Genomic DNA, 68,132 nt, shown 5'->3' with positions numbered 1-68,132 from the left:
GAGCAACTAGCGGATATCTTTACCAAACCTCTAGATGAGAGTCGTTTTTGCAAATTACGAAATGAGCTTAACGTCATCGACTTCTCAAATGTTGCTTGAAACATTGGGCACATGAAGCTTAGGATCTAGCATGTTGAAGTATCTTGTTTACAATATCTCTCATGCTCTTTCTATCCTCAATTACTTCCTCTTTTTGACTTAACCTTGTTATTTAAAATTCAAGTTTATATTATTAATGAACCTGCTTATACCTTTTGACAAATGATTTTATCACACATATCATATATAAAGTTCATATACTGTATCGAATGTTGTTTTCCACTCAAATTTTCTTTTTCAGCAAAGATAAAGTGACAGCGGTCTGACCGCCAGCAAAACCTCGATCTGACCGCCAGAGGCAAAACCTCTCTGAGTTGTGACGGTCCGACCGCGAATGGTGCCGGTCTAACCGCCAGAGGAAAAACCTCTCTGAGTTGTGACGGTCCGACCGCGAGTGGTGCCAGTCTGACCGCCAGAGTAGAAAGCTCTCTGAGTTGCCACGATCTAACAGCGGAGGGCGTCGGTCTGACCGCCACGAAAGGATAAGTCTGATTGAGCCCTATCCTCTTCTATCCCCATCTCCATATTCAACATCCTCTCTCTCTCTTCACACAAAAGCCCTCACGGTGAGAAACTCAAGCACTCAAAATCCTTTGTCCCCGGTCTAACTGCAAGTTTCTCCGGTTCAACCTCGGGCTTCTCCTCCATGGCATCTCGGTATTCTTCCAAATCCCTCTCATTTTATCATGGATTTTAAGGGATTTTGGTGCCTAGGGTTGAGGATGGGGATTCATCTTTTAAGGCATGGATTTGACGAGAGCTTTGAGGAATTATATTGGTAGTATCTATTCTATGGTATTTTCATGATTTGGTTGGTTGAAATCATGTATTGCTTCAAATCTCATCGATTTCTTCCAATAAGAAGGGGGTTGTTCTTGTGCTCATGGTCAGACCGTGAGATGTGCCTCGGTCTGACCGCCAACAGAACACAAGGCCAATTATTCTGTGTTTTAGCTGTTACACTTTAATCTCCTTCATCTAATGCATTGCGACATGTTATATGTTCAGAGGAGGTGGAAGTGGCTTGGTGAAAAGGTGGAAGAAAGTGTTGTCCACTAAATAAAAAAGAAGACATGTAAGCTCGGATTTTGATAATGATGATCAGGGCTCAGACTGGATGCCTTCACAAGGCACATTCGGTGAGGAAGCATCATCCTTTGCTGGTAATTTCGGTGATGATGACTTGATTGATAATGCTAGTGATGAAGATCATGAATTCAATTTTCAAGCATACACTGGTCATAAGAAATCATAGACTGCATCATCATACACTAGGGCCAGGAATGTGTATCAGTATGATTTAGATAATGATGGAACACTACCTCAATTTCATACTATGACAAAACAAGATGCGTTCTTCGGGCACATTGTGAATAAGCCTATATTCAAATACAAATGGATTGATTGGGCATATATCCGAAATCAACCTAGCATGACTGAGTTAGCTAATATCTTTCAAGTGCTGGGTATTTATGAATTTATGAATCTCAAATGTGATTGGGATGAAGGAGTCATTAGATAATTTTATGCAACTGTTGAAATATCTCATGAACATAGAAAAATTGAATGGATGACTAGGACAAGGAAGTATGAGGCTTCTTTTATAGATTTTACCAATGCTCTTAGAATTCCTTTTAATGATGTCTTTGGATCTATAAATGTGCATGATGAAGAAACATTTGGGTGAGAATGTGTGGAGCTCTTTCTATGAACTTGTAGGGATTGTTCCTAGAGTTACTTTTGGAACTGTGACAGGTCTGAAAGTATTGCCTGCTGCTATTAACAAGATTGTACGAGCCACTTTTGCTCCTAAGAGTGGCAACAATGACGTTGTTCGGGATGTCTATTGGAACATCATTCATCATGTTATGAATAGACGTCGAATTGATATTGTCAAGTATATTTTAAAAAAAATTGATTATGTCACAGTGAGCATTATGCCAAATCTCTATTTTGCTCCATACATTATGTCTCTTGTGCTTATGAAGACAAATTTTCGATGATCATCTTGTACTTGCAAGCATTTGGGATATCAACCTTTCAAAGTGAATCCAAGTATCCTGCGCAGAGGTCTGGAAGTTCAGGGTGCAGCTCAGGGACAACACAATGATGAGCCTCAACATTATGTCCCTCCTCTAGCACAGGCACCTCCAGAGGCAGTACCTCCACAGTGGACATCACCTGTAGGATGGTTTGACCCATATATGGCTACTATTTAGTAGCAATTTGCAGGACTTCATCAGCAGTTTACAGATTTTCAGGCAAATCCTCCTTCATCCTTCTTTCACCCGGTCATTCAATCAAATCAGAGTGCTATTGCCCTTGCTAGGGAAGACATTGCCGCTCAGAACCAAGAATTGACTGAGATGTTTACCAGTATATCTCTTGAGCAACGAAATCTACAGCGATAGTTTGACAGTTTCTCTAGCCATTTTGACGCCTTCTCCCAGGATTTCTATGATATCTATCCAAAGCCTACTCCACAGGATAACTAACTCTTTTTGGTATTTGATGCCAAAGGGGGAGAAGAAAAAGATGCGGAAGTGTCATCTATGTTTGGGGACTATGTGTTGCTGTTGCACTATGTTTTGCATTACATCTTTATTTATCTATGTTGCATGAATACTTCGTTTAAACTATGTTTAATATCATGTGTGATGAACTTTTAAACTATGTCTATGGTCATATGTTCTACGTTATTGGTCTTTGGTTATTTTGTGGAAGATTAATTTTTTGAAATGACCTTCATTGGACATATCTTGGTTATATTGGTTATATTCTATTCCTCGGATTCAAAATAGCAAGGTAAACTCCTCCAAAATTTCTTTTCAATCTATGACATGTGCTATTTATTCTTTTATCCTTATATGCACATATGTAGGGGGAGCTTACCTCACATGAGTTTTATTAGCATGCAATTTTCCTCCCTTGAAATTCTTGCTATAAAAACTCACCCTCGAATCTTCTTGATAGCGTATGCTAAAAGTAGACTCAACAATCTATACACAACACTTCTTTGAATTATTGTCATCAATTACCAAAAAGGGGGAGATTGAAAGCATCTAGGCCCCTAAATTGTGTTTTGGTAATTAATAACAATATATCTTTGTGTACTAACTTTGTTGTTTGAGTTGTAAAAGATTAGGCACGAAGATGTTGCGGAGCTAGAGAATGCATGAATGGAAGGCATAAAAAGGGTAGCTCAAGGCAAACGTATTTTCATAGGGCATTTTATTTTTGTCGGTCAAAGGTGTCTAGAGAAGAAAATTACCAGATTGATAGGATAAATACCATACTATAAATAGGGGTTGGTGTATGTTTACTTGAGGTCTCTATAGTGTCAATTTGCTCAAACTTGCATTCATATAGAGATTGAAATTCTTAGCTTCTAAAGAGCCCCAAGATATGGCTGCTTCTGAGTCTTCTGTTCTTGGCGGTCTGACCGGCCTGAAGGCGGTCTGACCGCTGTATCTCAGTATGCCAACTTTGTCTGTATCCATGACCTCACCAGTGTCGTAGAAAGATGCTGTGAGGGCATGGATAGAGACAAAGTTGGCGGAGGAGATGAAGAGCTCTGAGCGTAGAAAGTCCTGGGGGCAATGGAAGACGGTGAAAAGATTCATAGGGAGCTATGGGTGTGCCAGTTTAAAGGTCCGTCGCGGTGTCTCAACCGTCTCGAGGTTAGGTTTGAGCAAAATTCGAAAGGATGCGTGTGAGGAACCAAAATTCTCTCGAGCATGTTGGTAATTAATGTTTCTCTCTCCCACATCTCTTCTATCTCTCTCTCTCCCACATTTTCTCTCTCTCCCCCATAATTTTCTCCCTCTCTGGATGTTTAACCTCCCTCGGGATACGATTTCCTGAGTTGATCATTAATGTGGGATGCATCGATGAACACTCCCCAGACAATTTTATGGTCACCTGGGGCCCATGTGGTGGGACTGAACCAGTCCATGACCACGTGGCGTGTAGTGACCATAGACCCCTGCAGCGAATCACTCAGTCCACCATTTCCACGAGGGATCTTGGGGGCTACTATCGATGAAATAGGTAAGTGGGTGCCCCACATGGTGTGTCACATGCTGCCAAGTGTCAATATACAGCAGGTATTGTCAAGACCATGGCCACACTACTTGGCCCAGGCGAAGCTCGCACGACCAACCCCCTGGTTGCGCAGCGAGGTCATGCAACCAGCCCTCGCTGGTCGCAGAGCAAGTACTCACCTACCCGGTCAAGTCTCATTCAATACTGCCTACTTGAGTGTTTTCTCCTTCCCTAGGCACTTTCTTTTGGCGTGGAATGGTCATGGGGCGGTACAGAGTTGCAGTGACACATCCCGTAGCATTTAATGCTGTGAAATGGTCTTATAGGTGAGCGTGACAGCGTTTGTTGATGGTACAGGACACGCAGGATGGCCAGAGCAGGGCAGGCATGCCTATTCGATGTCATGATGGGTTAGGGTAGTTGGCTCTGTCATGAGTAGGTCTTCCATAGGCTTTGGCACAATCCATTTTCTTGCGCATCTTTGCTCCTGGTATATAAATGGGTCAAGACCTTGTTTGTAGAGGCAGAGAGGACATTCTGTAACAAGTTCACCCAATTTATAAGACAATACATAGAACGTAGGGCTTTTATCCCACATGAGGCCTAAACATAGATAAACCTTGGTATTTTTGAGTCTAGGTTGATACACGCATATAGGAAATGCAGATCAATACGCCCATTGTCTGGTATACCCAGGATTATTGTCAGAGATCATCCCCCGACAACAGGCCCTGTCGGAATCACGATGCCTTCTCCATCTTGTAGCATTTAATGCTATGGGATGGCCTAGCCGGTGAGCGTGACAGCATTCAGTGACAGAACTGGATGTGCAGGATGACCAGAGAAGGGTAGGCAGACCTATTCGACGTCATAATAGGCTACGGGTAGTTGGCTTCGTTAAGGGTAGGACTGCCATGGAGTTTGGCATGCTCTGTTTGTTTGTACACCCTTTCCCCTGGTATATAAAGGGGGAGGACATTCTGGAAGAAGGGGATCTAATTTCATAAGATAAAACATAGGACGTATGACTATTATCCCACAGGAGGCCTGAACCTAGATAAATCCTTATGGTCTTGAGTCCAACTCGATATACACCCATAAAAACATAGATTGATATGTCAGTCATTCGGTATATCCTGTATTCATTGTTGAGGATCATCTCCTAACAACATCGGCTCAGGTTAAGGAGATCTTGTGGTAGGTGGATGCCATCTCGATCTGGCTTGACGCGCTCCATGCAAAAATTGCTCGCGCAGTCACCGAGGGAGAAGAACAAGCTCTGTGAGCTTCACCAACTCTGCCACTCGTGGCTATGATGGTCTTAGCCCTGTTGGTGATGTAGGGTCTGCTTGGTTCACATTTACGTTTGCTACGCCTAAGCATGGGTTGATCCAATAGGGGGGCTGGGGGATTTTGAGCCCCTTACCCCCTTAGAACACTTGAGAGCTCCCAAGCCCCCCCCCCCCCTATAATTTTTAGGTATGGAAGAGGAAGAAGAGGAGAATAAGAGGAGGAGGAGAAGAAGGAAGAAGAAGAGAAAAAAGAGAAGAGGAAGGAGAAAGATGAAGAGGGAGAGCTCCCCCCTACTTATCAGATTTGGATCCACCACTGCACTTAAGGTTAGTTACGCCATAGATTTTTAAAGAACTATTTGATTGATTATCATAACTGCGGCAAGCCATATATTTGTTAGCCTGCTTGCCCGCACGTCATACACTTAGTTTTTTTAACTAACTTTGCTACACTTGTGGCTAAGAATTTGCTATCCATACTTATGTGGCAAGCCACACTTAACTAACCTTAGACGTTACAAACTTAGACGCATACCAAACAAGCCCATTATATTTGAAAGTAAATTCTAATAAATTTCGAAGCTCTGACATGTAAATAAAGAGTGTAGTTTTCTAATGCTATGTTGCTAGTGGAGATGAAGGGAGACCAATATAACATGGGTTGCATCATCAAGTGATATATGTCATAGGGGCACCGACGACCACGCTGGTGGTTCTTCCTTCACTGGTGCGTTGGTCGGCGGACGACTGCAACATGGCCGCACAAATCATGGCGTAGGCTGATGCATCGTTGGACGTGAAGCTAGCCAACTAGGCCTTGCCTACTAGGCCGACCCGAGGTCCACCATTGTAGGCATGGCCCAACCCGAGCATAGCCGGGTCATTCCTAGGTCTAGCGCGTGGCTTACAGCCTGGCTTGGTACAATAATAGCCCACTTAGGTAGGCCGAGGCATGGCCAGCTCAGCACGCCAGTGGCTTGGCGCCTAGCCATTGGCGTGTGGGGCTAGCCTGGCTGGGCATGGGCGGCACGGGTGGGCACGCGGGGGCATGATCAAGTTAACGGGTTGAATGGACGGCGTCTGGCCCATTTAACCCGTTATTTTTTAATTTTCTAGCCGTTTTGTGACCGTTTGTACTCCAAAAAATTCAAAAAAAATTGCAAAAATCACAATTATTCATCTATAAATATAGCACTACCCTGCCCTTCTATTCCACACCAGTAACAAGATTTTCTCCCTTGTTTTCTCCTCTTATTCTTGTCTCAAAGTTCTTGAGAGTTTGCGATACTTTAGCAAAATTAGTTTGAATTGTTGCAGAAAGAATCCGAGAAATTTCAACACCGTCATCCTGTTGTCTTGAAGAGAATCTTAGTGATTTTTTGCATCGTTGTTCTTTTTTGTTTGTTCCATTCTTTATTTTCTTATTTGATTATTTCTAACTCTGAATATTTGAACTTTTTTAGTGTCATTCGACATTGATCATGGACGCTAGTGATCATGATCATGACGATATGTCCATTGATCATGATTTTTTTTTCTTCAATGACTCTCAGGGACTACAACCCCTTTGATAGCAGTGTTACAGGTGAAGAAGAACCCGACGATGAACCTCCAACTAGTTCACATGCAGCAGCACCTCTATTGTTAGGCTCTATAAGTGCACACACGTCTATAAGCACATGCTCTAAAAGATCAAGGATCTGCAGAGAGGAAGACGGGGTAAGTATCAGGTATACTAGGTGTTATATCTCCAAACATGAATTATCTATAAAGACCTTAGGTGGAACGAGACACTTGAATATACATGCCACAATTTGCAAACGAAAGAGTGGAGCACCCATGAAGTAGACAGTATTGTAGTACAACCCCGATGGCTCTATTCGTCATTGGGAGTACAACTCCACCAATACTCGAAAAGAGCTATGCCGCTTTATTGCAAGAGTGGATCTATCACTTAACATCGGTGAATCTGCTGTATTTGAATATTACATTAAGCAACCTCATACTCCTAGGTTCACGTATGTTTCTAGAAAGATAACTACTAGGCATATGATAAAATACTATAATGCTTGTCGTAGCAAGCTTAAAGAAATATTGAAAATATGTATATTTTCAGTTGTTTTGACCTCAGACATATGGGCAGGTAGGGCTAGAGAGGATTATCTTAGTGTGGTTGTTTATTTTGTTAATAATGATTAGGAAATAGAAAAGAGAATAATAATTTTTTGGTTGATTAACAATACGCATACTTGTGAAAATATTGCTGAAAAAACATCTCAAATATTTGAAGACTTTAGGCTCATAAATAAAATATTTTATATCACTTTAGATAATGACGGAGTAAACTCTAGAGCAATAGATATTCTTACTCCGTTGTTTAGTACATATGCTAAATCTTTCTTATTACATCAACGTTGTGCTTGTCATGTTATTACTCTTATAGTAAAATCCGGTTTAAAGAGGTTGGCGCAATACCTTGATGGTTTTTGGACTGCACTAAATTTTGTGAACACCTCTAATCAACTAATTGCAGCATATAAGTAGTACTATGTTGCAATGGGTGTGCGTCTACATAAGTTTGCTGTGGATATGTCGGTAAGATAAAACTCTACTTTCTTGATGCTAAAGAATATTCTATCATATAAAAGCATATTTGGTGTGTTTATTTATACATACTATCATCAACATGTGGTCTAGCTTTACTCACAGAAGCACTTTGGTATGTTGCCGAAATGATACTAGAGTTTTTGAAAAAAATTTATAATTCAACTATGAGTTTATTATTCAACATCTTGTTTAGTAGTGTATAATATTATTGAAATTGCTACTCATTTAAACATGTATGAAAATAACAATCTTCTAAGAGATTGTATAGTTCCAATGAAATCTAAATTTTTAAATATCAAAAATAAATTCCTAGATTGTATATATTTGCCTTTATTTTAGATCATAGAGCTAAAATTGCAGGTTTCTATAGAGATATCACAATTCTAAGTGATACTCTTGGCTATGATTATTCTACTTACTATACTAATATTCGTTATAAGTCATTCAATGTTTATAGTAAATATGAAACAAAGTATGCCGGAGTTCACCTGCAACGATCTCTACTAGCACCCACAATAAGTAAAAGTACGACAACATGAGGAAAATATTTGGTGAAGGTTCTTCATCAAGAAGTCCATACTCTACGTCACGATCATCTACGAGCACCGAAATTTCAGCATCCGGAGGGGAGCTAACAACCTTCATCGACAGTGGCGTTATCAGTCATGAACAAGAAAATTTCAATATACTGCAATGGTGGCATGAACACAATATAAATTATCCAGTGCTTTCACTATTAGTACGAGATTTATTAACGGTCACCATATCTATAGTTTCTTTGGAGACTGTCTTCAGTCTTACTGGAAGGATAATCGAAGAGAGAAGAACAAGTCTCACAAGTGAGATGGTGAAAATATCCACTATAGTAAAAGACTGGGAACAAGCTGAAGCATGAATACAATACACTGCAGAGAACACTAAGCTTGAAGATCCATTTAAAAATTGTATCTAGATGTTGATGAGAACGTGTGATTTCCAATTTTCTAAGTTATGTTATACTCTTTTTTTCCTTTACTAAAAAGGTTTTTAATGATACAACATATCAATAAAGCTTATTTTTAAATTAATTATATGTCCATATTATTTCTATATTATTTATTTATGTTTTATTTAATTTTTTTTAAAGTGACCCACCACCTATATCTCATCTTAGCCTATAAATAGCCACCATTCCAAACTCCCATTGATCCTATTGTCAATCTATCTATCTTTTTCTACTTGCTAGCCAGTAGTCACTTGCTCACTTCAACAAATCAATTCTATATTTTTATTCATGGATTAAGACGACAAGAACTCGCGTATGGTCATCAGTATGTCAATATTTTGAAAAGATTTTTAGAGAAATAAACAAGGAACATATAAGATTTACCAAGTGTAATATATGTAGTCATAAATTTTATGTCAGGTCTACAAATAGAACGGGACATTTGAAGAAGTATATTGCAAGAAAACATCTGAAGTTTCTAATGAAATCATATAACTTTCGAAGCATAGTTTGTACTTCTTTTCTTCTAGTAAAAATATTTTTAATAAGACAATCAATCAATAAAGCTCATTTTTATATATTTTTTTACAAAATAATTAATTTTTATTTTGTAGCTATTTTTAATTTTTTCTATTTTTAGAGTGCTAACGGACTGGTCATGCGTCATACCCAGCGTGCCGCAACTATGTCCAAACCTAGTACGACACGGTGGCTGACGGACCGTATTGTGACTAAAGGTGCGGCATGCGGGCTGACACGATACAGCCATTAACCTTACTGGGCCTATCAGGCTATGCTAGCCAGGCTCGTACTGGGCCGGCCCGAACGGCCCATTTGGACAGGTCTGGGTGCACGTGAAACGCCGCGCGAGGTGGGCTGGACGGAGGTGGGCTGAAATAAGAGAGTAGGAGAGACAGAGATGACCAACCCATAAACCCTTGGGAACTTGCCGAATCCCCAGCCCTGGCTCCCGGCGATGGCGGCGGCGGCGGAGTGGGAGGAGGCGGCGCGGAAGGTGCTGGTGGCGCGGAAGGTGCTGGTGGCGCGGAAGCCCGCCTTCGGGCTCCCCACATCCTGCCCGACCTGCCTCCCCGTTCTCCTCTACCTCCGCATGGCCCAGGTCCCCTTCGACATCCACGTCGATTCCTCCTTCCCCGACGCCGGTGAGCTCCCCTCTGCCCTCTCGTCCCTTATCAACCTAAGCTCCGCTTCGCGTGCTCAGTGCCACCATGCCATGATCTCTTTGCTCCTGGTGTCTCGGTTTGGCGTCAGCTAGTAGATAGTTGCGGGGCCGGTCATTCATTGACGTGCTGGGATCTCTGTGCGCGTTGAGCCATGGGCGAGATGATTGCTTTGCTCTTACACCTTAAGTTTGTTCCACAGATCACATACCATATGTTGAATTTGGCGATTGCGTGGCATTCAACAATGAAAAAGGAGGTGTAATTGAATATCTTAAGGAGGAGAAAATCGTCGACTTGAACTCAAAGCTGCCCAGTGTTTCTCAATCTGATGTACTACCTACAAAGGCCATGGTTTTGACCTGGCTTGGAGATGCTTTGCAATATGAACTCTGGGTGGTTACTGATGGAAGCATTGCGCATGATATCTACTTTTCTGATCTCCCCTGGCCCATCGGAAAGCTACTCCATTGGAAGAAAACTAGAGATGTGAAGCAACTTCTGGGTATAACAAAGCTTAATGCTGCGGAAAAAGAAGAGGAGGTTGCTACTTCTGCACCCCTGTTTTTCCTAGTCTTTATTATTTTTTGGTGACACACTAGTGAGCTTCTGATGCAAACTTCTAATTTAAACAGATATACCAGAAGGCAAGTGCTGCATATGATGCATTGTCTTTGAGATTGGGGGATCAAGTCTTTCTATTTGACAGTAGGTATACTACTATTTCTTTTTGTTTAAATTTCGTATCCAACGTATTTCATTTTACCAAGTTTCCATTCTTGCTGGCTCTTGGATATTTGACCTGATATGATCGAACATGTATAGAAAACTAATAATTCATTTTTATTTGTGAAGCCCTACAGATGTTGATGCTCTTTTCCTTGGACATGCTCTTTTTGTTCTCAACGCATTACCTGTAAGTTCCCAAAGTATTAGCTTTGTGTACCCAAAAGGCAGACATAGATATGTGCATCTAATTGCATAGATAAATGGATCAAGAACACAGATGTGCATTCTCATGGAAGCACAACTGCACATCTCAATTGCTTCTGATGTTAACAGTAATGGGGTCGAGTGGTTCTTTATGCTACGGTGAAAATTTTGTACCAATAAGCTTCTAAATGTCAAGCAAATCTAATCATTCAAAACATGGCTTTGTTTATGTTTTGGCAAACTTTGAAACATATTCTGAGCTTCTACTTCTTAGGAAACATCTGTGCTGAGAAGCACTTTGCAGAAGCATGATAACCTGGTGAACTTTGCCGAGCATCTCAAGGTCCAATTGCTGGAAGTTGCTTCATCAGCAGCAGGATTAGGAACATCACCTGATCCATCATCATCCTCCACACCCAAGAAAAGAGCATCTTCTGGCAGAAGTAAGCTAACAGATTACCTTTGCTGTGGTTCGGTGTAGTACTACTAGTTCTCACGTTTTTTTAATTAGTTAGTTGACAGTGGGAATATGTTTCCAACGCTCAATTTATTCCCTATTCATGGATGTAATATACTTTTTGCATCTTTTGCTCAAAGATTCTGGTCAAAACACATAGATTGCTAGTTACATAGCATCAATAATCAACTAGTTAAACTTTTTAGAACTTTAAACAATTGAATGAAGGCATTTTATTACCTAACTCTACCTGGCAGGCCTACTAGCTTTAGCAAACTCAGTTTAAGCGGAGAGAATCCAGCTTATGAGTATGATTTATCGTAGAGTTCCCTACGCTTGGTGCTTGTCAATCTGCCTAATTTAATTTTGGCATGTGTTTCATTCAAAATTTGGTCAGGTTTGATGAGGAGTCTAAGATGTACTTGTCTGAAATTGTTATCGTGCGTGTGCTATAGCCATTGGCCATCATGGCCATTATATGCGCATGCTGTACTATTTAAGGCAGACTGCAGTCTACAGCCTACTCCATTGGCATACGACAATAATATTTGTGCACCAACTAATGACTTTTGACCCCTTTCTTGTGGTATCAAGGATATGAAACTGCATTTCTTACGAAGTAGTATTCATGCTGGAGAACATTTAAGAGCATAAATCCTGTGTAATACTGGATCACTGGCAGCTCAAACTATCTGTTATTTCACTACATTTAGAAAATGAGTACAGCTATACATTGCTTGCATATGGCAAGGCCTGTAGAAAACAGAACAATGATACTGGGCTCACTTGTAAAAATATTTCTTTGATATGCTTTGGAACAGTTGACAAAAGAAACTTGTTGGGTGTTTGGTTTGAGGAATGAGTTAGTGATGGATCATCTGATCCTAGCTCCAAACCTAACCCACTTGTTTGGTTTGTGGAATGGAATAGGTTGATTCATTGCCACCTCACAAGCACATCTTAGTGTAATATGATGAATAGGGTCGTCCCACCAAAATTCATGGGATGATCCTAGGATGTGCCATCCCATCTAATGTCCAAGGGGATACCAATATAATTATTTTGGTAGGTAGTGTGACTTTATGCATTTTTATTTGGAAGAGAGATACATGAGATGTCTTGAGAATATAAAATTAATCAAGCTGTACTGGTAAGTTATACGTGAACTCCAACTGAATCTTTTGTTTCTTGATGTCTCAGCAGTCGGCCCTTCTGTACTGCATATTCTTTATTTCTGATTGTTTTCATACATTTAATTGCTGTTTTGTGTTCTAATTCACTTGATCGTAGGTTATAAGCCAAAACCCAGAGCTAAGAAGGAACGGACAGAGGAGGAAAAGACATTCAGGCGAAGAGCAAAGTATTTCCTTGCAACACAACTTGTTGCAGTTCTTGTGTTCCTATCACTGATGGGTGGGGTTGATAGTTCTGAGCTAGACGATGACGATGGTGTAGATTATGAAGATTAAATCCTCTCTGTTGTACTCCGTTGTGGTGCATTGAGAATGTGTTCCCTTGGTTAGTCAGAGGTATCTTACATTTCATATAGTAGCTAGGAAGGAATGCACTGAGTTGGTTAGCCATCGGCAGTTTCGTAATTACTTGAGATGTGGAACATATTTGATGTACCCAACTATAAGCATTTTCCAATTGTATCATTTTCAGGGACGTGTGCTTGTCTGTGATGGGATCTGTTGGTCCGAATTTTTCTCCATTACAACATTAGATGAGGTTATGCCCAATTTGCCCTTTTTGAGTCACCTTTGATGAATGGCTAGAGATTTGCTGAATAAAGGGTACTTTTGGTAGTAAGGAGCCGTTCTTCTCAGTCAGAAGTAAATAGCAGTTCCTCTTTCAGAATTGGCACTCCACTAGTCCCAGTTGTACGGTTGAACCCAAAAAAATGTAGGATTGGGTTCTACATACCGAAGTTTTGCTATGTTGCTCGATTAAATCAAAATGTTGATCCCCTGTTATCAATAAAATTCTCATGCAAACATTTGACACGACCTTTTTTTGTCATTCGATTTGGAAAACCTCAAGCAGTAAAGCTAAAACATTGGCGCAAAGCTTCCAGAACAGACCCCTTGGCCTGGCCTTAAGCATGAAATTAATAACGCAGGTTTCTGGTACAAACCTCTTTTGGTACAAATCGATAAAATAAGCTTTCCCGCAAATGCAATCAGAGTCTTATTTCAAACAACAAAATAAAATCCAAGAGAAGATGAAGCAGATAAATTTGAGCCATTAAAAGTGTAGCATTACAATCACAGCAAGCTCTACCAACTGCATTAGCTGAAGACAAGCTCTAGGCAAATGCAGAGTAAGGAATAACTGGTATAAAAATGAAGATTAGCTATGAACTAAAATCTTTCTATCTGTATATGCATCCAGGCTTAGACAACATTTCATCGTATTTTTCAAAACTAGGTGCACCATTCGTTAGAAATACAGCAAATGGCACACCAGGTATGCAGTTCATAGCAAGAAAAAATAATACTTGGCTGTATAACTCTATCTACACTAGGAACAGACTGATAGTCCAGTGGTAGGAACGGTTGATCTTTCCTTACCCACGAGCGTTGGAGTCCCAGACTTAAACGCTCGTGTCTCACCGGGGCTTGCCCCCATAAATTGGTTTCTTTCAGACAGCCTCGAATGCATGTGGATCACAATGTGAGCGTAACGTGTCCGTCGTTTGCGGAGCCTGAGGTTTTATAAATCTCTTCAATATACGTGTGTATAGATTATAGGTCTAACGTGTGTCTTAGGATGTGTGTGAGGATACATGTGTAGAATGTGATGTGTGTTTGAATATGTATTCAAATACTACAGTTTATACCCTAGTATTGAGACTTCCAAAAAAAACTCGTTCTACACTTGAAAGCACTTAGCTGAGTATATGTACACTCAAAGACGAAAGCCTGTATTTGCCATTCACACCAGCGACCATTATTTCCAACATTCAACTGAGAAGCCTATGCTTCATATTCGTAACCAGATTAATACTTCTGATCTCGACAACCAGCTAAGATAAGGACAAGCAAATCCAGAATATTTACACTCAAATGTGATTATGTGAGAACTTAGAGGCTGATTGTTACCCGCATGGGAGTATCCTGATCCCGCAGATGCATAATATAATCTCAAGAGAAGCGTGTTTAGTTGTTCGTATCCACTGTTCCAGTCTGATCCGGTGAATACAAATGTACGTCTTCAGTCTGATCCGACAAATATAGATGTGTCTACTTATCAATATCACAAAATCACCTTTATACGAGCAACTAATTATAATCTTAACTCTTTCATCTGCTCATACAGCCTTAAATTTGATCAACCAAACAAAAACTCAAATCAATCTATCCAGATATATACAACTAAACAAATATTATTTTTTAATAAATATAACTCCATTTAACCTACATACATATACGGTTATGCAGACCTAGATCCCATGCAGTACCAATCACACCTTTTTCCAACTCTGTACCGAGCAGCTTTGCTTCATCAGAAAATCAGAATAGCACTACTAATCTCGATAGCTGGCTAAGGTAAGTGCAAGCCACTCCGGAACTTGATATCTGTGGGGCACCACCGTTCTGCAGAGCACGCATGGCCGACTCACAAGCAACACTGTTGGGTTCCTCTGGAATGCCAAATCTGTGAGTGAACTTCAGTGACGCTTTCAGCCTAGCTATTACTGCCAAGTCAGCTGGAGCATTGTTAGAGATTAGTGTAGTGGCTTGATCATGCCGAATAAATGGGACTCCAGCACTATAATTAGTATCCGGACGATGGATGTGAGCAAGTGTTGTGTCATGTGCAGGAATTACTGTTCACGTACGTGATCGGTAACCGTGGTGCTGTGGCACGAGATCAGGAGGTTATCATATATTAGTTAGTATATTTATTGGTATGATATGATTTGAGTTGATTTGTTTAGAGATAAGTTTGATATGGGAGAAGTTAGAAGTTGAAATTGAATTATGATGGTAATTTACCCTCTCTATATAAAGGAGTAGCCGGCATATCTTTATAATCAAGTAAGAGAAGAATTAATCTAAGTTATCCTTATTATCTTAAATCGCTTTAATCTATAGTCTAATCTCTTCTCTAATAACCGACACTGATGACTATCCTCCTGATAGATTTTTACCCCTAATGATCCTTGGATCATAGCATAATGCCCCTCCACAAAGTGCAAAAACAATAGTTGGCTGGTGCAGCGGTAGGCTAGTGTAGGACAGTAGATCTGTTCCAGCTCCAGTGGAGAAACAGTTTCTCGCTTATAGTTTGGAATCGGCGATGGAATGAAACACAAACTCTTTAAAAAAAAGTCTGTCTGGTTAAGTTTCAATTACAATTTGTTCTCTCATACTATAATCTTGAAAAATCACATTTAAGATCAGGCTTTCATTTCCAGTTCTGAGGGGTTTGCAACTTTCAACTTGCATATTGAAGCTTTCGTCTAGAAAATTCCTACCTACAGAAATTTCTTTCAACTCAACAATTTTCAACACGGGAAATCCAAACATACAAATTTATCCACCTTTCAAGATTCGATTTGAAGTTCACCACGACCCAAGAAAGATGGTAAATGCGGAAAGTCATGCTTGTAATCACAAAACCCAAAAGAAAAAAACAGGGAAAATTCAAATACCCTCATACAAGTCACTCCAAGTTACAAATACCATCCTATAAGTAAAATTGTTGTATTTACTACTGAAAAGTATAATCTTGTTGCAAAATACCTCCTTAGGGTTCTAACTTGATGCCATATCAAAATATTTGTCGTGATATCATGTTGAGTGCTCCACTTAGGCTGCCAGTGTGAAGAGGTAGGGACGGAGAATAACCACACACTAAAGTCTATCAAATCAAATATGGCATTGCAATTTCCTCCACAAAACAGATCAAACGAGAAGTCTTATAGGTCCGAATACGTTGTCAAACCCTCTCACATCGCATCCTTTATTTGTTAGCAGGCTATACAGCACACTCAAGTTCACATCACGATAAATATATCAATATGAAGTCAAGAAAGAAGCGTGAGGGGGGATTTTGCGCTAGGGTTACACTTGTAAGATGTTAAATACAACTATTTTACTTGTAAGGCGTATGTGAGATTTAAAAAAAAATGAATGCCAATTGAAGAGGGCAGGAATGGGAAGGAGGGGTGGTAATGGATCATCTACCTGCCCGGAAACAAATTTGATCCAACGGCCAGAAAACAATCGTGGAGATATCCGACGGTTCGGATGCCCTAGACTAGCGATTCCGTTCTCCTTTCTTGCCTCACAAGTAGGTCTCTCGTTAACCTCTCCCGAGTCGCCTCCCCACTCCCGCGAATCCCCAATCTTACCAAGCACAAGCCCCAATCACTCGCCGCCGCCGCCGCGATGTCTCGCCGCTACGACAGCCGCACGACGATCTTCTCGCCGGAGGGTCGGCTGTACCAGGTGGAGTACGCGATGGAGGCGATCGGCAACGCCGGCTCCGCGCTCGGCGTCCTGGCCGCCGACGGCGTGGTCCTCGTCGGCGAGAAGAAGGTCACCTCCAAGCTCCTCCAGACCTCCCGCTCCGCCGAGAAGATGTACAAGATCGACTCCCACCTCGCCTGCGCCGTCGCCGGGATCATGTCCGACGCCAACATCCTCACCAACACCGCCCGCCTCCACGCCCAGCGCTACGCCCTCGCCTACCAGGAGCCGATCCCCGTCGAGCAGCTCGTCCAGTCCCTCTGCGACACCAAGCAGGGGTACACCCAGTTCGGAGGCCTCCGCCCCTTCGGCGTCTCCTTCCTCTTCGCCGGATGGGACAAGCACCACGGATTCCAGCTCTACATGAGCGACCCATCCGGCAACTACGGCGGTTGGAAGGCGGCCGCCGTCGGCGCCAACAGCCAGGCCGCGCAGTCCATGCTCAAGCAGGACTACCGCGATGGCCTGACCCGCGAGGAGGCCGTCGCCCTCGCGCTCAAGGTCCTCAGCAAGACCATGGACTCCACCAGCTTGACTGCCGAGAAGCTGGAGCTGGCCGAGGTGTTCCTGCAGCCCGGCACTGGGGAGGTGCAGTATCAGGTGTGCTCCCCTGAGGCGCTGGGGAAGCTCCTTGCCAAGGCCGGGCTTACGCAGCCCGCACCCGAGGCATGATGTGCTGGTTTGATGTGGCTTGCGATGCCTACACCTCTTAGATATGGTTTATGCAGTTATGCTTCTGTTATCTGAATTAAAATATTCGACAATTATGCCTTCTAATTTTCTGTTGAGCATGCTTGATTGGTTAATGTTTCATCTGTAACAGTGGATTGCCTTGAAATTGTTGGAAATTGTGGTTTCTATCTGCTGTGCTTGATTGTTGTAGCGATTATGGAGTAAGGGAGACAAGGGCACAGGGGAAACTAAGTTGAGATCTATGCATGTGAATAGACTATGACAATTTAGGCCATGTGGATAATACTACTGCTTCCATCAACTGTGCTTAGTAAACGAGTCAAAATTTTAGGGTGCTTCTATGTGTTTCAGGTTATCTGTGTGCTTCTGCTGTGCTTGATTGTTGTTGCCATTAGGGAGTATGGGAGACAAGGGCTTATGGAAAACTAAGAAGTATTTATATGACCAGACCATTACAATTTAAGCCATCAGGATAATATTGCTGTTTTCGTCAACTGTACTTGGGAAACTAGCCAAAAATTTATGGTGTTTTGTCTGATTCAGATTCTCTAGACGGTTTAATGCCCAGCATCTTAGGCATATTCAACCTTGTAATTTTGAGGAGAGGAGAGGTTATAGTTGTCTCACACTACAAGACTGCTATTATTGGCTTGACAGCATTTGTTCTATGATTGAGTCACTCCTCAGTACATCATGGCCCAAAGTTTTCAATCCCCTCTTGCAAGTTTATATTGTGCCTTGCCTGGAAGTATTTTGTTGATTGTTTATTCTATTGGACTAGTTCTCTGGGTTATATTTAATATCATCAGGAGCATTCCATAATGCTCTGTCGTTTTGACTATGGAGCATTCCTGTTAATGCTAGCGATCTTTATCTGTGATTCTTTTTTGTTGGTCCTTTTTTGGAAGCTAAATCTTGATTAGGTGTTGTGCACATTAATTTAGTCAAGCATTCTGTGGGCTATATGCCAACTGAAGCAATATAGATTTGTTTAGAAATCTGCATTGTCTATCTCTTTTCTCCAATGTTCTAGCACATGTATTCCTGTAGAGAATGATGATGCAGTATTTCTGACCCCTTCGTTAAACCTTGGGCGGCTCAGTGCTGCGAGCCTATCTTGTGACTTAAGTACCAAATTCCATGCCTGCATATTCTGCGCTGTTGCAATTTTCCATGGAAGATTCCATCATGTTTCTTGTTGCGTGGCATATTCCTTGCATATGACTTGGCACTTGCTGCAATTGTATTATGGTGATTATACTTTATGGCTTAATAAGGAAATATTCTGCTTGTATTTAACTAGTTATGTACTTGGTTTACTCATAGGAATTATATTATTCTAAGGTGCCAAGTTGCTACAGTCGGGAAGTAAAACCTTTGATCATCGGAGGGACTGAAACGTTGAATGTTATCAGATTTTGCTTGAAATTTGCGCCTTTGTGCATAGCTTCCATCTTATCAGATTTGTGGTACGCCTTTCCTTTTGAACCGTGTTCATCGTGTATGCTTCATGATCAAATCCGTTTTCCTACTTGATCTGTGTTGTGGCTGCAAGTATGGGCCCAGTTTTGTTCATTGGCTCATTGCCAAGGTATAAAATGGTAAACGGATTGGCTGCAACTTCGGTTTCTCATTGCCAATATATAAAACTTCTGTAGTTTGGAAGTATTTTGGCTGGATGCTGACCGCTAGTACCAGTGGCATGCCTTACGAAAAAGATTATCTAGCCTGGTTTTCATCCAGTGCGTTTTCTGCACTCGAGTCATTTGGGACTTGTGACAATCATCTGTCTGCCTACAAACTTGGCAGATGCTTGTTTTTGTTTCTCCTTTTGTGTACCAGATGATACAGTGCCACCAAAAAACCAAGATCCAACACAGTAATACTCCTATGTCTTCCTTTAGAACTAAATTGGACAAATCATTGAGAAAAACTCAAGTTCGTTGATCAGTATCGTAGGCAGGATCTTGTTCATGTCGATAGGATCACGGTTGTAGGATCATATTGAGGATTATACCTCAATTTCGTAGTTAAAGGTTATGAAATCTAGATCGTTACGGTAGTGATCAAAATTTTGAAAGGTAGACTGCAAAATAGAACGCGCAATATCTTGTTTGGTTGATTTAATTTCAATGAATATAATGGTACAATCGGATCGCAAATCAGATAAATAGTTTAGGAGATAATATCATTTAAAGTGTCCTAATAAAAAAATGAATTTGCTCTGATCAACCAGAATATATCACATTAGTAGGGATAAAACTCATCCAGAACATGGATGTCTCTGTCTAGCATATTTTAACGGATGAACTCATCTAGCATCTCAGAGAAATATTCCCTCAAACTGGTCATCCTATCTAGACTGCCCTTCAACCAAACAACCTTAAAAATTAGATGATCATATCCCATCAAGTATGACATAAACCAAACACACTCTTAGTGCCATGGCTGTTTTTTAAATGCGATTTAGTTTAATATTTACAATACTTTCTAACCAGAAAATATAGTATATTAAGTATGATTTCTGTATATAAGTTGTCATCTATGAATATACTTCTTGGTTGTAAGTTTTATATTTTTATACCATGTTGACAATAAGTCATTTAACGTGTGTGATAGGAAAACAATACGTTTAACGTGTGTACCTGAGGCCGCCGATCTCTTCCTCAAATGCAAATGTGTCTTTTCTATAGATCAAATGAATAGTAGTGATAAAAAAATAAAAAATAAAAACAATGGCAAATAAGAAAATTTATTTCATGAGATAAAAAATAAGAAATTATCTTATCTTTTGATGATAAATAAGGAATTTTATCGTGTTTATACCAGGCATTAGAGCAGCGAACAGAGCAAAAGCAAGGGTAGATAGATCATTTTGCATGTTGCTAATGGGAAACGTCGATCATTTCCCAACATTTAAGGCCTTTGTGATGGCATTTTGAAGTAGACTTCATTTGCGATGGTTTTTCCAACTCAATGGTGGAGAGCGGCTGCGTCCACGCGGCTGCATTTCGGGTTTGGGTCGCTGCGAAACGACAGGCGCAGGCTTGGGAAAAGGATGGTTGCTTTCGCGTGAACGAAACCTGTGTGGATTTAAATACGAATCTTCGTGCGAAGTAAATTCCAGTGTAAATGGACGAAAATTGTGTGGACGTTAAATACGAATCAGCTCTGCCTAAAACACTCGTTTCGATGAGAAAAAAGGAACTTTGTTCAGACCAAATGTTACTGATAAAATTTCGTATTTTTGGCCGTGGCTCCCTGGCAGGCTGCAAATCTAGGAGTCACGTCATTTGTACAAGCTCGAATAAGTTACAGGATTACAATGGCACACGAGTTTCACCTGTGACCTGTCCATAGTGGCATAAGCTATGTTCCTTTGCACATTTCAGCGAAAATAGAAAAGGTAAGTTTTGGACAAGTTGATGTGATATAACTATAATCTTCTTGGTATCACCTTGCAGAGAACATGATATCACAGTTGCTTCTTAGCCAGCTTTCTGTTTTCCTCTAGATAAGAGTAAACTCTCTGATACTGTAATATAGCCCAAACAAGGTGCTTGAGAGAGAACTCGGGCCACAGAGGATCTGGATTCTGCAAATGACTGAACGTTGTCTGCCACAGAAGGAAATTGCTCAGTCGAGTCTCACCTGATGTCCGGATCACGATATCAGGATCTGGGCAACCAGTGCTATACATATGGCGATCCAAATCAGCCACTGAAATGTCTGAATGAACACCATTATTTGCAGCATGGCCATTACAGTTGCCAGCATGTTCTTCCTGCAACATTTCCCTCCTTTCTGCACAGACCTCACTAACAGCATTGACAATCTCAGAAGTCGAGTTATATGGCATGCAGACAGAGAAGACCAACCCTGTGTTTCCAGCTGTGCTCGCCATCAGCTTCTGAGCTGCTAACCTCACTGGCTCGCATAACAGGTCCAAGTTGCCCCAGAAGTTGATCTTACAGTTAATCTTGTTGATCACATTTCTGTTTTCTAGTAGTTCGTTGATCTTTTCCTCCATTAACTCCATCAAGGACTGCACCTCACTTGGGTCTCTTTTAAAATTATCGATGCTAAATGCGTAGACAGTAATGTATTTCACACCCAGTTCATAGCAGTGCAGCAGACTTGCAATAAGAGCAGAGAAACCCACCCTGTGACCAGTTCCTTCCTGGATGCTTCTGAATTTAGCATATCTACGATTACCATCCATGATAAATGCAATGTGTTTGGGCATTGGGCCATATGAGAGGACAGCTACGAGGCATTTGCGTAGGAATTTCTGAACACTTGCAAGAACACCGGTTGTAATTATCTCATCAGGCTTCTCTATCTTCGGATCCTAGAACAACAAAATTAATTAGAGCTGATCAGAACATTTCATATTGTAAGAATATTTGTGGATGCCAGCACAACAAAACGTTATAGCTCTTTGAGGATCTTTACAAGCCTAATAACTATGATATATGAATGTTTGTTTTGCATTAAGAAATTAATCTAAATATGCCACTGTATAACAACAACAACAACAACAACAACAACAAAGCCTTTATCCCAAGCAAGTTAAGGTAGGCTAGAGATGAAACCCACAAGATCCAACTAAAAAGATGATGATAAAACAATAATAAATAAAGGTACTGGTAATATGCCACTGTACACAAATATAAATCTCACCACTGAAGGTGAGCGAGAGATAAGTAACTCTGCCATTTCGACGACAAGGGACCAGGCAAGCAATACAAAATCTGCAAACAGGAAAACACACGAGGTTCAAAATTAAGAAAGTGAATGTCCACCTTCAGAATAAACACTTGAAAAGAACTGACATCAAGCAACATTTGATATTAAAAAGGTATGTGGTAAGGATTTTACAAACATGCTGCACAATTCTACCCAGTTATGAACTCAGACCATCTTTTGGAAAACAAAGAGTCATCTCGAGTTATGAATGATGAGATCCCAGATTTACTAGTTGATTGGAGTGCAATGTTACCCAAAGAGGCCAAATGTTGAGATCCACTGGGGTTAAAAATGTACCGGCAACTTGACTGCATATCCAAGGATCCAATTCGAGCATTTGCATGTATATGTCAATTTCCAGCTGCTGATGCACATGATGGGAGAAAAATGCGAAAAAAGGACTGAACCTTATTAAAGGCCAGTGTTTCCACTTGCTGACGCAAAGCACCTCAGGAACAGCAGCTTTCCCTTTTCTTTTCTCAAACAAGCTTATGCGGGTAAGCACCACAGCACAGACATTTGCTCGCTATGTTGAACGGACACAGACACGGTGACACGACACGATACGGACCCGGGGATTTGGCATTTTTTTAAAAGCCGACATGGGGACACAGATAATTTTTTTTATTTTTATAAATAATATGTAATGAGAAAATGTATAACTGAAGTTTAATAACAAATAATAAGCAAAAAATGCAGAATGGCCTTGAGATGATCATGAATTACTAAGTAGCTTGCTCAACTTGCTCCAAAAGGTCTGCACCTTCAAAAGACAAACTCTCCAACTCAGGCTCTTCAAGAGATAGATCAGCCACTTCAAGAATCCCAACACCACTGAGTGATTAGTTGTCTCCTCCTGCACCCCACATTCTTGTTACCCCTTGTTTATAATATTCCGATATCCTAGAAAGAAGTCTCAAGTTATTGTGCACAAAGACCAAATCTTCTGCACGCTCAGGAAAGAAAGGAGGAAAGGTTTAGCGGTACACAAAGTGCATCGCGTCCCTGGGTCATGACGAGCATGTGGAGGGCTGTCTCATCTGTATCGCTGCCGTGCCCACGGGATCACGGACGGAAGGAAAGAGATCTCGGAGAAGAGGCTCACCAGTCACCTGTTGTTGCGCGACACGGCAAGCTCCCGGCAGCGGCAAGAGACAAGTGACTCGGGCAGATGGCTGGGCAATAGGCAGCGTGGAGATGAGAGAATTTTTTTATTTATATATTTTTATTTTTAAATATTTGCAAAAATGCACGGCCATTTCAAAATATTACACATCTAGACTACCATTGCCCGTTGGATAGGCGACAGCAAGGTGTCATCCATCCAACGGGTGACACCTTGTGGGGCCCACGGTGCAACAGGTTAGAAATTAAATACCCTGGCTGGCGTAGTGTCCACGTCGACGTGTCACCCGACCAACGGGCGACACCTTTACTGTCGCCCGTTGGAAGGGCGACACATTTGCCACCTTTTCATACAGAAAATAGCGTGCATACTTGCATGCATGCACCGTACGCTTTTGGACTTTTGAGCCCGTGCGACACTTTTGCTTTTGGACTTTTGACTTTGCGGTGCATGCAGCTTTTGGACTTTTGAGCTTGCTTGCATGCATGCAACACTCATGTGAGGCGACACCTTTTCCAGTTGGCCCAGCAAAGGTGCCGCCCGTTGGTCGGACAACACGTTGACGTGGACACCACCTCGGCCATTTTTTATTGTTGCGTTGTGGATCCCACAAGGTGTCACCCGTTGGATGGGCGACAGCAAGGTGTCACCCATCCAACGGGCGACAGTAGCCTAGTGTGCAATATTTTGAAATTGCCGTGTATTTTTGCAAATATTGAAAAATTAAAATAGATAAATAAAAAAATTCGGAGATGAGGTGGGGAATTTACTGTTGCTTCTAGTGGGCTTGGGCTTTTTTCCCCTGCCTCGTGGGCTCGCCGTGTCTCCTCCATGTCCGGCCGTGCCGCCGCCGTGTCCGATTTTCTTTTCGTTTTTTTTTTGTCGTTTAATCCGCCGATACGCGCCGGACACGTATCCGCGCCGTGTCCATGTCAGACATGGCAATGGACACGGACACGGCGATCGGCCGTAGTGTTCGTGCTTCATAGTTTGCTCGTGTGCTCAAATTCCTAGTGTTGTTGAAGGACAAGCTCGCAAAAATAGCACCCGAAAAGCTACAACTGCAAATCTTAGCTAAGAGCTCCTACACAGAAATCATCGTGACAATAACCAGATATTGCCGGATTAGGACCACCCACCCACCGTCTCCACTCCGATTGGCTCAAACAAGAACCAGCACACGTGCGCATACCTCACAGCTATTTCATCGAACACATCGTGAGCATGGCTGAGGAGTGAGGAGCAACTGCAGAGAGACTCAACTGACCTGCGAGCTGGGGGCTTCGAAGGAGAGGCGGCGACGGGAGAGAGATTAGACGGAGGAGGAGCAGGTGTGGCGGGTGAGAATCAGGAGAGGAATTTGTACCCTTCCCGTTGTGTGGTGGTCCGGATGCGCAGAGCGGAGCTCGTGGGTAATCTTCTTTGGTTTTTTTTTTCTCCCCTGGTTCGTGACTGGTGCCGTGGACCCCATGGTGCTGGCTGTTAATGGGTTGGGCTAAAATAGGTTTAACGGGTTGGAATTATTAATCAGGTTTGTTTTGGTGGGTAGAAACGGGTTGGGCTAAAATAGGTTTAATGGGTTGGGCTAAAATAGGTTTAATGGGTTGGAATTATTAATCAGGTTTGTTTTGGTGGGTAGAAACGGGTTTACCTAAGTAACAGGTTAGGTTGAGTTAAGTTGGGTTTATAATAAAATGGGTTAGATGGTATTAGAATGGGTTCATGTTCGGCAGTCCGACAGGCAATTCTTGATTTCAGTAGCATAGACTAGTCTACTCTAGATAAATTCTTGTTTAATTTCTGAATAACTACAGTTAAATTAGTATTTTATGATTTTTTCATCTATCTTCATCTTTATTCTAAGTAGGTTATCTTACCTCTTTGTTTTTATATGATTTTATCAGCAGTGTGTGACGGCTCAAGTTCTTCGACACTCGATAGCACCTGAGCTCTTAAGTAGCGACTCAAGCTACCGTTGAGCATCAACTTTAAATTCTTAAAACCTATAAAATATGGAAATAAAGTTGTAACAAAGTTTAGCTTAAAACTATAGTGTTGTAATACATAATATCATATGCAAATATACCTATATTTGTTTGTTATTGAGATTTTTTGGTCCAGATCTTTTGATATGGAGGATATCTTGCTCTATTTCTTGCATTGCGAAGTACTGGTAGCAAGCAGCAGCAGGAAGCGGTAGGTAGTAAGTAGCAGTAGGAAGCGGTATGCAGCATGGCAGCAGGCAGGGACCTGCTCACTTGCATCCACGGGTTGAACTCACGGTAAACCCATGACTTGAAACCACTACTGGGCTGATTTGAGTAGAATTAAGCTAGTGGGTTAGATGAGGTAGAGTTCAGACAATGATTTTATGGTTTGGATTGGGTTGGTTTGGGAAAATAAATTGTTTTACTATTGGTTAGATTAGATGTAGGTTAGGTTCCAACCTATTACCAGGTCTAAGTGGAACCTGGTTCGTGGCTCGGCGAGCACGATCACTACCGCCACGACCCCTTCGTGACGCGATTAGAAAACGGGCGAAACGGCCGCCAGATCGCGTACCCGGAGCGGAGCGGAGCAAGTAAAAAAGCTGCCCGCCGGACTGCCCGAGCGAGAATCCGATGTGGATCGGGCTAGTCGAGCCGGGGCGGTTGTATGGCGTGGATCGCCCGTGTAGCCACTAGCGAGACGAGCGGGCCACGCTGTATGTAAGGCAGTGGTTGCCGTGCGCGGCTGACGGGGTGAGCCCAGCTGAATGCAACGGGTAAGAGCTTGGGGGAATAGGCCAGGCCGAACACATGGATGATGGATGGATGGATGGATTTAGCGGATGCAAACGTGCGCGCAGCCCAGCCGCAGAGGTACGCGGGAACTTGGAGGAGGCTCCCTATATGTCTCTGATTTATTTATTTCCGAAATTTGCAAAAATACACATCTATTTCAAAAATTGACAAAAATATATTCATATTGCCCGTCGAACAGTTGACGAGAACATGTCGCCAAACAATCATATACTTATGTGGAACAGACGATAGGTTCTTGTTGCTCGTTCTATGAGCGATATAATCACTTTCCTATCAATTTTCAAAACAAACACATTTCTTAAATTTTAAAAAATAAAAAATATATAAATATAAAAAGCTCTATGTCTCTAGACCACGAGGAAGCACGAGATTAGTCAGCCTAGCCCGTGCGCACAACCAGACCCATTTTTCCGTCAGCCGTCACCGTCTTCTTCACCTTCGGTGGCCTGCCACCAGCATTGCCTTCGCTCCACGGACCTGTGACCCCTCGCAGTCGCTTGTTATGCATGGTTTCCACGCAGCCGCCTCCCCTTCCACCACCGGGTGGCCAACAACGACGTGCGCCAAGTCGTCTCACTGCACCACCCGCCTCCCTCTATCGCCATCACTCATCCTTCATGACCTTTGCTAACCACTCCAGCTAGAATGCCTCCACCCTGATCCTTTCCATCGTGGTCCTCCATCACCCAAAGCAGGAGGAGGAAGAAAGAATTATGGGAATTCGATGCCCCCACGCACGAATCTTAAAGTCAACCGGCCTGAAGACCGGACTCAGTCGATGGATGGATACATAGGGATTGCAAGCTGCAGGGGAGTCTCGCGCGCGGCACGTCGATTTCGCCTCGCGAACGCCAAAAGCAGAAATGGCCCACGGCATCACAACCATGGGAGTGTAATCCTCTCTAAAAAAAAAGGAAAAGAAAAACTATGCGGGTGAAGTCATCTGAAGAAAAAGCTGTAGAAGTGTAATCCTCTGAAAGAAAAGGAAACTGCAGAAGTGGATACTGAAAGAAAAGAAAAGCAAGATGCGACTCCATTTCGGACGCGTTCGTCTTGAGACAGTTCATGCCGAGGTGTTACCAACCAGACCATCAATGCAACGAACGGCACGTCGCATTTCTAGCATTGAGTTCGAGCATCGCGGGAGCACCACGGCACCCACACGCTGAAAACGATGGAGTGCACTCGCGCCAATCTTTCCTCGGCGCCAGCGACTCTCATCAGACTGTGTGTAGTGCTGTACTTGCAGATGGGCGACCAACCCCAAACGGCACCTTAAATCATCACTCGTCACAACTTTGTATTTGATTATTTTGTCATTATGTCATCCACAAATTTAATAATTATCTACTATTATAAACTTAGAAGAACTATTTATTATTCTTAGTGAAAAATTATTATTCTAATACGATGGCAAAAAAGTTAAATATTCTACACAACACCATCGAGTGCAGTACTAGAGCTTAGACGTCCTACTATGTTTCGCACGTTTGAGTGAGCTTCAATTCCTTTCTGAAATAACTGTTATATTGGTAAAAAGAGTTGATGTGTAAGGACAAAAATATAAGAAAAAGAAGCGTCTCGAGGGTAGTGACTGAGCTTGGACCAAAAATTAGAAAGAACAAAGCTGTGAAATTAGACAATTCAGATATAGCCAATTCAAAACCTAACTAATAAATTAGTCTAAATACTAGTACTTTCTAGATAATTGCATAAATATTAGAGGGGCCAAGGCCCCCTTGACCCCAATAAAACTCCGTCCTTACTCGAGGGATGCTTTGCGCAAACAAAAGTCTATTCTCCCTGTATCTGCGGCCTATATATGCAGTAACGTTTCCCATTTTGAGTCGGCAAGTAAAGCTTTTCGGTGCACCTGTATGTGCGCGAGTGAATAGAATGGCATAACGGTCGACCAGGCACTAAGCAGGGTTTCAAAATACGTCGGTAACCGTTCGATATTCATAGTTACCGACCAATTCGCTGCGGTTCGCATTCAGAAATTGACCGATTTTCGGTTAAGTTCAAATTCAAAATTAAATTTTTTTAAAAAAATTGACTGATTTCTACCGAATTTCACTGAATTGCTGTCAAAAACCGCAAATATCAAAGAAATCGTCAGGACTCGGTATTCGGTCTTGAATCGAATTTTGGAAACCTCGGCACTGAGAGCTGTGCACGATGCTGGAACAAGTGAGTGCCGACGCTCCAGCCAAACGCACGCCACAGCAGAGCGCTCGATCGATTCACGAAAGCGTACGTGCGTCCAAGCAAAAACGAGCCCCGATCCGCATCACGTCACCTCCAGCCGGCCCGTGCGCCTCGCTTTCTCCCCGCGGCGGCACAACGAGGCGAAAAGAAAGGCCAAGGTTCTTCATCTTAACAAACCAAGCTAAATTTTAACCTTGCCCGATTATTTTGGTCTCTATTTGGTTAAGAGCCAAATTTTAGGTAGCCAAAAATAATTTTGGCCTGCCCAGCCCATCCCTTCACAAATGCTCGGCGTGATCTGGGCGCCGGAAACGCTCGCCCGAGCTGCCCAGCCCCTACCGTGCTGATGTGGTAGCAAGGGAGAGGGTGGTGTTTCGTATTAATTGATGGATGAAAAACCATCAAACAATCGTATCTCTTAGACCGTGATTCCGTTTCTTAATCCGTTTGAATTAACATGCTCTATACAATTAAATCTACAAATCAAGATCCATATTAACTATATTTAGTGTTCAAAATTTTATTACTATTTAGGACTCATATGTCATACTAACAATAATAAATTTTAGCTTGATCTCAAACCAAATATCAAATTTAAAAACTAAAATTTGACCATATCCTGATTTTAACCCTACACAAAATTTAGCTTAGCTCACTTTAACCACCAACCAAACAGGCCCCAAGCGAAAAGAGAGCCGGAACCGGACGGGCGGATCGGATACCGCCTGTCTCGGTTGGCCGCGCTCGCGCTCGATGGACGGGACGGGACGAGGCGGGGCGGCCCACCAGATCGAATGGCTGCCACAGTCGTCAACGCGCCAGGGGCCAGCAACGCCGAACACTTGGGATACGGCGGTCCCCTAATGGCGACATGATTTGATGTCCGTGGAGCACGTTGAGGAGCCTGCGTAGGGTACGAGAATTTTGTGCAGGAGATTGGGTCGATTTTATCGTGAAGTTATTGCGTTCGCGGGGGGCGCTGAGCTAAGCTAGGTAGTATATTAATAATCAAGTCTTTGGTTTGGGTGGTTAACAGAGGTAGTTATATTTTTTATCCGTCCGAAATAAGTATCGTTTTGAACATCGATATAGTCTCCAAAATATAAATTTGATTACTATTTTTTGTTGTAATATATTTATAAACTATAGTAAAAATATATTATTATGAAAGTACTTTTTGAGATAAATCTATCCGTATTATTTTTAAGCATCTAAACTCAATATATAAAAAATATTTGTAGTTTAAAATAGTTGGTTGTATGTAATTCAAAATGATATTTATTTTGAGCTGAATGGAGTATATTTCAGGTAGGAATTTGTGTGGCCATTAGAATATGTTTTTGCTTCTCTCTTTGATCCAAAAGGTTGTAATGTAACTCATAGAAACTGCAGAGGATTGCAATGGCACGGAGTATGCACTAGGACTACTCTGAAGAAATATTCAGGCTAACTATCACAGTCTTGTGGCAAATACTCTAACTTGCAGGTGTTAGAAGGGAAAGATTCAGAGAATTTATCTTGAGGTGTGAGTTAATTTCATATTTCCAGAGCCTGCCTTATTCTGACAGTTCACAAATTCCGAGGTCGATCTACAACCGTGTGGACGGGGGATCTGGGCCCTAACCACACGTGTGGCAACACTAATGCAGTTTGAGCCATCTACGGCAGAGGAGAAGTTGAGGCAGTACACAACTACTCCAAAAATCTTCTCCGAATTCCACTGGAAATCCAGAGCACAAGCGACGTTCCACAGAAATCGCCCTCAGCCCGGGCACGACCATCCCCCGCTTTTTGCTCACTGTGGCTCGTTCCTGAACACTTCTTCCCTGCGGCTTTTCTTTGCATGAAACGAGGGGCAGAAGAGAGGAAGGAACAAAACCACAAGCTATCCCAATCGGCCCGGGGTTCCTTGCACCACTTTTCGCACGAGAAAACGGCCCTCCAACTGCAGCATCGCCCAGTCATCCCCCACAATAATCCAAAGCTGGAAGACCAGAGAAGTGAAGAAAAGAACACAGTACCAACCTTGCAGAAAGGTTCAGAGATCAAAACTTTACTTCCTTTGTTCTTTTTTCATTTCATGTTCTAGAATCAAGATTGGTTATATGACAATTATACGACTACTAGACTTGTCTTTAATAATGCTTTCATAACGATATGGATTTATTTGTAGATATCAATAGAATTTAAGCGGTGCGATCAATGTTACGTCGTAGACTGCAAAATGTCAATAACGTCAAATAAAAAGGAACGGAGGTAGTGGACTTTGAGCTAAGTCCTTCACCTTTTGAGCTCTTAAAACAAAGACACCTCTGCTATGTTGCTTTTGTTGGCTTGGTTTGGTTGCTTGCTTCTGTTGTGTTTTTCATTTGCATATAAGCATGGGCTTGTGACACTTCACAAGCCTTGGCCTTTCCCTCATCAGTCATCGCCTAATGGCTTGGATCCTTGCACCTGCAAGTTGCCATCAACCGAGAAGCTACCACTACTAGCTGCTGAGCTCAGCTCAGCTCAGCTCAACTCAAAAGCGTTGGGGTTTAGTGCACGAAATGAGCAGCGCATTGCCTGGAGCAGACTGGGCAAGAAGAAGGAGAAGAAGATGTTGGTGTTAGGATTAGCCACGGGTTGCTGCTTCCTCGCCGGGGAAGTCAAGAAACAGGAGGACGGCGGGGGGGCGTCGTCGCCCGGGGAGGATGGTTCGAGGATTAGCCCGGCGGTGGTGCTTAGCGTGGTGATATTGGCCGTGGTGCTGTTCGTCTCCGGGCTGTTTCATCTCTTGATCAGGTTCTTGCTCAGGCGCAGCCGTGCGCGCGCGCGGGGGGAGGCTGGCGGCGGCGAGGTTGGCGCCGGGGGCGGGGAGGAGTCCGCGCTGCAGAGGCAGCTGCAGCAGCTGTTCCATCTGCACGACGCCGGGCTGGACCAGGACGTCATCGACGCGCTCCCGGTGTTCCTGTACCGGGAGGTGGTCGGCGCCGGCGCCGGCGCCAAAGAGCCGTTCGACTGCGCGGTCTGCCTGTGCGAGTTCGCCGGCGAGGACCGGCTCCGGCTGCTTCCCCTGTGCGGGCACGCGTTCCACATCAACTGCATCGACACCTGGCTGCTCTCCAACTCCACGTGCCCGCTCTGCCGGTGTGCGCTCGGCGCGGACGCCGCCGCGCTGTTCGACGCGTTCGGCGAGATGGCAGAAGGTGGCGCGGGGTGGAAGCACGAGGACGCGGTGCTCCCGGTGCGCCTCGGCAAGTTCAAGAACCTGTCCAGGGCGGTGGCTGGCCCCGTCCGCGACGGCGGCGCCGGCGCCGGCATTGTCACGAGGGAGGCCGGCGAGACGAGCAGCAGCAGCTTGGACGCCAGGAGGTGCTACTCCATGGGCTCCTACCAATACGTCCTCGCCGAGGCGAACCTGCAGGTGTCCGTTCACAGGAAGCACGGCGACGGCAACGGCAGGGCGGCGGTCAGGCCGAGAGGTGTCGGCTCCAACCCCGCCGGCAACGAGGCCAGCGCTGCTGCTGAAGGGAAGAGGATCGGCGCGGGCAGCAAAGGCGACAGCTTCTCGGTGTCCAAGATTTGGCAGTGGCCGCGGAACGGCAAGGGGAAGCTCCCGGTGCTCGCGTCCGACGACTCGCCGGCGATGAACGGCAGGTTGCCGTGGCAGAGGAGAAGTCCTGGGGATTCGTGACACAAAGAAAACGTGTGCAATGCTGCTCTGTGTGGTGGTGTGTGCTGCAAACTTTCTTGAGCTGATTTGCTCGCCTTATTAACCGCTCAATTTGTTCATAGCCATTCGTTTCGTTTACTTAATCACATTTGCGTGTGCTGGTGATCTTAGCTTTCTAGGAACATGATGAACTTTGCGTGTGCTGATTATAATTTGTTGTAAAGAGCCCCCCCCCCCCCTCTAGAGTTAGCATTGGAATTGGAGAATATTTTTGTCTTTGCTACCAAGCCGTTCATCCATCTCGTTTTTGCCATTTGCTAGTGTTTGGGCTCAAATTTCAGCCAGAGACCCTAGTGACAAAAGCAAAATTCAAATCGGGACAAGGATTTTGCAGGATTGGTAACAGAGACAACATTTACCCTCGGAATTTTGAGTTGTCAATCCGTACTGATCATCAATTTTCGGCCACTAGGTCACACACTAGTATTAGTTTTCTTGGTTGATTCGTCTCAGCAAGCAAGTGCTTGTACCCTTGCTCTATCTTTTAGTCATTACCATGACTTGTAAAGCAGAAGGCATCGCACATTTGCACGAATAGAAATCTTTGAGGACCAGGACCATTGTTCAAAATTACAGTACAGGATTCATTCCAGCACAACCACTCCTGTACTGCAGTAATCTTCAGCTATTTGTTTCTAGTTTGGAGAACCCTAAGCTGGGTCATGGTGATGGCGAATTAAATTAGCTTGTTAGGACTGAAACTTCACAGGATTGTGTTTCTTAACTGACGGTGCAACTATGCAAGTAATGTGATGTTACAGGAGAAGTATTATGGCTGGTTTCCGTGACAGGTACGGTGGATGCATCTGAAAAATTGGGCGCAGATTCAGCAGGTGATCTACACCAGTAAAGCTGCAGCAATCCGCATAGAAAAAAGCTGCAGGAACCAAACAATAACAATGCCCATCTAGACATGTCAGTCTCGGTTCATTGTTTGGAATGGAGCGTTTTGAATCGCCCCGAAAGCGATAGATGGTTTTTGTACAGGGCGTGTTTATCGTCTAGCTTCCTCCCTTAAAAATCGCTGCGATTGCAGCTGCAGCTGCATGTGAGGCGCTGGTCCTAAGTATGCGTGGTTATGTGTCTGTATCTGCTATTAAAATGGACAGCAAGTACTGCTAATCTTCAATGGGATGCAGCAGGATCCCTGGCCATCACAGCGTCTTTGCACGGCCGTGTCTGGGTGAATGGCCCTGCTGTACCGGGTTGATGCAACTCGACTATTTGCTCGTGTCAAGAGAGCGCTGCTTTACTAGGTCTACGGGAATGGAGTGTTTTTAGCCTCAAAGGTAGTATATACTGTAATATCTGAACGTATATCTAAACACAGACCATATCTTATATACACACCCTCACACATACAAGACATACTAGACCTACAACATATATGCACACGTATACTGAAGAGATTCACAAACCCTTTGACTCCGCAAGTGACGGGCACGTCACGTTCCTATTGTGATATACATATGCTCGAAGCTGTCCGGAAGAATTTTATTTACAGGAGCAAGTCCCAGTGCGAGACCGGGAGTTAAACTCCCGATCGGTCATTCACCCACCGGCGAAACAACCAACGCGCTACAAGCATGTTCGCCACAGGAAAGGAGCTGATGCTTTAGGTTTTCACCTATTTCTATTTGGCATGTGGCTAAGTCTGTCGTGTTAATTGCAATGTTCATGTAGACGGTTTCTAGATGATAACTAGACGCTAGTCAGGGCTTAGTGTTCAGTCTAACGTGTCTAGACACTAAGTAATGGGATGACCATCTGTCTACATCTAGCGTCTAGGTGAACATTGGTTAATTGTATGACTTCCGATCTCATCTATCTGATTTATCGGTACTACCAATCAACATTTCATAGGGGTAGAAGAAATGTAGTAGAAAACCAGAAGGGCTATCTACAACTAAAATCCAGAACCACATTTTTAGAAGAAAAGTTAGTCTGGACCTTGAGGAATACAGATGAGGGGGTTGAAACACACAGTTTTGAAATTGGGGGTGTAAACGGAACTTTCTTGAAAGTAGAGGGGTGAATTGGAATCAACCTCAACCAGCCAAACTCTAGCATGCACTCACGCACCTGAAGCAAACGTATGCAAGATGACAAATGAGAAATAACAGTGAAGGCTTCTGAGTGCTTTTACTACTAGAGCAGAGGAAACAACTATTTCCAGAATGGTGCTGATGTTATCGCACTACACTTGCGCAATCAATCTGATGTTGACTGACTCTCTGAGGGATCATGGATACCTGACAATGCACCGAGGAAAACTCGAGTGCGCACCAGATCATATTTCCAGTACATCCGGACAAACGAGAGGAGCATCGAATCGGACCAAGTTAATTTGGATTTCCTATGTATAACTTAAGAATTTTGGAAAATATATCATGTTCAGTTTTGGCTTGAATTGGGCAAAATTCTCATGTTCCAAACAAAGCCTAAATAAACAACAGCTAGGTGTTGAATTTCTAAGAAAGTTACAATTGTGCCAAGGTGGAAAAGTTCTGAGAATCACCCTTCGATTTTTTTTTTCCTTTATTAGAAAGCCTCACATATTCTTGATTACGGCTTGGAAGGGATGCTATGTATTGGACATGTAAAAGAAAATAATTAGTCTGCGCATAAAAAGCCTGTATGAGCTCGATTAGAAAAACAAATAATTACATTGGAGAGAAATCATGATACAACATATTCTTTTGCTGCTTGAAACGAGGAGGAATGCTGAAAATTTTGGTTACCCTCTAAGTGTGATATACACCAACATATGAATACATTTCGGAAAAACTGCGGATATAACATTAATTGCTGCCATCTACTGTACAATATAAAGCAAGAATGAATGGCCAAAACCAACTAGCAGTGTACACAACTCACTAACAGGCACGCAGAAGTGAGAGAAATGGTTGAGGACAAGGAAAAAAACGCCTTGCCTGCAGCACGTTGAAAGAAAAACCTCCACATTATAGACACACAGGTGGTAGTACTACAACCCAGCAGGAAAGTTGCTGATTTGCCCTTGTTCCAGTCTGTCCTCACCATTCACTTTGTAAGACACCCGGATACGCATCGCAAGTGGTTTCTATGCAGTAAACAGTTCAGAATCAGTTTATCAGAATGGAAAGACAAACATTCAACAACAAACTTTTAACAGAGGCCATGTTTAGAAACTATTCCTCAATGTTTTAGGGTCTTGTTTGTGTAAAAAAAAAAAGGGTCATCCATATCGATGATGGTAAGGCTAACCAGGGCAAGCTCTAGCAATGAATTGAATGTTTTGCCTGTCATGGTGAAGCACTGGGCCCGGATTATACAACAAAAAAAATTCACGAGACACTAGGCCACTAGCACAGAAGATACAGCCGCTATACACATCAGACAGTAACAGAGTTACTCAACTCCTGCTTTTACATCAAACAGCAATTGTACAAAACGAAGCTATTTTGTACTGACAAACAGGGAAAAACAATGTATTTACGGATCATACAGGACTAGAAGTATGGGAAAATGACAATATTCTAACAAACAGCTACTTATAGTAGTCGTGTAATCAGCTAATGATCCACTTATCCATTTGTGCTCCAAGTACACTATTTTCTTTTTGCGTAAATGTTTATGGTCGTGTCTACACTACATATACACAAAAAGTTCAACTTTTTCTACCCAATATATTTCCCACTCCTGCTTGTAGGATGAGTAGTGGATGATGGGGAAAGTGTATCTGAGTGCATAAATTACATGTGTACCATAGCCACACCCAAATTTATTACTATTAGATTTATGTAAGAACTCTAGACAGTAGAAACGTTTGTTCTACTTGAAGAGTGGAAATATAACTAATATATATCAATTGAAAAGAAATGTATCAGAAAACAGGGGGCATGCAAAAAGCAGCTCGATCTCTAATAATTTATAATAATTTCGAGGATCCTGCAAAAACTGAGTTACCAGTAACATAGGCTCTTTCAAGCTTAATAAAGAAGTTAAATAAATAAATAGAAAAAGGTTATGAGTCATTAAAGGAAAATATCTTGAAATACCTGTCCATGCTGGTTGTTAGTGACACTGAGGCTTTGTGTAACTAAACCATTTCCACTGGCTGGAAGGGCGCTGCTGCTAGCTGGGTCCAACTGCAACTGGATGAACTGAAACACAATTTTGGACAAGAGAAATGAAGTACCAACCTAGTGTAAGCAAACTACAGCCTTTTTAAAAAAATCAGTTACGGAAGAAAATATCAGTAATGAAAGTAAATATCCAAACAGCTAGAAGCATCCTGATTCTTGTCAAGCCCTTGCCTTTAGTGAACAATTTTGTGTAGACATTTTTAAAAACCGAACGCAATACTTAACATGATAGTAATGCATTGACTAGAGATAAATTAGTACTTTAAGATAAACGCCTACTCGCCTAGTACTCAACTCATCAGCAAAAACAAAAAATAAATAAACGACGGGGATCACGGATGGCTTTTGATCCAATAACAGTCAGTTGAGTGATTATAGATTTACCCAATAAACTAAACCAGACAAATAGAGTTGGTTCATGCATCTGACTATTTATTAAAAGCTCTGTTGCCCGAAATGAGAGTAAAGAGTGTCGGAGGTGAATGCTACCTTTGGAACAGCTGCCTGAAAGATGAAATCTGTGAATGTACTAGTTGTTAAATTTGTAAAGGTAGCATTAATTGTAGTCTCCTGAGGTTTTCCAGGTTGTTTTTTGAAACTAAATGTGATCCTCAAGGTTGCACTCTGGAAAGCTGTGATTGTCGGGTAAGCTGCATTCTCATCTGGTGAGGCAAATTGAGTAACAGTAAATCTCGTTATTATTAGGAATGTTACATAATCACTGGTAAAAATGCAAAAGTTCCCCTTAGAAGTCACCTTGAGTTTGATATGGAACGGAAAATCAAACTCAGAGTGGCTTTATCGGGGTATTTGCAATTTTTCCTTGTATTAGATAATCAAGTAACAGAAGCTGACCAGTAAGAGATGTACTTGAGGACAAACCATCGAGAAGATCCACAACTTGAGGTGTAACAGGAACCGATTTAGTCTCTGCTGCATGGTGTTAGATAATTAAGGATGGATGCCAAACAGTGAAAAATTGTCCATATTATCATCACATTATTTTTACCTTTGCCAAGAGGGCTAAAGTTTGACGTTGGTGGGCCATTTTGTACAGGAGATGAACCAATAGATAGAAGATCCATCAGAATATCTGTGCTTGCAGACGGAGCTCCGCCTAGAGATAGGCCAGAAACAAACTCATAAGCAATACTTGAACTAACAATGTCACCGCAAACAGCATAATTAAGGAACCAATATAAGAACATGTTTAAAGAGAGCTAAAGCCGCTTGGAACTGATATAATTTTAAACTGTTCCAAACAAGATACGTTCAAGACGGTTTACTCTCATTTATAAGACAGCAAGCATGCACTGCTGACTAAATCAAAACCAAATGTAAGTATGCCCAGAAATAATAAACAGGTGATGAAGCATAACTTGCTTCGCTTGTGCAAACAGAGAAGAAACAGAAGCAAATCCTTATGAAAGGAAAATAGTAGAGAGTTGAGACCTGTAGGAGATGAATCAATCAAGCCAATGCCCAAAAGGTCCTGTAGAAAATCATTAGGCGCTGTAGTAGGGACAGAAGTAGTCACTGGGGGATCATCTGAGCTTAAATCAAGCAAATCAGCTAAAGGAGCAGCTGGTGGTTTTGCTACACCATTTGGAAGCTTAAGTGGGCCTCCAGGAGTGACTGCTGGAGCAGATTTTACTGATAAAACTGTGGCCTGTGTAGAAGCAGCTCTCTTCACCAAATAATTAGTTTGATCCAATACAGGCATCCGTTCAAGCAAAGATGATCTGCACATACACCGGCATTATCAAGAGTACTATTCTTTTTTAACAAAAAATGGTAATAATACAAAAGGTATCCTCAATAATGGCATAATCTGACACTCACTTTATAGACTGATGTCTTTGTATAATGGAACTGAATTCGATTGATCTTTGCTGCAGTTCAAGCACAGTATTCCCTTTATTCTGCACAACTATTTCTTTTATCCTCCTGGCAGCACAATAACAAAAAACAAGTTGATGAAATCGTACAATCACCTCACAATGTATCACACAAAACCGAATGAAGATATTACTAAGCAAAAAATAACTTGTTTCAAGGCATGCAGAACAAGGGAACGGACATTAGACTTGAAATGAAGCTGACATTGTATGTAAACAAAGATAAAGTGAAATGAAGACAGAGTGGCAATAAGTTATTAATACAGTCCATACTGAGTAAGTAAGATCACAACGAAACCAGTTCACAAGAAATTATGTGATCAACAATTACCAAACAACGTGGGAAACTGTGAACTATTGATGTTTTATTGCAACATTTTGAACTAGAGTTTTCTTCTTTATCAAATTGCTTTTCTTTGTAGCAAGATTGTAAGATAGGTAAGCACAGATGGTTCATGTGCAAATACAGAGAAGAAAATTAGAATATGAGCATCTTCAACCATAGCATGTTTACAACAAACTTCATGGAAATCAAGATTGCCGGACTATGCTACTTCATACTAAAAGGTACTGTGTATTTGAGTCATTTGGTAGGTTGTCCAGCTACAATATAAAGTTTTTGACAACAACTATGACACAATATAAAGTTCCCTGTTTCTTTTTATATTTATATTAATATATTTACCACAGTAGGGGATTCCCCTACTGTTTCTCTTCAAAAACTATGACACAAGGTCCAGTTCATCAATAACTTACTCTGAGGTTGGTGGAAACCGGGAAGAAAGCTTCAAAAGAGCGACAAGACACATAGCCCTAGTTGTAACATCTGCAGAGTAGCGTTTAAGAGCAAGCTCTACAGCATCGACAGCATCAGATTCTGTCACCTGAACAAGATCAGAAATTGGCCAAGCCGTTTGACAATAGAAAATTTGAGAAGCAATGCTCCTAAATGAAATACATACAGAGAAAGGACAAGTGGAAGAGGCTAGAGCTATACACTTTACAAGGGTAACATTATGCAGTCAACCATATATGAAGCCAAGCATAGTAAACGAATGATCATGTAGCTTTTCCTGATGCTAGCCATTACAGCTAGCATATGTAATTGCAAGGTCATATTGTGAGATGATTTTAGTTGATCCTGGGGTTATCAGCTTCATATATGAACTGAGTTCAGAGCGGTTTGAACGTGGTTAATGCATGATTTGCGTGAAGAAAGTAGCAAGAATATGTAATGATACAAAATGGAATTATCATTGCAGTATTGCACAGTGTCTTCTCAGTAGAAAGTGTATCACCAAATAAAGATGGCTGCCAAGAACTTAACTCACCGTGATTGGTTCTTCCACATTCAGCATACTAATATTGTTGACCAGCATTTCTCCATATTCACCGATGCACCAAACAGCTACCCTAACTAAACTTTCCTAAACATACCAATGTAGAAGAGATGTATGGACATCAGATACGGAGTTCAATAATATAAATTACAAAGAACACTAATTATTTTTCCATACTTGTTCACCACATGATTGAAACGCTTTATATAATGATCTGACTGAGTATCCTTGAAGTTCAGATGCGTTACTCATTAGAACTATAAGAGTATGCCATACATCATCCTTCACATAATTTCCAGCCTGTGGGTATAAAAAGAGTATAACATCAATTTGGATTTTTTTTTTTTCAATTTGCCAATGCAACAGAAATTCTAGCCCTTGCATTTAGAGACTCATAGATTTGATCGACATGAAGGGGAATCATATAGAAACAAGCACACATGAAGATTAAATATGACCACTTATTTGGCAATTGGCATTCTGGTTTACTAAGTGGTTCTTAAGTCCAAAATTCTTGTGTCCTTTCACAGATGAAGTTCAACGAAAAACATTCTGTTTCTTAAACAGTTAAGGTCAACTGTATTTATAATTGTGTGAATTGAGAAAACTTTGGCTAGAATTGAGAAAATAATATCGAGCAAGTAAGGAAGTTATAGATAATTTCAAGCTTACTGAATACACCAAGCTATACAGTTAACAGCAAGCTAAAAAAATGAAGTGGAAATGTTCTGGCTAACAATTGTACTTCTCCACATACCAGCGATAAAACCCTGAACATCTGGTCTAAGTACCATAGCTTGTCCTGGGAAAACCTATCAAAAATGCCAAACCGTTAGTATCCCATATATCAATAGGAAACAAACAAAAAAAGTATATAAATATATTCAAAACCAGCACAAAATTTTAAACATCTCATCAAGCACAGATATGGAAATAAAATAAGTAAATAGCTCAGATGTGCAGTAGTTAAGCAGCAGAGTGCCAGAGTGGTGGTGGTGGGGTGTGCCTATTGAAAATCGCTACAACAAATGTGTCCAAAACTTTTTAAGAAAAATTGAAAAGGCTTTTGAACTAACAGGAGTATTGTTAACTAAAACACTGATATCATAGCCTGCCAGCTAACAGAATGCAAAAAAAAGTATATTGAAAATAATGTGTCAATAAATTTTGATAGCATCTAGAAAATTAAGCTGGCACAGTGATATTCTGCTGAGAACCATGCGATTATAGCCTTTGACTTCATTCTAACGGGCAAGATCAAAACAGGGTGTCATAAGAAAAGGCTATCATCCAAATGAGAACAAATCAATTGTTCACTCATTAACCAAATTGTTTTCCATTACTTTCCATTACCTTACCTCCATTTGCAGGATAAAGAAGATACTGTACCAGAGGAAAAAAATCATCATGTATTGCGCAAGGCAAATATCCTTATTCTCTGTCAATTTTATTTCAATATACATCCAACAAAGTGGATGTACAGGAACCATTGGAGCAATTAAGGAACATGGAAATCAGTTTTTTCTACCACTTGCCAGTAGAGAACACAATTGCACAAATCATAAGTCATCTACAGCAAGAGGAAATGCCTTGTCCAGAATTAATGGCACAACTTACTTTTCAACTATTGAGCATATCCTGGCAGTGAGGTCTTCCTTGAAATCTTGATCACTCACTTCAAGGTAATCAACAAGCTCCTTAGTCAAAGGTTTCACATTTGTATCATTGACAAGTAGGTAAACAAGCTCCAGGGCCCTTTTGCGAATAGAGACATCTGCATCCTGACAGTTCGTATGCGATTGAAAATATTTAAGTACAAAACACAGGAGTCGTCCAGTAAGAATTGAAGACAGGTGAATAGCACAAATCCATAAACGGGGCAGATATAAACGTGAAAGTATGTTGAAGGTTGTTCTTTCATTGTATGGAGGAAAATGTACATGATAATTTATTCATGAATCAAATAGCTAGTATTTTTTGCCTTGTTAAGAGTACAACTTAAGGACATGAAAGAATAAAAAGCAGGACAGAATTATCTACTCAAGAAATGCAGAAATGAACAAACCCTTATCTGAGCACACTATAGTAAGTGAGCACTGTTCCAAACTTGCACATAATGAGCATCTTTTACTTCGCAGAAGAAAGGATCAAAGAGGATAAACAATTACACACACCACATTTAGACTATTTGAGTGGAAAATTGGACTTGGATACCTTGACACACTCTAATATAGTTGCCCTGTGCCTCTGCACCGCTTGTGTGTCTATAGCAATGGCCTTCATAAGCATGTTCAGAGCAACATATCTGAAAAAGCAGTATGCATGGTAAGAATTCTAGTTATGAGAGATGGAAAAACATTTTACTATTAAACAACTCAATCATATGTCCAATCCATTCTTGTTATCTCAAGAATAATGCCGTAATCACCCGTAAGGTCTTACAATAATGTTCATATTCTATAGGAAAAGGTCAATTTCAAATAACTTACACATCAAACCGCAAACAAATTAGCAAAATAAAAAAATGTTTTCATGCCTTTTGTCCAATATTAAAAAAGGAGTTCACCTTATCAACTGCCTTAGCAAGAGGAAATTTACCTTATGTTGTTATCACGGTTGGACAAGAATCTACCCAAAATATTGATTGCCAGCACACGTAAACCACTAGTAGCTTCAATGCCCATTATGGTCTCAACACATTCATATAAAATAGCATTTCCAGCATTCTTATTTGACTCAGTTTTCGTTGCAACCTGGAAAAAGCAATCCAAGCGTTAATAATCAGCCCAAAGGTGCAGGGAAATGCCAAGTGAAAAGATAACCAATATAACTCAGAAGGAGAAACAACATTCATATCACACAGTCTTTAGAATCCAACAGCAATAACTCTCTGAGCAAGATCTAAATGGAACATCGTCAGTTGGAACTTAACAAACTATACATTAGAACATTACTAGGACTAGTGCCAGTAGAAGGAGTTCATAGCGCTATACAGCCCATGAATAGTATTGTAATAATATATAAGTTGTGGTAATCCTTTCAAAAAATGGTTCCGTTAGTTGTACAAGAGCATGTTCTTGCACGGGGAATTTTTGCTCTGAATGTAAAATGAAAGATGAACAAATCACCTGAGCAAGAATATCATTAATATACTCACTGCAATCTGCATCTCCTTGACCCAATGTTCGCATGAGCTTAAGCACTCGGATATGCAAGAATGGATCTGTAATGCCAGCAACTTCGTATTCAGGAGCATATGAACTGTTGGACACATCTCTCAGTATTCGGACCAAACCTTCAAGGCAGCTCTGCAACAAGAAGGCTTTGTCAGAACATTTATTGCCACAAATGAATGTGCAAGTTCATGATTTTGACGGTAGCATCTAACAACAATGTTGAAAAATTCAACTATCAGGCGGAACAAAAGAAAAAAAATTACTTTCGTTGCAGACCACAGCATAGGGAATGGTTGCATATAAAAAAATGGTCACGCAATTATAGCAATGTTTAAAATGGAACTTCATGTTAATGAATCAGCACATGGATGATCTAAACGAACAAGGGCTAGGTCTGAGATTCATGCATTCTGATGTGGAACATAAAGATGTGAGATGGACAGAGGTTGTCAGTGTTGACTGTCAAGTCAGCAGATGGATTTGGAAATTCTATACTACATTACTACAGTCTACCACTACCATCGTTTCTTTGTGAATAGCTTCCTAGATAGAAGAAATAACAAAAGTGCCAATGTGCTTCCAGCATTTTAGTGAGGATTATTTCCTCCTCTAAGTCAAAAATAGAAACTTCGGGTTGCACTGCATACCTTGTTAACACTTCTTAATGAGGCTATTGCTCACGGGCTTTTCGAGATAGATGACAAAAAACTAACAAATGACTTGATATAAATCAAAATGCTACAGTGTTTGTCTAAAGATGAATGTCTGGGGGAGTTCAAAATATATATCCTATTGAGGCAAGTGAAGAATGATGTGGAATGGCTGATCAAAAGTACCTGACATTTCAAAGATGGCAAAAGGAGAAATACATTAAAATGTGCAGGTTATTTATGGTTAAAACAAAAGTGCTCAAGTCCAGACAACAGAAACATCACAGGCACTAAAAGATCATACCAAGTTGCCAACAGGAAGAGGATGAACCAGTTTAGACTAAGGGTACAACTTGAAATTCTTTTGGCGTGGTCTCTTTCAAGGGTGTGAATGAAAACAAGAATGGTCGAGATTTTCAGACAACTTAATATCGAAAACAAGCAAGCATAAACAGTATATGTTAACACAAAAAGTAATTAATAATAAATAGTAGTTGTCATCGAACGTTGACACTGCAAGCATAATGTATGTGGAGAATTCTACAAGGAAAAAAATTATTGCTCATGTCATGCACTGTACCTTCCTCAAGTATTCCAATGCATCATTGCTGGCTTTACAGAGTTCCGTGCAAAGCTGAACAGTAGATAGAAGAACCCCATGATGTTTTTCCTTCAGTAATGATGCAGCAGAACCCATGAAGTTTTCTGCCAAATCTGGAACTTTTCTTACAATCCTTATAGAGCACAAGGCGGCCTACAAAATAGCAAGAGGTAGACAATCAACAAGACTTCTCAACGATGCATATTTCAAAAGCTAACCAAAAAGAAAAACACTGGTGAACGATGAAAATGCCAGGCCGAGGGAATGTTCCGCATGTAAGCTTTGAGGTAGTGATGATGATGATGATGAGAAGAACACCCCAAAGGTAAATATGAGTTGTTCAATGACAAATTTATTGACTTTCCAGCATTATCAGTTTATGAATTACCACTTAAACATAGTATTAGTAGGTGGTAGCATGGGTAAATAATAAAATGGCAAACGATTATTGTAATCCTTGAACCTTGAAGCATCCTAATAGCTAGCTTTTTCATATGTGGAATTAGACAAAGTAGCGTTATTAGACTCCTGGAATGGGAATATTGTTGAAGGGCTCAAACAGAATTCACTAAGGGCTAAACTATCATGTCAAAGCAAGTACCTTCTTCTTCGTATTAGGGTCCCTACTTTGCAACAGCCTCTCCACTTCAGGTGCCAGATCACGCGCCATTTCAGCAGAACAAATGTTGCCCAGCGCGCAGAGCGCAAGCCCCACAATGAACTGGTTCGAGTGGTTAAGATCTCTGCCCACGTTAAGTACTACCAAATACTCAAAGGCCAGCATGGCATTCTCAACAGAAACAACAATAGCACACAACAGCAGTGTCAAAAGTAGTAAGCGTAGGCAGGGCAGGATACTGCTTGAGGGAGTTGGTGACGAGCATGAGGACCTCCTGCCGCTCGTCGAGCAGCAGCATGAGGCCGAGGTAGCCGATGCGCTTCTCAGGGAACCCCGCGGCGGCGATGAGCTTGAGGCACTCCATCTGGCCGAAGTGGGTGGGGTACCCGAGCATGTGGATGAACATGAGCTTGGCCATGTTCCGGTGCCGGTAGTCCTGGTCGTCCTCGCTGATGGCCGCGCGTATCGCCGCGCACTCTCGCCGCACCACCGCGCGCTCCTCCGCCGCGGTCTTGCACGCGCGTATCGAGCGTATCATATCCCTGCGAAGCATCGGCCACGCATCCCACGTTACACCCGAGCGCAGATCCGGGGAAGGGTGAGGGCGAGGGGGACGCGATGTGAGAGAGACCGACTCACCGGAGGCGGGTGCCGGAGGAGAAGGGGTTGATGGCGAGGTCCATGGCGAAGTCCTCGACGATCTTCTAGACGGAATCCAGGGCGGGGTGGCGAGGGATCTCGCCGTCGCGGAGGGCGGGAGCGGAGGAGGGCGACGGCGGCCGGGCGGATCTGGGGGCGGGCGGAGATGGTGGGAATTGCGAAGAGGCCCCTGGTTTGCGTTTCGGTTTTGTGTAGTCCAGGGCATTCGGGATCTGATCTCACCGTGCTGACCTCACTGACGGCTGATTCCCCAGTGCCAGTGATACTCACCGCGGGGGGCGTCCGGCGACAGGAATTTTACTTGAAACAGTTTAATTTAGCAGGAACCTTGATAATTTCTTACATACAATGAGACCTATTATCTATCTTTTCCTAGCATACTTTACAAAATGTTAGCATAAATATTGCACAAATATTTCCATCATCATACGGGATTGAACAGAATCTACAAACTCAACCACTGGAGGCTAAGTCCAATTTTAATAGGCATGTAAGGAGGAACTGGTAAAGTAATATTGATATAAAAACTGAAGGTATAAGAACAGTATCTCTAAATTTAATATCTCTTGTAAAATTGGAGGCTAAGTCCAATTTTAATAGGACTATAAAGAGGTACCGGCAAAGTAATATTGACATAAAAATTAGAGGCATAAGAACAGTATCTCCAAATTCAACGTCTCTTGTAAAACTGGAGGCTAAGTCCAATTTTAATAGGACTGTAAGGAGGCACTGGCAAAGTAATATTGACATAAAAAAGGGCAGTGGATGAAGAATCAGCAAATCTACTATAAACAATCAGCAAATCTACTATGAACTAGATGAGGTGAGAAAATGACCAACCTCGGCAAAAATGTGTACCTCTAACATGATGAACTCGTGGAGTACCTTGCACTCCTAGTCGTGGATAGTGACCTTGTGTGTCAAGACACCAATGATAGCGGCCATTCCGAGTGCTTGAAGCAGGGACACAGAGATTGGGTGAGGTGGTGTGAAGATTCGGGGTAGAGCGGAATGGCGACTCGGGGAGGAGTTGCGACTCGGGGAGGTGTGGGATGGCATGAGGGGAGGGGCACAACGGCGTGGAGAGGGATGAAGCAGTGCAAGAGGAGGGCTAGTGCAATGCGAGAGGGGTGGAGCAACGCCTAGGAGGAGAGGAGAGGGGAGGGATGACATCTGGGAGGAGAGTGGTGGGGCGGGGAGTGGATTTTTTCAATTTATATGAATAGAAATTTTACTGTAAATTGGACGAAGTTGTAGTGATGTTTTCGTTGAAGTGAGGTGGTGTCGGAGGATGAACTCCTGTCGCAGGGATCCCGAGAGACCCCTTTTTAAAGATTCGGCCGGGGGGATGATCCTGAACGAGTTTGTCTGGGAAATAGATGGGAGCGGAAATAAATGCAGTGGCTGGTGGTGGGAGATGATCGTCCTAGTGCAAGAAAGATGGGTGCACCGGGGTTTAGACAGGTTCGGGCCGCACGGAGGCGTAACACCCTACTCCTGTGTGAGTGCTATACCTTTCCTTGAAGGGAATTCTTCAAGGATGTATCTGGTTACAGGGGTGAGCTGTCTACAGAGAGCTTGAGACTCTCATGTTCTAGCTTGGCTCGAGCTTGTTTGTGATATTCTTCGTCTTTTGATCTGAGCTTCGGGGTCTTTTTTGAGGGCTTCCGGATCTGAGGCGGAATTCTTCAAGGATGAGTCGTGAGTCGTGTGTTGTGTGTCGTGAGTTGTGTCTTCCATCCTTTCCTTTTATAGGCGCGCCGACCTCGACTTATCCTGAATGGGAAAGAGGGGGCGCACGTGCCAAGGTGCCACGGAGAAAGGCGTCATCATTCCGTCTTGGCGAAGTGACAGGGGCGGTGGAAAATTGCGGCGTGCATCCGACCACCCGCCACTGTGGAGGTCCTTCAGCGCCATTAAGAGGGCCCACCGGGCAGCCGCAGAAGTGCCCGGTGCGCCCACCCTGTCTTGTCCTTCTGCCGGGGCAGGGTGGCAGGCGGAGCGCTTTGATTCTGGCAACGTTATCCCGAGGCACCCGGGTGAAACGGGACGGGACCCGTGCATTTAATGGACCCACGCGCCCCTGCTAGAGCATGGCAGGGTCTAACACTAGGGCGTGGGCAGCTGAGAATGTCAGGATGTCAGGATGTCAGGCCGCGCGTGCCTATTAAATGCGGCATTCGTGTCTTTGACTGGCTGACACCCCGGCGAGGGGACCCTTTGGGTCGTCGAACGATCTTGCGCGAACCTTCGGGGAACCGAGTCCTCAGGGGCTGCCACGTGCAGCCCCGAGCACCCTCTCCCGAGCACTCCGGTGAGACCTTCGGGGAACCGAGTCCTCGGGGGCTGCCACGTGCAGCCCCGAAACTCTCTCCCTAGCACTGGGGGGAAATCTTCGGGGAACCGAGTTCTCGGGGGCTGCCACGTGCAGCCCCGAGCACTCTCTCCCGAGCACTGGGGGAAACCTTCGGGGAACCGAGTCCTGGGGGGCTGCCACGTGCAGCCCCGAGCACCCTCTCCCGAGCACTGGGGGGAAATCTTCGGGGAACCGAGTCCTCGGGGGCTGCCACGTGCAGCCCCGAGCACTCTCTCCCGAGCACTTCCTTCCCGGTACTTGGACTCCGCGGATCATCGGGGAACTGGGGTGCTCGGGAACCAGAGGCGGCGGCCCCGAGCACCTTCTCCCGGGACTTAGCCTCTTCTTATCTCGCAGGGCGGACCTCGCGGGATGGTGACGCGTGGCGGATGGGCGGCCCGGTCTCGGGACTCAGGGACCTCTGGTTCCTGATACACCGACAGTAGCCCTCGGGCCCATTGGTAGGCGACGGGACGGAGATGGCGGATGGGCCCTTCGTCGCGGCCGAGGCCGAGGCTGGTGCAGACGCCATGTGGCAGGCTTTCGAGAGGTGGTCTTTACGGACCCAGACCTCATGTACCTCCCAACGGGAAAATGAATGGACACGTGTCCACACAACTTCCGAAGGGTATGATGACCGTACGGACGGCACGCGCGGTCGCCGTACGGATCGAGAAAAATACGCCTGGCAGCCGCTGACATCACGCGATCGGCGGGAGATTCGCCTGGCGGTTGCGCCGAACGAGGCGACGCTTCGCCGAGCGAACCGTTTGGGCGGCAGTTTTTGAACTTTCGAGATATAAAAGGGGGATATGATCGGTCCGTCCCCCTTTTTACGCTTTCTTGCTCTTGCGCTCTTGCCTTCTGTGTGCTCCGAAGCCCTTAGGAAATTCTCAGGCGACCGGAGCACTCTTCCTTCTCTCTCTTTCCACCGTCAAAATACCTTTCCTTCTTGTCGAGATGACGAGGGTTGGAGGAGGACGCCGGGACAAGGCTTCGGACAGCATCTTGCCGGAGTCTCGTCTGAGGAACGAGGAGGCGGCGGACAAGATCAGGAAACTGCTGGTGCCGGAGGGGCAAGAAGGTGCTGTGGTGGTGACGCCAGCGAGTTTGACGCCGGCGACGACCGTCCCAGGGCGGATCGTCCTCTTCACCTCCTTTGTGGCGGCGGGGTTGGTGCCGCCGTTCTCCACCTTCTTCCTGCAAGTGCTGGAGACGTACGGCATTCAACTGGTGCACCTAAGCCCCAACTCTGTGGTGGTGTTGGCGACCTTCGCGCATTTCTGCGAAATGTTCGTGGGGGTGGCGCCGTCTGCGACGCTGCTTCGCCATTTCTTCGTCCTTCGGCCGGTGGGGAAGAAGAGGGGGCACTCCACGGCGGACGTCGCGGGGTGCTGCAACCTTCGGCTCCGGGACGGCCTGGGGGATTATTATATTCCCCAGGTGCTACGCAGCAAGTGGGAGGAGTGGCGACGGGACTGGTTCTTCGTCGACGTCGACCCCCACGAGCGCCTCGAGCTACCAGAGGCGGCGGCGGAACCTCGGCGATCGACGTGGGAGGCGCCGCCGCCAGAAGACGCGAGGCTGAAGCCGGTGTTGGAGCGCATCCTGGAGCTGCGCGAGTCTGGGCTGACCTCTGTCATGGTGGTCGTGGACTTCCTGCGCTGTCGGCTAGCGCCTCTGCGAGAGCGGGCCTGACCGAGTTGGTTCTATACCGGGCCGGAGGACATCACCAGGACCCAGATCGGCGCGAGCTGGGATCTGGGGCCGGCGGAACTGCGGGGGATGACAAGGGTGATCACCGGAACGGAGGACATGGGCCGGACGGAGCTCCCGTGGCCGGAGATGGCGCTCTGCGCCAACCCCAACCGGGTGGCCATTATGGCGGGGCTGCCGGAGTTCGATGCCCAGGGGCCCGTGGACCAGCCAAGAAGCCGGAGTCCCGAGACCTCCGAACTCTCCGGGCTGGAGGAGCTACTTGGCGAGGAGGTCGCTGGCAGCTCGGCGCGGGCTGGCGACGGGGTCGCCGCAGGCAGCAACCGCCGAGCCAGGGAGGAGGGCGCCGCTGAAATCGTCGAGGAGGTGGCGTCGGGAGACCGGGGAAAGCGTCCCCGGGCCCTGATTCTAGTGCCGGACTCTCCGTCGTCGCCAACGGCAGCGGCGGCATTCCCGTTGCTGGAGCCGCGGCTGGTGCGGATGGGGCCTGCGCTGGCGCCCGCGACCTGCGCGGCAGAACCCGAGACCCGCGCAGCGGCACCCGAGGCCCGCGCAGCAGTTCTGCCGAGCCCCCAGCGGAAGAGGCGGCGGGAGGAGTCCGGACCGACGGCGCCGGACCCGGACATCAGGCTCCCAGCGGCCAAATGGCAGTATCGGTGAGTCTCCTCTCTTGCTTTTTCCTGGGCATTTCTGGCCCGAACTAAGCTTTGATGTTTTTCATCTGTCTCCCGTAGGCCGGCCGTAGGCGCCACCGCGACGGAGAAGGCGCGGGCACCGCGGCCAGTGCCGAGCCCACCGGCTGCGCCGACGGAGGCGGGCACAAGAACGGCGGAGGCGCCAATTGTCGTGGCGGCCACTGGGAGAGAGGCGGAGGCGGCGGCCGAGAGGAGGACGAAGCAAACGTCCGGATCCTTGGCGCCGGCGGAACCTACCCCGGGCGCGGAGAGCCCGGGGCGGATGACGATGGAGGTGGATGCTTTGCCGGGGCCGGCGGACAGGGCGGCCGATGCGGGAATGCGGCCGCTGCCCGAGTCTTCGGCGCCGGCGGAGCCTACCCCGGGCAGGCAGAGCCCGGGGCGGATGGCGGTGCAGGGCCCTGCAGAGAGCTCGGACCCCCTGGAGGCACTCTGCGGAGAGGCCTGGGCCCCACCGGCGCCCGGCCAGCCGGTCGACCCCTTCCTGGCCGCCATTGAAGGCGTCCAGGTAGCGGTCGGGCGGCTGGGCGCAGCGGTGAACGCCAAGGAGGGGGAGCTCGAGGCCGAGCGCGCCCACCTGGTATTGGAGAAGGCGCAGCTGGCGGGCGCCCAGGAGGAGGCCCGTGCGGAAGCCGAGCGGGAACAAGAAATTTTGAAGACCGTGCGGGCAGAAGTCGTGCGGGAGCGAGAAGACTCCGCCCGCCTGGCTGAGGCGTCGAAGCAGCAAGCTGCCGAGGCCCTTGCCAGGATGGGGCAGGCGCAGGAGAGGGAGGTGGCAGTCGCAGCTCGGGAGCAGGCGGCGGAGGAGCGGCAAGCCGAGCTGACCCGCCGGGAGGGCACGGCCGAGAAGACGCGCGCCGACCTCCAGCACCGAGAAGACGACCTCCGGAAGATCAGGGAAGAGATCCGCCGCTGGGAGGAGGACGTCTCCCTTCGGGAGGTGGACAATGAATTATCGGCGTCGGAGCTCGGTGTTCGGGAGGATTCGGTGACCCAGCAGGAGGATGTGCTGGCCCGGCGGGAGGGCGAGTTGAGTCGCCGAGAAGACGAACTGAGTCGTTGAGAGGGCGAGGCTGCTGCAGCGGCAGCGGCCACGGCTACCAGGGCGGAGAAGAACGCGAAGCACGAGGCGGAACTGACCGCCCGTGAACGCGCCTTATCCGAGATGGTGGCCAAGACGAAGCAGGCCGGGGACCAGGGACTTGAGGCGCAGCTGCGGGCCGCCAAAGAGAAGCTCGAGACCGCTTTTGTCTCGCGGGTCAACCTGCAGCATATGCTGGAAGACATACTCCGGTGGATGCGGCGGGCCGTAGAGAAGGGTGGTCTTGGGCGGCTCGTTGAAGATCAGAAGAGCGACAGCCCCGCACGACAAGTGTTGGGGCTTCAGCAGGTCTGCGAGCGCCTTGAGGCCCTGCCTTGGGCGGTCCAGGAACTTGCCGCCCGGGAGGGACGTGGCTCGGCACATGCAGTGGCCGAGCACGTCCTGGCCTGCTACCGAAGCAGGGACCCGAACTTCCCGCTGGAGCCGGCGCGGGAGGGAGTGGTCGAGGCTGAGGGAGAGGCCGCCCGGGTAGCGGTCCGGAGTACCACCGCCGTGGTAGCGGCCGGCTTCAGGCGAGAGGTGCCGCCGCCGCCAGCCCCCGGGGACGACTCAGAGGATTCAGCCGACGCCTCCGCCGCCGACTAGATCTTTTGTAGCTTTTTTCTTTCATTTGTTGTCTTGATGAATGTAAATATAGGAGGGAAACCTTAGAAAATGCCTTGTATATGTCTTGTGAATATAATGACAGCTTTTCCTTGGGCTCGCAACTCCAATTTCTGTGAGTGTTTGATGTTTCTTCTGATGTTTTTCCTGGAAGTCCCGGGGAGTACTCAGTCGGGCCGTTCCCGACCTTCCCATCCCCGAGAACGAAGTTGTCCCGATCGCTGTGCTGGCGTAGTCGGCCCTCGAGTTGTCGCGAGTCCGCGCTGTCTAAGTTAAGAAACAAAAAACACAGACTTCCTTGCCCGGGAGATAGATCGATCCGGCACGAAACTCGCCGTGCCCGGTGAACACTTTTTCACCTCGCGACCACCCAGTTAGTAGACCGGAGACGCGTGCGGGTGAGAATGTGACCAAGAGTCCTCGTGGTCTGGTGGTGCCCGGGCTTAAAACGGGCCGGACCGAGCACTGACAGCCCGCCCCCGAGGCCTGAGCTCCGGACTACTCGAGCAGCTCGAGCGATAGGATTACCCAGGGCACCCGAGGACTCAGTAGTGCTCGGGGTCCTTAAAAGCGGACCGAACACCACGACCACCACGAAGGGCTCCGGTCAAACATTACCGTACGCGCGGTACTCCTTTCTACAAACCGCCCTATCGTTCTGAGAAAAAGTAGACACGCGGCAGGGTTTTGCGTGCGAGGAGACCACCTCGCCGAACAGGTTAAAGCGCGAGAGCCCCCGAGAATGACTCGGGAACATAAATTTACTGAAAGCAGACTTGTCTGAATATAACCACTCACCGGACAGTTGTCGGCCCTTCGGCCAACCGATCCAGGAGGGGTGTGCTTCCGAGCTCGGGTGCCCGGGGACTTGGTTCTTTCAGCGTAGCGCCCGAGTGCCCAGAGGCATACGAGGCTCCCGGGGTCGGGTGATCTCGACCACCCACGTCTAAGTGGTAGGACCACCCGAGGACCCTTGGGGCCGGCCAGAGACCGGGGCATTTAAGCCCCCGCGGTCGAACGGCTCGTGATCGCCAGCCTGTGACTTAAGAGAGAATATAGAATTTATTTGTCTGGTGCGCTCTGTTAGTGCGGTACTTGCTATAGACTGCTCTCGTTTTCGACCCGAGACCTCTTAAATACCCAAACCGGCGGACAAGAGCGGACAGAGGCATAACCCAGAGGTCCTATGGTTCGGTGGCGCCCGGGTATGACAGACCAGACCGAGCACCGACAGCCCGCTCCGGGGGCCTGAGCTCCAGACTACTCGAGCAGCTCGAGCGATGGGATTACCCAGAGCACCCCGAAACTCGGTAGTGCCCGGGAGCCTGCCACGACACCGAACACCACAGCCTACCATGCCGGACGTAAGTCAGCGGCGACTGCTCGCATGCATACTGATTGGGATTCTTTTATCAGCGGGGAAAAAGAGAGAGCGAACTTTTTCTCGCACAACCGAGCACCTCACCAGACAGATTAAACATACGGAATCCAGAAAAAATATCTCGACATAGCGATTGCTTATTGAAATACCGAATGTACAATATTTACAAAGGTTGAGCGACAGCGACTTACCCAAGGGGCGGAGCCCTTGGACTGCTTGGGCGGGGAGAAGCCCCCGGCCTTGCTGATCTGAGCCACGAGCACGACCATCTATGGGTAGAAGCGTCGGAGATGCTCGATGTTCCACGAATTCGGGAGTGGCTGTCCTTCCTCCGTCGCCAACCTGAAAGAACCTGCTCGCGGGACCGCGATCACGGTGAAGGGACCTTCCCACACAAGGAATAGCTTATTCATTCCTTCGCGCGACTGGATGCGTCGGAGAACTAGGTCCCCCACCTCGAGAGACCGGGCTCGGACATGGCGCAGATGATAACGCCGCAGACCCTGCTGGTACCGAGCCGCCCGGACAGCAGCACGCCGCCGGCGCTCTTCCAGGTAGTCCACGTCGTCGCGCCTTTGCTGCTCCTGCTCACCCTCAGAGTATGCATGCACTCGAGGGGAGCCCAGAGTGAGCTCGGAGGGGAGGACTGCCTCGGCGCCATAGACGAGGAAGAACGGAGTCTCCCCGGTGGCGTGGCTTGGCGTAGTCCGATTAGCCCACAGCACGGCTGGCAGCTCGTCCACCCATCCCTTCCCGTGCTTAGCGAGCACGTTATAGGTCCGGGTTTTGAGGCCCATCAGTATCTCCGCGTTGGCGCCCTCGACCTGCCCGTTACTCCGAGGATGAGCGACGGAGGCGAACCAGAGCTTGATGCCGAGGTCTTCGCAATAGTCCCCGAACAGGGCACTTGTGAATTGGGTGCCGTTGTCGGTGATGATCTGGTTCGGGATGCCAAAGCGGCTGGTGATACCGCGGATAAACTGGAGCGCCGTGTTTTTGGTCACCTTGATGACTGGGACCTCCTCCGGCCACTTGGTGAACTTGTCGATGGCGACATATAGGTATGCATAGCCCCCGATTGCTCGGGGGAATGGACCCAGAATGTCCAAACCCCAGACCGCGAAAGGCCATGACAGGGGAATGGTATGAAGAGCCTGAGCTGGCTGGTGAATCTGCTTTGCGTGGAACTGGCACGCCCTGCAGCGCCGAACCAGCTCGGAAGCGTCCTGGAGAGCTGTAGGCCAGTAGAAACCTTACCGGAAGGCCTTCCCGACCAGTGTGCGGAACGATGAATGGCCACCGCACTCGCCCTCGTGGACCTTAGCGAGAAGATCGCCGCCTTCTGCCCGGGAGATGCATTTCAGGAGGACACCTCCTGCGCTACGCCGGTAGAGATCCCCATCTACTATGGCATAGCGTCTGGACTGCCGAGTAACTCTTTCGGCAGACGCCTCATCCCCGGGTAGGAACTTTTCTTTCAAGTACCCTCGGATGTCAGACATCCACGAGGCATCTTGAGAACATTCGGCGAGCGCAGCGCACTCACCGGGCGGCGGCGCCCTGACGGGGCTTCCCACTGAGGACACCGCCGGGGTCCCCTGAATTGAGTTCGAGGTTTCCCCTTCATCCTGTTCGACAGACAGGACGGAAGGCCGTGCGAGTCTTTCTTCAAAGACTCCGGCAGGGACGCGCGCACGTGAGGAGGCCAGGCGAGAGAGCTCGTCGGCCAAAGCGTTGTCGCGGCGAGTGATGTGCCGCAACTCGAGGCCATCGAAGCATCTCTCGAGCTTCCTGACCGCATCCACGTACACCGCCATTTGAGGATCCGTGCACTGGTACTCCTTGGATACCTGGTTGACAACCAGTTGGGAGTCCCCTTTGACCAGGAGGCGACGAATCCCGAGCCCCACCGCAGCCCGGAGGCCGGCGATGAGACCTTCATATTCCGCCATATTGTTGGATGCGCGGAACTGCAACTGCACGACGTACCGGAGCTCTTCACCTGTTGGAGAGGTGAGAACCACTCCGGCCCCTGCGCCTTTCAGCGAGAGGGAGCCGTCGAAGTGCATGACCCAGTACCCGGGCGCGTCGTGCCCGGGATAGGCAGAGATCTCTTCCAGGACGATGTAGGGGACGGGCGTCCATTCTGCCAAGAAGTCGGAGAGCGCCTAGCTTTTGATTGCCTGGCGACTGACGAAGTGTAGGTCGAACTCCGCCAGCTCTACCGCCCATTTGACAACGCGCCCGGTGCCTTCCCGGTTCCGTAGAATGGGCCCCAGCGGATAAGTGGTAACCACCGAGACCTTGTGCGCCTGGAAGTAGTGGCGCAGCTTCCGGGAAGCGACGAGCACGGCATAGAGCAGCTTCTGCGCCTGGGGATATCTTGTCTTGGCTTCCCGGAGGACTTCACTGACAAAGTACACCGGTCGCTGAACCCGACGGGCCCGGAAGGCGGCTTCACCCGGGGGGCTGCTACAGCCCCCAGGTTCGGCGGCGCGGTCGGGGCTGGCCGGGCATGCAGGCTCGACTCCCGGGTTGGGAGGAGCAGTGTGCTCGGGCTCGACCCCCTGCCCAAGGGGAGCCGCGAGGACAGGTGAGTGGTCAGGGACCTCTGGGAGCTGGGACCCAGCACCCGGTCCTGAACACTCGTCGCGCTCCACCACCAGCACTATGCTCACGACCTGAGGTGTGGCCGAAACGTAGAGCAGTAGGGGCTCACCTTGAGAGGGAGCCACTAGCACGGGCGGCGAAGTGAGGTACTTCTTTAGATCATGGAAGGCCTGCTCGGCCTCCGGCGTCCAGTCGAAACGACCGGATTTTTTCAGAAGCTTGAGGGGGAGCCCTCGCTCCCCGAGCTTGGAGATAAAGCGCCCGAGGGCTGCCATGTAGCCGGCGAGACGCTGGACTTCCTTGAGTCGAGTCGGGGGTCGCATCTGCTCGATGGCCCGGATCTTCTCCGTATTGACCTCGATTCCTCGGCCAGAAACCAAGAAACCAAGGAGCTTGCCCGCCGGCACCCCGAAGACACACTTCTCCGGGTTGAGTTTGAGGCGGGTAGAGCGGAGACTGTTCAAAGTCTCGGCGAGGTCCTCGAGCAGGGTGGCGCGGTCTCGGGTTTTGACCACGAGATCGTCGATGTAAGCCTCGACGTTGCGACCAACCTGCGAGTCAAGGGTAATACGAATAGCGCGCTGGAAGGAGGATCCAGCGTTACGCAGGCCAAAAGGCATTGACATGTAGCAATAAGTCCCCACCAGGGTGGTAAAAGCAGTTTTTTCCTCGTCCCCTACGGCCATGCGAATCTGGTGATACCCAGAGTTTGCATCTAAAAAGCATAAAAGATCGCATCCCGCAGTTGAATCTACAATTTGATCAATGCGAGGTAAGGGGAAGGGATCTTTAGGGCAAGCCTTATTTAGGTCGGTGTAGTCCACGCACATGCGGAGCTTGCCGTTGGCCTTCGGGACGATGACTGGGTTTGCTAGCCAGTCGGGGTGGAGTACTTCTCGGATAAATCCGGCGTCGAGGAGCTTGCTGACCTGCTCGCGGATAAACTCCTGGCGCTCAGGCGCCTGCCGCCGGACCTTCTGCTTCACTGGGCGGGCATCCGGACGCACCGCCAAGTGATGCTCGATCACCTCCCTAGGGATCCCGGGCATGTCGGACGGTTGCCAGGCAAACACGTCTGCGTTATCCCGGAGGAAGGCGACGAGCGCGCTTTCCTATTTGCTGCCCAGGTCACCGCCGATCCGGACGACCTGGGTAGCATCTTCGCCCACCACGACCTCCTTCGTTGGAACAGAGGCGTCGGCGGCGAGTCGGGGTTTGGATGAAGAGGGTCCCGTGCCCCCTGTAGAGCCATCGACCTCGGCCTGCGCTGAGACCAGAGCCATGTATGACTGTTCAGCGCAGGAGACGGCGCCGCCGGAGTCGGCGATCACGGAGATGGAGCCTGCGGGGCCGGGCATCTTAACCGTAAGGTATGCATAATGCACGGCCATCATAAACTTGGCGAGCGCCGGACGCCCGAGGATGGCGTTGTAGGGGAGAGGGAGCTCCGCAACGTCGAAGAGGACGCACTCCGTGCGGAAGTTGTCCCGGCTCCCGAACGTCACAGGCAACTCAACCTACCCGAGGGGCAGGGAGTGCCCGGGGGTCACTCCACAGAAGGGGAGTGACGGCTTTAGGCGTCGGGAGGACACCTGCAGCTTGTCAAAAGCCTCCTTGGAAAGGAGGTTGAGGCCGGCACCACCGTCAATCAGCACTCTGCCGACCTTAACATTGCAGATGGTGGGAGACACTACCAGAGGTAGCCGTCCCACGGCTGCAGTACTGGCGGGGTGATCAGCCATGCTGAACGTGATCGGAGCATCCGACCACCTCAGGGGCCTTGCGGCCTCCTCGCTCGGGGTTGCCGAGCACACCTCGCGTCGCATGACCTTGATGCCACGGCGCGAGCAAGGTGTGTAGGCGCCTCCGTTGATGAAGGCGACGGCGTGCTCGGGCTCCTGGAAGCCGAGCTCGGCGTTGTCTGGGGCGACCTCAGCATTGCCTCCTCCGCGGGACTCGTCGCGCTCCCTCTGGCGCTGCTCCACGAGTCCTTTGACCGTACGACACTCCGTGAGGTCGTGCCATCTGGTCTGGTGTATGGGACACCATTTACCTGGCTCGGGCCCCACGGGAGCGGGGGCCCTTGCTGGAGCAGGAGCTCGGCCGGGGGCCGGGGCTCTTGCGGGAGCCGGTGCCCCAGCTGGTGCCGGGGCCCTCGTGGGCGCGGAGGCCCGAGGAGGAGCCCTAGCAGGGGCCCTGGCGGGACGTCGGTCGACGCCCGGCCGGCGCTCTTGCCGGCGGTCGGGCTCTTGCGGCACCCTATGAGCGGGGACCTGGGTCGGCTCAACGGGAGCGGCATCACGCTTCCTTCTCTTCTTCTTTTCCCGCTTATCGGAGCGGGAAGAACTTGGCTGGTCGGAGGCGGGGCGAGGGGCATGCCACGCCCTGGCCTCCGCAGCCTTGGCGCACTTATCGGCCAGTGCGAAGAGTTCCGCAGTGGTCTCGATCTCGTGCGTGCCTAGCTTTTCGAGCATCCGCTCGTCGCGGACGCCCTGCCGGAAAGCAACAATAACAGCATGGGGGGCCACTCGCGGAATAGTGTTGCGAACCTGGCTGAAGCGCTGTATAAAGCGCCGTAGCGTCTCCCCTTCCTGCTGTTGGATGGCGTGGAGGTCGCACTCCAAACAGGGGCGCGTAAACGTGCCCTGAAAGTTGGCCTCAAACTGGTAGCACAGGTCATCCCAAGAGCTAATAGACCCTGGGGGTAAGTTTATAAGCCAAGAGCGGGCGGAGCCCCTCAAGGCAATATGAAAATAGTTTGCCATCACCTTTTCGCTGCCTCCGGCCGCTTGGACGGCCGTTGTGTAGATTTGGAGGAACTCGACGGGGTCGATGGACCCGTCGTACTTCTCCGGCAGCTCGGGGCGGAACTTGGAAGGCCACCTGACCCGGCGGAGCTCGGTGGTGAAGGCACGACAGCCAGTGCCGTACCCCGCAGCACGAGTAGGGGTCTTTGGTGGTGAGTGGCGGCGAGCCGGGGATTCCCGGTGGCCTTGGGCCGGGAGAGAGGAAGCCTGGTCCTCTACCCCGACCTCCTGCCGGGTCTCCCGCTGGCGCTCGAGAGTAACTCGGGCGTCCTCGTGGCCCCTCCGCTCGTCAAGGCGCAAGCGGAGGTCCCGGGCTTCGGACATGGCCAGGGGGACGGCACTCCGCCTGGAGGCCCCTTGGCCCGTGCGGGCGTTGCCCGTTGAGGAGCCGGCTCTGGCGGCACCACGCTGAGAAGTGGTGCGAGGACTCCCGGCCTGCACCTGGCGGCGAGCAGTGCCAACCAAAGCGACGGCATCTTGTATCCACCGGCCTTCCGGAGTATTCGGCGTGGCCTGAAGGGGCGGGTGCCTGAGGAGAGCATGCGCTGCAAGCAGCGCGCTCCCCGGGCCGGCCTCGCTGAATGCGAGCCTGCGCCGGGATGGCACCCGACGTGGTCCAGAGGCGGACCTGGCGGCTGGGGTCCCGACCTCTTGCTGGGGGTCGGAAAGTGCATCAGCAGCGGCGACGGCGGCCGTGCTGGGCCCAGCGCCTTGATCCCCTTGAGCGGGAAAAACAGCGCACGTGGATAGGGGCTGCTGATGGAACGCAGCAGCGACTGGGCTCTCCCGAGCGTCGAGCAGCACTCCGTCACTGGAAGTGGAGCCGGAACGCTGGAGACGGTGCCCACCAGCCATCTTTTCCTGTGGAAAAAGGTGAAACAAACAAATCCAGGGATATTCCCCCCTACCTGGCGCGCCAGCTGTCGGAGGATGAACTCCTGTCGCAGGGATCCCGAGAGACCCCTTTTTAAAGATTCGGCCAGGGGGGATGATCCTGAACGAGTTTGTCTGGGAAATAGATGGGAGCGGAAATAAATGCAGTGGCTGGTGGTGGGAGATGATCATCCTAGTGCAAGAAAGATGGGTGCACCGGGGTTTAGACAGGTTCGGGCCGCACGGAGGCGTAACACCCTACTCCTGTGTGAGTGCTATACCTTTCCTTGAAGAGAATTCTTCAAGGATGTATCTGGTTACAGGGGTGAGCTGTCTACAGAGAGCTTGAGACTCTCGTGTTCTAGCTTTGGCTCGAGCTTGTTTGTGATATTCTTCGTCTTTTGATCTGAGCTTCGGGGTCTTTTTTGAGGGCTTCCGGATCTGAGGCGGAATTCTTCAAGGATGAGTCGTGAGTCGTGTGTTGTGTGTCGTGAGTTGTGTCTTCCATCCTTTTCTTTTATAGGCGCGCCGACCTCGACTTATCCTGAATGGGAAAGAGGGGGCGCACGTGCCAAGGTGCCACGGAGAAAGGCGTCATCATTCCGTCTTGGCGAAGTGACAGGGGCGGTGGAAAATTGCGGCGTGCATCCGACCACCCGCCACTGTGGAGGTCCTTCGGCGCCATTAAGAGGGCCCACCGGGCAGCCGCAGAGGTGCCCGGTGCGCCCACCCTGTCTTGTCCTTCTGCCGGGGCAGGGTGGCAGGCGGAGCGCTTCGATTCTGGCAACGTTATCCTGAGGCACCCGGGTGAAACGGGACGGGACCCGTGCATTTAATGGACCCACGCGCCTCTGCTAGAGCATGGCAGGGTCTGACACTAGGGCGTGGGCAGCTGAGAATGTCAGGATGTCAGGATGTCAGGCCGCGCGTGCCTATTAAATGCGGCATTCGTGTCTTTGACTGGCTGACACCCCGGCGAGGGGACCCTTTGGGTCGTCGAACGATCTTGCGCGAACCTTCGGGGAACCGAGTCCTCAGGGGCTGCCACGTGCAGCCCTGAGCACCCTCTCCCGAGCACTCCGGTGAGACCTTCGGGGAACCGAGTCCTCGGGGGCTGCCACGTGCAGCCCCGAGCACTCTCTCCCGAGCACTGGGGGGAAATCTTCGGGGAACCGAGTTCTCGAGGGCTGCCACGTGCAGCCCTGAGCACTCTCTCCCGAGCACTGGGGGAAACCTTCGGGGAACCGAGTCCTGGGGGGCTGCCACGTGCAGCCCCGAGCACCCTCTCCCGAGCACTGGGGGGGAATCTTCGGGGAACCGAGTCCTCGGGGGCTGCCACGTGCAGCCCCGAGCACTCTCTCCCGAGCACTTCCTTCCCGGTACTTGGACTCCGCGGATCATCGGGGAACTGGGGTGCTCGGGAACCAGAGGCGGCGGCCCCGAGCACCTTCTCCCGGGACTTAGCCTCTTCTTATCTCGCAGGGCGGACCTCGCAGGATGGTGACGCGTGGCGGATAGGCGGCCCGGTCTCGGTACTCAGGGACCCCTGGTTCCTGATACACCGACAGGTGGGGATGACGAGAAGCTTGGGAAGCCTTATTTTTGCAGCTTTTCCCTACCAACAGGAATAGGGATGAGCTTACAACTTCATGTGATCATGAGCTTTGACTTATAGACAACTTATGGGGCTATCGCTGTCTAAAAGATGACCTTACTTAACCTATATTTGTTTGTACTTATGTTTTAGCTTAAAAACAAAAAGTCATAAGCCCAAATAAATGGGTGGTTTAAAAAAAAAGTCTAAGCCACTCTACAAGTAATAAACCCAACCTTGTAGATGTGCTTTTCTAGGCTTTTGCAGGTAAGAACTAGCTCATCACCAATAAACTTAATAAATATCCATCACTGTCATACATTTAGTCATTTTAGAATTAAGTTTGTCATTTCCTAGAAAAAAATGAGTTGCCAAACCAAGTAGGATAAACTCTTTTTAAGAAAATCTAGCCATAAAATGCTTATTTATAAGTGTAAGATCAAATAAAAAGGGCATTAGATCTGTGATGGAGATGGTGAGCACACTTAGATCATTTTATGCATATTGCCTTTCCAAGCTTGATATAAATAGTTAATATGAATTATAAACTTCTTACGAAGGCTTATTACTTAGTTGTTAGGGACTTGAGTTGATTTGTCTTTCTTGTGCAAGGGTGTGGTTTTATATGGTTGTGGCCTAGATAACCTTCAAAAGCCAACATTTTCAAGTCTTATAATATGGCGGCCTAGGATAGCTCTCGCCTTATTTTAAACTCTGTAATAACCATCTCCAACCAAACTATGGAGATGTCGTAATTTCATGCCTCTTAGGCTAAGTGTAATAACTTGGCGTTATTCAAATGGGTGAAGCAAGATGAGAGCCACAATTTGCTTCATATTTTTTAGGGTTTGATCTTTTAAGCAAATTCTATATCCTCGTAATAAGGGGGCTAAATCCTAAGGATGGGACAAACTTAGCTGATATGTCAATTGAAAGGGTGCTACAACAAATTTGAATTTTGTTATACTCATAGGGACAAAGGATTTTTGCTAGCCCACCTTTATTTTTGTATGCTCACTTGTTCACCCACAAATACATCCAAATAACATTGGCTTAGAATTCTGATTTTCAATTCCACACGAAGCAACAATGAAAAAAATTGAGCTCGATATTGGTGCAAAAACACATAGGGTATGCTAAAATTATAAAATCACATTTTTCAAGTTTTATTCTAAAACTAAGAACATTCTTTTGCTAATCATATTATAGACGTTTTGTTAAAAATTTGATGCTACATATCTGATTTGTCCAATCTTATTATTGCACCATGTCGCTCGAAATTCAATAGAGAAATGGAGAACTCTTGCAAGACACTCTCATCCCACTAAGTCATCATCAACCACACACAACCAACTCTAAAAACAAGGCCCGTCAAGACACTCCCAGCCCAATCCGGCCTGGCCCAGCCCAAAGCCACCAAAATCAGCTCGAACTTCCCTTCACCACTGCCATAGTCTGTAGCCAAGGCCCCATTTTTAAATCGAGAAAATTACTTACTTGCCATTAGAAGATAAGGAAATTCACTCTGTGACATACCATGAAATGAACTTCCTTATTTGTCACAGCTTCTAATTTTCATTCTTTCTCGTCATTCCTTGTGTGTGACTGTCGACAGCGAACGGCGACGGTGCTCAAACCATAAACCCCTCTCGGAAGCAAAAGCGGGCTAAAGGGGAAGGCTTCGAGGGTGAGGAGGACAGAGCGCAGGGGACCGCATCCCCATCACGGGTGTCCATGTCGGCACTACGACCCCACCACTGTTCACCGCCTGCAACCGCGCCTGAGGTTGCCATCTTTCTCTCTAAGGGCAAATGTATCTTTTCTATGGGTTAAATGAACGGTAGTAACTTGAAAGAAATAAAAATTAGAAATAGTGACAAATAAAAAAAGTTCATTTTAAGAAATTATACATAAAGAATTATCTTATCTTCTAATGAAAATAAACAAATTTGTGATAAAAATCTGGCAGCCACCCCGATCCCATCCGTTTCTCTCTCTTTTCCCTCATCTCTATTTTTTCTTTTTTTACCCATGACACCTCTCGAACTCACACCACCTGACATAATGATATTTAGGTAGTGTTTGGTTCATGGTACTAGTGGTAGATGGGATCACTCCGTCCAGTTTTTAGTCTCATCGGGTGTTTGGTTCGTGGACGGGAGCGAATAGACTCATCCAACCTCAAGGAATATTCAATTCAGATCTTGGACCGCCCGATCCCTGAAAAAGCCGGACGAGCTCATCCGCTTTGGTTCGCGTCTGTGACTTCTCACCCCCGGAGCAGATGATAGTGGGGTCAGATGAACAGTACCCGCATGTTTCCGATTTTTACTTCCCTCTTTCTCTATTTGGATAGTAGGTTACCGTGGTTTAAAAATGATGAAACTTTTTATGTAGATTCTATAATTAATGATGAATCTATTTTAAAAGGATTCATCTAAATATCCATTGTAGATTTCAAAATAAAAATCTCCAAAGAAGACTACTCATAGAAATTCTAGCAATTTTAAGGCATCAAAGAAATTAAAAAATCTAAAACAAATTCACTAATATTCCTCTAATATGACACAATAATTTTTAAAATTATTTTAATCCTAGGTTATTTGTTGAAAAAATAATTTCTTTGCAATGCTCTATTTATATATATTTTTATCATTTAATGTGATATTCTTTTTTAATTTAATTTGAATTCAAACATGCACTAATTCATGCAAACGTTTATAAAATACATATAAATACAAATATATACAAATCAGTGTTAAAATTTTTATCACAATCAACTCAGCCCATCCTATTTATCGAATCAAATAGAAAAATAACTCATTCTTTCATCCGACTAAATATAAAGCTACCTCTCCATTAAGAAAATAGGAATAACCATATTATGTTCTAACTAGGGATATCAATGAGGACCAGATCTCTGATTCTTCACGGGCAATTCCCTTATTAGGGGACGGGGATAGGGAGATTTCGTCACCCGCGGGGATATAAATGGTATAAATCATATCCCCGTCGGGTCTAGCAGGGACGGGTATGGGGAAGCATTCCCCGTCCCCGTTTCCCCGTGGGGATCCGTTTCGGCCTAGGCATGCGCGACCGACCCAGGCGGGAGCCAGATGCGCGGCCCAGGCGGGCGCTAGCACGCAGCCCAGCCAGGCACGGCCTGGCACCGTGGCATGGTGTGGGTCGGCCCAATGGGTGGCCTTGGCCCAATGGGTGGCCTCGGCCCAATGGGCTGCCTCGGTCCAGATGGGCGGGGACGGGTTCCCCGTCGGGTCTCCATTCCCCACGCGGGGATGGGGATGGGGACAAAATAGTCCCCGCGAGCGAGGGCGGGGACGGGGACAAAGAATTTTCCTTCGTGCGGGGACGGAGATGGAGAGCCATTCCCCGACGGGGAATTCCCTGTTGACATCCCTAGTTCTAACCCAACGCATCCTTAAACCCTAGCGGTGGCAGCAGCAGCGGGAGGCCACCGTGCCTGCCCTGTCGCCGATGTGGAACAGCGCGCCGCCTCTGCCGCCGATGGCGGCGGCCCCGCTTCCCCTGGGCACCACCGGGGCAGGCCATCTCCCGCCGCCGACCGGGGCGCTGCAGAGCAGCCAACTGTTGACGCCGGCGGAGCTGGAGGCACAGCTGGTGGAGAAGGCCCACAAGTGTCACCAGCTCAACTCCAAGTGCTACGGCGACAAGCGCAAGTTCGGGTTCGTCGAGGTGCAGAAGGAGGACATGCCCCCCGAGCACGTTCGCAAAATCATCAGGTAACCTCTAGATCCGCACCACCTCGGGATGTTGCAGGCTTTACCATCTGCTCATGGTTAAGTTTCGATGCTTTCGCGTTCGTGTTGCGCTCTAGTGGCTATGGTTTTAGGTGGTTCTATAGTTGTGCGTAGTTTTTAACTGACGTCGTGGTTGCGATTGATCTCTCGTTTGATGTTACATGTTGTGCAAGCAGATAAGTAATTGTTTTGAGTTTCTGGTTGTAGCTGTGCGATGAGTACTACTTATGTTTGCATTTGGCTGTGTTATGGCATGCTTGGCTATGCAGCCTTTTGCTATTACCTACTAATGTTCGGTGGTAAAATATTAGCTGCAGTCCCAACTCTAGATTATAGAAGTAAGAATCACACATATTTTGATGATGTAGCTATGGTCAATGTAGTGATATGCTAGTTATTTTAGCTTATGATTTGTGACGTATTGTGGTTGGGTTGTCTTTGGATGCTATTCATGGTGTGACTAAATCACAATCTCACAATTTACGGGGTCTATGAGTGCTATAGTGACACTTTTGATATCGAGTGCTATACCGACACTTTTGATATCTTTTTTGTTTTTTTATCTATTTCCATTTGGTGCATTGCACTGTTCAACTGATTGCATTTTTTATCTTGATTTTCAGCCTACCAACTTATCGTTTGAAAGTTTGTGTGAGCTGTCAGAAGCTGCTAAAGTGTTATGTACTCAATGAGCTACATCATAGACCTCCCATGGCGCAAAAAAAAGAAGCATTTGTTCTGTTCGCTCCAAGATACAAAGTTTTTTCAAACTACAGAACTTGACTGGGCAGAAGCAGGCTTGCAAGTTTGCAAGCAGGGATGCAACATGCTAAATTTGTTGATTCACAGGACAAATCTTAACACTCTGCACTTAGACTACAATTTCAATTTGAAACCTGTGAATACTCTTACAACAAAGGAAAGGAAGAAATCTTGTTTTGGAAATGCATTTCATTTGTGTTGTGAGATTTTACGACTTACTAAGTTGGTTGTTGATGCAAACATCCAGTTCTGTCTAGGAAACGTTGACGCTTTCCAGTTGGCAGATGGTCTGCAATACATCTTCTCCCATGTTGGCCAGTTAACTGGTATGTATCGTTACAAGTATCGCTTGATGCGGCAAATCAGGATGTGCAAAGATCTGAAGCGCTTGATATATTATCGATTCAACACTGGCCCTGTTGGAAAAGGACCCGGCGGTTGTTATTTATACAACAACAGTTCACTGGCTGGAATATAGGAAGTTTTCGCCCATTCCTTTTCTTCCACTGTCATACAAGCATGACACCAAACTTCTTATACTTGCATTGGAAAGGCTGAAGGAGTCATATAGTGTAGCAGTTAGGTTAAATCAACTGCAACGAGAGGAGCTGGGTTCGATTGAACAAGCATATGATAATCCACATGAGGCACTTTCAAGGATCAAACGTCATCTTCTTACTCAGCGTGCTTTCAAGGAAGTTGGCATAGAATTCGTGGACTTATACAGCTACTTGATTCTGGTATATGAAATTGAGCCTCTCGAGAAAATCACCGATGCATACTGAGGGCATAAATATTATTAAATTTGACAACTGGTCACCAACATACAAAATAAGCATAGTCCAGGTTAAAGGTAGAAGTTTTTGCATGAGAATATTCGAACAACAAAGCATGTTGTGTTGTAATGCGGATTACATAGCTTTAGCAGGGAAAAACCATGCCGGACGTCCACATTCACCTTGTGGCCACACCACTGTAGTCTTTGGAAATAAAGGTCTGATCATCCCAATTCTCATGTTGAACACACCACAGTCGTGAAAAGGATATGCATCGGTATTTCCTCGATCATAGTCACGCATGAAGTAGATGTATTCCTCCTGAACTTCACATTCAGAAGTAGGGAGAGACTTGGAGTGTGCGCCAACAAAGAGTGCTTGGCCTCCCAAAGTATTGACCCTTCTCCATTGACCACAAAGATTGGTGGTCAAGCTTGCCTCAAAGAAGTCAAATGAAAGGGTGCGGGCATGCTTTATCTTATCAACATATGCCACAGTGGACAAGACTTTAACCAGTCTTACCTGCAACAATCTACCTCTATATTCAGGAAGGTAACACCAATATACACAGGTATAGCCCTTATTAGCAAATGATTGGACTGTGGACACTGAATCATCCATGGAATCGACAATATATTTGATGGGTGGGATTCTTGGCTTACCTTCATAACTCGAATCAATCTCAAGGACGAAGAGCTTCTTGGGTGAGAGAGCATACAACTTTCCATCCAAGAATGCAAGGTCAAAGATGAACATATGATCAGGCAGTCTAAATGCAGTGATAGTCGAGGCTCGGCAAATAGAAATTATGCACCCATATGTGTTGTCTGTGATCATATGTGTTGTCCTCCCCACCTCTTCCCTCTTCCTCTACCCCAAATTCTCCTACTTCGATCCCAAGTTCGAGAACCCTAGCCACCAATAGGATTTCATATGTTTTTGGTTTAGTTTGGTTTTTACTAGAAAATCGAGTTCAGTCTTAGTGGGAACTTCACCAGTTTTTCATTGCTTATTTAGCTAGCATTGTCTATGTCAGCTAATATTGTTGAAGTTATATCTTTGGGCGATGGCTGTGGCCTGTGGCTAAAGATTTAGAGCTTGAGAGGTGTTCATCTTGTAGGGGTGAACCTTGCCTTGCCTATTATCGGACGATGGCGCAAACCTCTGCGATGCAGTGCGCCTGAAGAGATTTTTGCTGGAAACACACCAGTATAACTTGGGCACAGGAAGATTCTTCTACTGCCTGTTGTGCCATGCTCCGGTGTGCAAAGCGATAGACACCAGAATAGCTTCAATGGGACCCTTTCTACTACACACGCCACTGGGGCGCTGGTGCGAGCGATGTCATGATCTCGTGTCAGATGACAAGTTGTATGGTTTGTATGATACACTGGTACAATTTTGCACTATAGAGTGTTGGACGGAGAGCAGCAGTGCGACTACCGAGTATGGGTGGGTTTATGATATTGTACATGTTGATTTCGATTGGTCGCTCGGGCCACCCTGTGACATCTTTTGCATTACATGCCGGTGTGGCTTCAAACATATTGAAGACGGTGCTAAGCACGATTGCCTCCTCATCCGTACTATTGACTTCATGGGCAGCAAAGCCCGCGTTTAGATTCCTGCAATCC

General features: G+C 46.4%; 5 protein-coding genes across 18 annotated transcripts; 3 read left to right on the top strand and 2 right to left on the bottom strand.

Annotated features, from left to right (window-relative positions):
* The first annotated feature begins 9,960 nt into the window (after window positions 1-9,960).
* LOC133926320 (mitochondrial outer membrane import complex protein METAXIN-like) lies at window positions 9,961-13,266 on the top strand. Its single transcript, XM_062372205.1, has 6 exons — window positions 9,961-10,190; window positions 10,411-10,751; window positions 10,844-10,920; window positions 11,064-11,124; window positions 11,416-11,584; window positions 12,889-13,266. Exons 1-6 carry the CDS (start codon window positions 10,004-10,006, stop codon window positions 13,065-13,067), a joined length of 1,014 nt encoding a protein of 337 aa, XP_062228189.1. The 5' UTR covers window positions 9,961-10,003; the 3' UTR covers window positions 13,068-13,266.
* A 3,629-nt stretch (window positions 13,267-16,895) lies between these two features.
* LOC133926319 (proteasome subunit alpha type-4-2-like) lies at window positions 16,896-17,936 on the top strand. Its single transcript, XM_062372204.1, has one exon. It carries the CDS (start codon window positions 16,998-17,000, stop codon window positions 17,748-17,750), a length of 753 nt encoding a protein of 250 aa, XP_062228188.1. The 5' UTR covers window positions 16,896-16,997; the 3' UTR covers window positions 17,751-17,936.
* Window positions 17,937-20,996: 3,060 nt separating this feature from the next.
* On the bottom strand, window positions 20,997-25,080 carry LOC133926318 (dehydrodolichyl diphosphate synthase CPT3-like). Of its 11 annotated transcripts, none has more exons than XM_062372197.1 (4): window positions 24,914-25,080; window positions 23,226-23,423; window positions 22,455-22,525; window positions 20,997-22,122 (listed from the first exon to the last, which is right to left on the bottom strand). In XM_062372197.1, the coding sequence occupies exons 3-4, from the start codon at window positions 22,488-22,490 to the stop codon at window positions 21,247-21,249; spliced, it is 912 nt and encodes a 303-aa protein (XP_062228181.1). In that variant the 5' UTR covers window positions 22,491-22,525; window positions 23,226-23,423; window positions 24,914-25,080; the 3' UTR covers window positions 20,997-21,246. The 11 variants fall into 11 exon arrangements, with proteins under 11 accessions (XP_062228181.1, XP_062228182.1, XP_062228183.1 ...); XM_062372198.1 differs by having other exon boundaries at window positions 23,284-23,423; XM_062372199.1 differs by having other exon boundaries at window positions 23,226-23,376.
* A 5,278-nt stretch (window positions 25,081-30,358) lies between these two features.
* On the top strand, window positions 30,359-32,760 carry LOC133926316 (RING-H2 finger protein ATL46-like). Its single transcript, XM_062372191.1, has one exon. It carries the CDS (start codon window positions 30,976-30,978, stop codon window positions 32,332-32,334), a length of 1,359 nt encoding a protein of 452 aa, XP_062228175.1. The 5' UTR covers window positions 30,359-30,975; the 3' UTR covers window positions 32,335-32,760.
* Window positions 32,761-35,020: 2,260 nt separating this feature from the next.
* Window positions 35,021-45,646, bottom strand: LOC133926315 (AP-1 complex subunit gamma-2-like). 4 transcript variants are annotated; one of them, XM_062372189.1, is made up of 19 exons: window positions 45,424-45,646; window positions 45,024-45,326; window positions 44,767-44,908; window positions 44,145-44,318; window positions 42,867-43,046; window positions 42,337-42,491; window positions 41,953-42,043; window positions 41,356-41,519; window positions 40,496-40,550; window positions 39,916-40,038; window positions 39,730-39,825; window positions 39,155-39,282; window positions 38,343-38,447; window positions 37,953-38,242; window positions 37,510-37,617; window positions 37,371-37,433; window positions 36,990-37,162; window positions 36,414-36,518; window positions 35,021-35,455 (listed from the first exon to the last, which is right to left on the bottom strand). In XM_062372189.1, exons 1-19 carry the CDS (start codon window positions 45,465-45,467, stop codon window positions 35,360-35,362), a joined length of 2,595 nt encoding a protein of 864 aa, XP_062228173.1. In that variant the 5' UTR covers window positions 45,468-45,646; the 3' UTR covers window positions 35,021-35,359. The 4 variants fall into 4 exon arrangements, with proteins under 4 accessions (XP_062228173.1, XP_062228174.1, XP_062228171.1 ...); XM_062372190.1 differs by having other exon boundaries at window positions 37,371-37,430; XM_062372187.1 differs by having other exon boundaries at window positions 37,356-37,433; window positions 45,424-45,645.
* Between the last annotated feature and the right edge of the window lie 22,486 nt (window positions 45,647-68,132).

The sequence above is a fragment of the Phragmites australis genome, chromosome 8 (assembly GCF_958298935.1).
Source record: "Phragmites australis chromosome 8, lpPhrAust1.1, whole genome shotgun sequence".
Taxonomy (NCBI): Eukaryota; Viridiplantae; Streptophyta; class Magnoliopsida; order Poales; family Poaceae; genus Phragmites; species Phragmites australis.
Note: the sequence above shows the minus strand (reverse complement) of the source record. Positions and strands in the feature narration are given on the sequence as shown.

Excerpts from the sequence above, each read along its gene's own strand:
- LOC133926315 (XM_062372187.1), bottom strand. The coding sequence starts at position 45,467 with ATGGACCTCGCCATCAACCCCTTCTCCTCCGGCACCCGCCTCCG. Across the intron at positions 38,243-38,342 it reads CAAAGACATCAGTCTATAAA|ATCATCTTTGCTTGAACGGA; the intron begins GTGAGTGTCAGA and ends GTGTATGTGCAG. Across the intron at positions 37,618-37,952 it reads GATTGATTCATCTCCTACAG|GCGGAGCTCCGTCTGCAAGC; the intron begins GTCTCAACTCTC and ends GCCTATCTCTAG.
- LOC133926318 (XM_062372192.1), bottom strand. The coding sequence starts at position 24,633 with ATGAAGCACGAACACTACGGCCGATCGCCGTGTCCGTGTCCATTGCCA. Across the intron at positions 22,526-24,416 it reads CAAGCCCACTAGAAGCAACA|ATTTTGTATTGCTTGCCTGG; the intron begins GTAAATTCCCCA and ends TCCTGTTTGCAG. Across the intron at positions 22,123-22,454 it reads TCTCTCGCTCACCTTCAGTG|GATCCGAAGATAGAGAAGCC; the intron begins GTGAGATTTATA and ends TTGTTGTTCTAG.
- LOC133926320 (XM_062372205.1), top strand. The coding sequence starts at position 10,004 with ATGGCGGCGGCGGCGGAGTGGGAGGAGGCGGCGCGGAAGGTGCTGGTG. Across the intron at positions 10,191-10,410 it reads TTCCTCCTTCCCCGACGCCG|ATCACATACCATATGTTGAA; the intron begins GTGAGCTCCCCT and ends TTTGTTCCACAG. Across the intron at positions 10,921-11,063 it reads GTCTTTCTATTTGACAGTAG|CCCTACAGATGTTGATGCTC; the intron begins GTATACTACTAT and ends TTATTTGTGAAG.
- LOC133926316 (XM_062372191.1), top strand. The coding sequence starts at position 30,976 with ATGTTGCTTTTGTTGGCTTGGTTTGGTTGCTTGCTTCTGTTGTGTTTT.
- LOC133926319 (XM_062372204.1), top strand. The coding sequence starts at position 16,998 with ATGTCTCGCCGCTACGACAGCCGCACGACGATCTTCTCGCCGGAGGGT.